Below are 60,552 nucleotides of genomic sequence, written 5' to 3'. Positions count from 1 at the left end.
TAAGTTTCCTAAATTTTCTCTCCTGTTAAGTTTATAATTTCCTGGTCCTTTGGCTAGAGAGAGCAGGCTTTTTTTTAGCAATTTTTTTTTTTTTGTCTGTGCCCATTTACATTTCTGGGATGCCAGGCTCTCTAGCACCCAGTCTGGGACTTATGAGGCAAAACAAAACAAAAACCAAAACAAAACAAACAAACCAAATCTGGGGAACTTGCTAACTATGGTTTTCTCTCTCGGTCCTGAAGTTCCTAACCAGTCTGTCTTCTTGCCTTCACTCTTCAGAGCCTTCTTATGATTGTTATGCATATACAATGTCCAGGATTTTTAGTTATGGTCATGAGAATAGGGAAAACTACATCTATGTTACCTTCTAGAAGCAGATAATAGTTCATTTTGTATATTGCTTTTATATCCAATTGTCTTGCTAGAATTTGTATTAATTTTAATAGTTAAAAGTTATTGCATCTTCTGTTTTTTAAGTATTTTTAGTTAATTTCAAGATCTTTTATTTTGCTTTTCACTTTTTTCATTTTAGAGACTTGTTTTCAAATATCTGATCACCCTTTGCTATTTGTTCATATTTAAGAACAAAAAGGCCAGGCACAGTGGCTCATGCCTGTAATCCTAGCACTTTGGGAGGCTGAGGTGGGTGGATCATGAGGTCAAGAGATAGAGACCATCCTGGCCAACATGGTGAAATCTTGTCTCTATTAAAAATACAAAAAAAAAAAAAAAAAAATTAGCTGAGCATGGTGGCACGTGCCTATAGTCCCAGCTACTCGAGAGGCTTAGGAAGGGAATCACTTGAACCCAGGAGGCAGAGGTTGCAGTGAGCCAAGATTGCACCACTGCCCTCCAGCCTGGGCAACAAAGCAAGACTCTGTCTCAAAAAAAAAAGATAGTGAAACTAGAAGGTGTTTTGTGTGCAGCAAACTTATGACTCGTAGGCTTTGCTGTACATGGATCAGGTGGGGACCCAGCTATTTCACTGAGGAATTTCCAAATATCAATAGGTTGAGCACTTGTCCCTACAGCCAGTTTCTTTGGGAAAGAATCCTCTAATCACCCATTGAGATGGCATTATGCCATTTGTTCAGAGTTTTGAAAGTGGAAAAAGGGAGTAGAATGAGGATCCAACAACTCTTATAATTGTCCCTCTATTTTTCATTGTCATGTCTCGCACCGCCATGGTTCTTGTGGATTTGCAAGTGATTATCCACTCATCAGTGTTCCACTCAGTGATTTATAACCTCCTACACTCTGCAATCAGTTTTCTCGCCTCCATTTGCTTTCCAGCTTGCAAAATTTTGTTTGCATCTCTTGAGTGCTAATGTCTCTTCCTTTTGTTCTTGTGTCTTTATATATTTCCATCTTAGCTAGTAACATAATTACTCATTTTCTCACCTGCCAGAAATCAGTATTCACTCTAAATTCCTCTTCTCTCTCATCCTTCCACATCCAATTGTTCAGCAAGTCTGACTGTTATATTCTAAATTTATCCAGGATACATACTCACCAATACTACTTTAGATCTCTCACTTGAACCATTATACAAACTTCCTGGAGAGTAGCTTGCCTTCAATCCATCTTTTTGCACATCACTACGTGACTTTTTTTGCTGTGATGGAAAAGACGTCTATTCCTGTGATGGCAGGATCTTCTACCATTACTTGTCCTCTCTGACTCCTCTAGAGAGAATTAATTCTACCCTTCTCTGTGCAGCTTTGGTGTCTTATGTATATGGCTAATGTGGCACACATCATTCAGTTCCATATTGTTTATTTATTTTGCATTTGGCTCCCACTAGACCATGAGCTTCCTTAAGCCAGGTACTAATCATGACTAATTTAGGTTATTATCTCCAGACCCTAGCATAGTACCTAGTAAAAGGTAAATTGCTTACTTTAAGTAATAAATGAGTCACATGGCACATGTATACATATGTAACTAACCTGCACGTTATGCACATGTACCCTAAAACTTAAAGTATAATAAAAAGAAAGAGAAAAAAAAAAGAAAAAGAAAATGTGGTACATATATACCATGGAATACCATGCAGCCATAAAAAAGAATGGGGTAATGTCCTTTGCAGGGACATGGATGGAGCTGGAGGCCATTATCCTTAGTAAACTAATGTAGGAACAGAAAACTAAATACTGCATGTTCTCACTGAGAAGTGGGAGTTAAATGATGAGAACACATGGGCACACAGAGGGGAACAACACACTCTAGGGCCTATCAGAGGGTGAAGGGTGGAAGAGGTAGAGGATCAGGAAAAATAACTAATGGGTATAAGGGTTAAGACCTGGGTGATGAAATAATCTGTACAACAAAACCCCATGACACAAGTTTACCTATGTACCTGCACATGTACCCCTGAGGTTAAAATAAAAGTTAAAAAAAAAAGTAATAAATGAGTCATGAATCAATACATATGTGTATCTTTTATATCCATTTATATGTCTTTGGACTTACATGATGCATATATAGATGTTTCTATCTTTGTGTATGTGTACAGGTACATGTGTTGCTACAATCTGAGGTAAGTTCACCTTATGAAATTTTAGATAATAAAATTAATTTGAAGGAATGTGATTAGTCACTTTTGATTAAGTAAACTATCTTGAGAGATTCTTATACATGTGTTACTGATAAAACTTGAATGCTTCCTAAATATTATCAAAGATCTATGGTTTCTTTCAGATAGCTAAGAAGTTAAAATATAAGTCATATAACATAACCCATATTGTGATTAATTTTAATAAGTTCAAAATAGTAATGACAAAACAAAAACTCAGAGGTAGACTTGTAATCTGTTCACCGTCACTTACCATTCTGGAACTCTTCATTATTTTGCGTAGATCCAAATTTCCCTCCAGTATCATACCCCTGCCTAAAGAACTTCCTTTAATGTCTTGTATTTCAGGTTTGCTAAATGAGTTCTCTCAGACGTTGTTTGTCTAAAATAGATTTGATTTAATTTTCGAGATCATTTTAACCAGGTATTATATTCTGAGTTGATAATTTTTTGTCTTTCAATATTTTAAGGATATTGCTCTACTTTCTTTTTTCTTGCATTGTTTCTCATGAGAAGTTTATTGCCATTATCATCCTGTTCCTCTGTTTGTAAGGTTTCTTTTTTTCCTTTCGGTTACTGTCAAGGTTTATAACCTCCTACAATCTGTAATCAGGTTATTTCTCTGAGTTTGGATTTGTGATTTGTTGTTTGTTTTTTTTCCCATCAAATTTGGAAATTCTCAGCTATTATCTCTTCAAATTTCTCTTCTTTACTTCTTCTATAACTATATGTATATTAGACTCTTTGATGTTGTCCTACAGCTCTTGGTTGCTATATTCTGTTTATCTCCCTCATTCTTTTTTTTCATTTGTATTTCACTTTACATCATTTTTATCCACCTATCTTTAGGTTTGTTGACTCTTTCTACTGTATCCAATTTGCTGATAAGTCTGTGTATATGTTTATGCCTCTTGTCTTTTATTTCTTTATTTGCTTATTTTTATTTATGTATTTATTTATTTTTGAGACAGGTTCTCATTCTGTCATCCAGGCTGGAATGCAATGGCACCATCTCTGCTCACTGCAGCCTCTGCCTTCCAGGTTCAAGCGATCCTCCTGCCTCAGCCTCCCGAGTAGCGGGGACTACAGGTGCATGCCGCTATGCCCAGCTAGTGTTTATGCCTCTTGTCTATCCATTCCACTAGATCCCATAATACCACACTCATAATTATTTCAAAGTGAACTGCCTGATTATTCCAATATTTGGGTCACCTCTGGATCTGGTTCTGTTGATTGCTTTGTCTTTGGACAATGGGTTGTCTTTTTTCTGGTGTTTGTATGTGTGCGTGTTTCATAATTTTTTACTGAATGTTGGACCCTGTGATAAAGGAATAGTAGAGACTGATGTAAATAGTAGTTACTCTTGGAAATGAAGTCTTTCCTCAGTTCAACTATTCATGTGGGAAGTTCTGTCAAATTTTTCAGTAGTTGAGCTGGGTTTGGGTTTTGTTTTTGCTACAATGATCTTTAGTGCACCAAAGAATTTAAATAATCAGCTGCTATTATCTTGTTCCTAGTGTGGGGCCTGGAGCACTGGAGGAGTGTTCTCAGTGTTCCTGTTCCACTCTCATCTCTCTTTGGACTTTGTATTCTTGTGCTACAGGTGGGGATGGGGGCATCTCTCCATGCTCTTGCCTCTGCCTCAGTGATAAGGCTGCAGTGGCTTGTTACTCAGTGCAAGGCTCTTGGTTGGGGCAAGGAAGGCTTTTTTATTATCATAGTTCAGCCTCAGTCTTAGGTTCTGTGTGCCTGGGCCTTGAGGGTGAAACTTGCTTGGCATTGCTGCCCCTCCCACATCCATGGAAGCCATTTTCTGCCTTGTACCTGTATGGATTCTTGGGCAAGAGAGGGTTTCCTGCCTCACTTCCAGTGAGAGCAGATATGTTGTTTGTGTCACTACAGGATACTGGGCCTGACCAGGTTTCCTGCCCTTCTCCAGGGACAGATGTTTTTTGTTTCTACTCTTCTCTCAGAAGCAGATTAACTTTGTCTAAGATTGGGGTAGAAAGGGCTTATAATCTAAGAAAGAAAAGCTCTGAAGTGAGCATTTGCCTTGGTATGTCCCTGTACTAACCAGGGACAAAAACATACCCCAATATAGATGTTTCTGGTCATTTGGCTGGCATCTTTTAGCAAAAAGATGGTTGTTACAGCCAAGCACCAGTATTTCTTAGGATAACTCACCTCCTTTTATCCTGACTTTCTGTGCTTATCAAGTAATTTCCTGGAATTATGTTACTTCTCGCTTTTCTTCCTTCTGGAAAGAATTTATGTTGTACTCTTAGCAATTGTTATTTAAAAATAGCTAATAAGTCTGATGGTTGGGAATCCTAGAACTTGATCACTCATAAGAGAACTGTATCTGGCTGACCTAATGAGCTGAGGACCAGGCCCCAGGTCCATGATGAGCCCAGAAGATCTGATGCTCTGTGAAAATGGAAAATATAGCTGGCCAGCAGAGACCTCCCTCCCTCCACTCCCCTACATTGACTACAGTACCATATTGTGAAATACAGTATTCAGCATATTTTCAATGTTACCCAAAGTACCATCAAAGGATTGACAGCATGGTTACAATATAAGCAAATCGCCTGAGAAAATCTCATTATGTCGGACTGATGGGTTCTTCTTTAGTGTGAAAATGAATATGGCCAAGCACATGAAAAAAGGTACACACAGCATTATCTGTATATGCACACATGTACATACAGAATTCATATTTATATACATATCCATAGATTCCGTTGGCTATGCTGGTTGCTAAGGTGATTCTTGCTGGAGTAAATACAGCTTTGCTGGTCAACTCAGACAGAGAAAGCTTCATTGAAGACACATCAGATCCTCTCTTGAGAATCTCTCCCCTTTACTGAGGTGCCTCTTCCTGCTCACTCCTTCCCCAATGCCAGGCAGAAACACACACTGCCAGCTGGGGAGCAGGCTCAAAGTCTGAGGAGCTCTATGTGGGAAGCCTCATTTAACACATGGAGCCCAAAAAGAAACAGGAAAAAAAACCTCAATGCTCAGCTGAATTCCAGAAGCCTACTCATTCTAATACTAACAGATGAGTAGGAGAACAGGAAAGCAAGTGTCATGATCCCACCCCTCCCTGTTTCCCTGGCTCCCTCCCATGACCATTCCAGCCTCCTCCTCTTCCCCCAACTTTTGGATCTGAAGCAGCTCTAATGCTTAAGTCTGGAGACCCAGCATCTTTTACTTCTCAGTCTTTCAACATTTTGGCCTTGGAGGCAACTAAGGCTCTACTAAAACTGAAAGACAATTTTCTAAGAGGATGAGATAAAGAGCTTTGGAAAAGCTCAGCACTCCTTCCTGGAGAGACAAGCAGTTCTTTAAAACAGCACAGCCTGTAGAGTCAGAGACTCCCTTTAAACCCTGTTGACCAGAACACGGGGCAGGGTCAATAGGGCCAGTTCCCCCACATGCTATTTCTGACTACAATTTTTATATCTCTAAACTCCAATTCTATATTTTTAATTCCTTCTTTTAAAAATATTTCTCTGTCTCCCTAATATGAGATGGAACACAAGTGATTTATATTTTGAGGTCAGGCTTGGTCTTTGGATATGCTGTATATTTCTCCCCAGATTACCCCAGAGGCAACACTCAGTCTCTTCGCTGGTTTTACCAAGCAATCCACTCATGCCAAATTTGGGTGAGTTTAGTAGAATTAACTTTAGCTTTGGTGAAGTTACAAGAAAAGGATCACATCACAGAATAAGAAGCCTTCTCCCGTCTTCCCAGCCCTTCCTTCCCTCTGCTGTCCTTCCTCTCTACACACGGTCCCCTCCAAATTTTTCTCACTTGATTAAACATAATAATTTTTCTCTCTCTCTGAAACCTTAGTGCCAACTAACATCCAGAGCCTGGATGAGGATGTGGGGTGGTTGAAAGGAAGCTGGGAAGGGAGTAGGGTGTAGATTCTACCCAAATTTACTTAAACATGTTCATCACAGTGCTCAGGGGGAAAAAAACCTCTACATTAATGTAATATATTCTCTTTAGAGCCTAGTCATATTACAGAAAACAAAACTTTCCCTCTGATATAAGGAAATATATACTTCTCTCAAAATGTGTGGGTAACAATAGAAATCACTTTTGACTCTAAGCCCAAACACTTTTTCCTCTTAGCCAGGAAACCTCCTGGCTAAGTCTCTTGTGGGCACGTTGTTCTCCTTGGAGAAGGTTGCTCTTCTTTTGTCAGAACTGCTGGTCTCCACTCAGCTGCCTAGTAGCTGGAGCCATTTCTACCCCCTTTTTCTTCTGGCCATGGCTATTCTGCTCCTCTGGCCCTACCCAGTGGTAAAGCATGCGGCCCATGAAGCCACTAGTGATATTCTTCTGAAGTGGGACAGGTCTCTTTCTCTCATTCAGATTTATGACTTTTATTGCTCTGATGCTTAAACATGAATCCTATTACAGTTCTTGTACATTACTTGCTCTCTCAGTTTCTTAGTGGCTCTTCTCGTGGAAGGATATCCCTCAGTATTGCACACAAAAATAATGCTTTATATCATTCTTTACTCATTGGCCCAGGACCAGGTTCCACTGCCTTGACTTCAATGTATATCCCAGGTGTGTGTCTGTGTGTGGTGAGGGGGATACAATATACAATACTGTTAATTCTGGCCTCCTAGGCATCTTCATAGCTATCTACCTAAATGTCTATCTGTTTCTTTCTCCCAGGCTCCTTGTGCAAATAAAATTCTTTAATACCCATCTTGACATTCTAGAACAGTACTGTTGAAAGAAATGTAATGCAAGCCCCTTATGTAACTTTAAGTTTTTAGTAGCCTTATTTTAAAAAGGAAAAGAAACAGATAAATTAATTTTAATAATATCTAAAATTTAGCTCAATATATCAAAATAGTATCATTTCAACAAATAATGTAAATATTTTATTTTTTTTGCACTAAATCTTTGAAATCTAGTATGTGTTTTATACTTACAGCACATCTCAGTTCAGACTAGCCACATTTCAAGTGCTTCATAGCCACAGTGACTAGTTGCTGTCATATTGGGCAACACAATTCTAGAGTTTCAAGGGTAAGTGTATAAACAGTCTACTGTCTGGAATTCTAGCAACAAACATACAAAATATGCATTGATGTATCAAGTACAAACTTCTCAGCTGAGCTTTTAAGGCCCTCTGTAATCTGTCCCACCATTCTAGCCAGTTTGATCTCCTTTGTGGTACTGCATACACCCTGATCATTCCTGCCTCTATGCTTGGCTTTTGCTGTTCCCCTGACAAATGAGCCTCTTTCTGTTCCTTCTGCTGTTTTAACTTCTAGACCCAGCTAAAGTTCTCTCCTTTCCTGGACTACAGCAATTCCTATTGTTCTTTCTTCAGAACTTCCCTTAGTAACCTTTTAGAGACTGTACCATAACATTTAGCAGTTACTTTGATTATATATATTATCTTTTTGTTATTTGCTGTTATAGAGGAGTCTCTTTTCTCCACCAAAACTGGGAGCCCTTTCAGAAGAGTATCCATGTTGTATACTATACTTCTCAATCACCCACATAATCTACCCTAGTGCAGAGCCCATGGTGCACACTGAAAATGCTTTTTAGTGGCTTAGTATGCATACCATTTCATTTATACCTTTTCTCTCCAGCTAGGTTGAAAACTTCTCCCAAACTAGATTCCGATTCTTTTTTTAATCTCCCACACCACTTAGCACAAATATTACTAGGATTTAAATATCTAAGCTTAGCCAAAATTGGAGAGCAACTGACAGATTGATAAGTGCTTTTGCATACCTAATCTCATTTGATTCTCAGGATAACTCTTTAATGTGGGACTTATTGATAGCATCATCACTTTCTAAATAATCAACATGAAGCTCAGAGGAATTGATTGATTTGCTTGAGGTCACACAGCAGGGAATTGCCAGAAAGCCCAAATGATCTAACTACCAATGCAAAACAATGCTTTCCATATCGGTGGTTACCACCCCCACCCTTGGTGCATCCCATCTTACCCCCTCCAAATCAACGTGGAGCCAGGGGTTCTGTTTTGCTTGGTTTTTGTAATTAATGTTTCCCAGGAGATTCTTGGGCATCCAGCTCTGCCATGTCCAAGAACAAGTATTTGGGAACTACTCTTCAGACATGCTATGTAAAGTGTAGCTCCCTTCTTACTCCTGTGGGGAGGATTCCCAGGGCAAGGCATCCTTGTAAATGGTGTCCTCATCTGCTTCTTTTCCCTGGTTACTCCTCACTCCCCGTTCAACTTGCCTGAAAAGAGAAAGGAGTACAAGAATTGTTAAATGTCTGTGAATGAACTTCAATAATAGTTGAATCTAAATATAACCCCTCATGGTTATTATTCCAAAAATCCAGTGATTATAGTTCAGAACTTTGAGCTACACATTCCCTACCTCCTTTCAGTCAGAATGCCCCACACCCATTAAAAGCAGTATTATTAAAAACAGCAGCTACTGGCCGTGCTTAGAAACAACTGTTCTCAAGTAAATAACTTGGAATGTTTTTATTTTAGAATATCAAAGGGAGTCTGGACCACATTATGGCTAATTGACTACATATTTCCATGAGCAGAAATGAAGCTATATTTTAGTTATAAAGATACCAACCACAATGTCTTTAATGTTGGTTACCAGCTTTTTTAAAAGAGGAGAGAGAAAGAAAACAAAAAGTGAATTGCACATTAAATCTCAGCTTAACTTAAATCTTAGCTCTAGTTATAGAACAAGGGGAAATTGGTGAATGTAGCACATACATTTTCTCCTAAGTAGAGTGATTGCAACCATGCTGCCATAGCCCTACTTTGTGTAGATCTATCCTGATTTTTAAAATGTTCTCATGGACAATTCTCTCTGTCTCTCTGTCTGTCTCTGTGTGTGTGTGTGTATGTGTGTGTGTGTGTGTGTGTGTGTGTGTTTAAGTATGTGTGTAAGTGTTATGTATCTCTTTTTCTCTTCCCTTCTCTCCCTTCCTCTCCTCCCTAATGGGAGGTGGTTAAAGCAGCCTAGCTTGCTAGCAAACAATGAGTTCTGAAAGCTGAGAAAACTTAAACTGCAGAGCCATTTCTAAAGAAATACTTACAGCAAAGTTGATCTGACTCTTTTAATGACTTGCATAATTGTTTTTTTTTTTTTTTGCTACATGTAATTAGGCTTAATAAGCATTATTTATTTTACAGCCTAATCAACCATTTTTGAGCTTAGCTAAGGGAAGGAAGTTTGAAAGAGGGTAGAGAAATGCCAGTGTGAAGCCCCCACCCCTGCTGCCCCCTCACTGTTTATCCTATCTCAGAAGAGGGGCTGCAAATGGAGCCGCACCTAGCACCCCATGCTCCCAGACTCATTCTCCTCCCGGTTCACTTTGCTAGTGAGTAAATTACTCAACTGGGAATTTCTAAAATCTCTAGACTATGGGTGGCCTTGATTAAATGCTCTAGGAAGAAAAGAAGAGAGAAGAAAAATCCTGGTTATCCGGAATTTTTGGATAATGAGTCTTTCCGGGCAGTAAAATTTCTCAGATAACTGAGCGCTTTTCCTTTAAGCTCCAGACTTTTAATTTTAACCATTTCAAATGGAAATCTAAATTAAACATATCATACTCTTCCCTGAGCTCTTAAACAATAGACACAATTTAAAATTGTCTTCACCAAGTTATAAAAAATGATAGTTTATTACATAGAAAAATCACCTCAGAGGTTGTTGAGACATGTAAGATGTTTATTCTATTAAATGATCCAGACTTACATACATGTAAGTCCTTGTAATGGTTTTTTGTTTGTTTGTTTTGTTTGTTTTTTAAAGACAAGGTCTCCAGGCTAGAGTGCAGTGGCACAATCACAGCTCCCTGCAGCCTCCGAGTTCTGGGCTCAAGCAATCCTCCTGCCTCCACCCCACAAGTAACAAGGACTACAGGCATGCACCATCTTGCCCAGCTAATTAAAACAAATTTTTTTTGTAGAGACAGGGTCTCTTGCTCTGTTGCCCAGGCTGGTTTGCAATGTTAGTTTTTTTATATCTATAATTTTTCTGAAAACATTATTTTCTGTTGTCAGTGTACCTACCACTAGCAATTCCATTTCCCTCTTTTAAACTGCTATATTCATAAGAACTATGAATATAAGTATGAATATTAAAATATTCATAAAAATGAGAATAACAGGTCTCCACATTGAGTGTAAAGTAGAGGTAAATAGTTTCTAAGGGAGTATCTCTGAGGGAGCAAATAGGACTTTTATGTGTCCTGCTGAATTTCCTTGTTCTTGCCAACTTTCTGGATAGAGAGATTGTCAGAAGGATGAATTCTGGAAAGTTAAGAAATTATTGTGGCTGTTCTAAGGAAACTGACTCAAAAACTCAGAAGGAGGGTGCTATGGTTTGAATGTGTCCCCCAAAATGCTTGTGTTAGAAATTTAATCCCCAATACAACAGTATTGGGAGGTGGGGCCTTATGGGAAGTGTCTATGTCACAAGGACTCCACTCTCATAAATTCATTAATGCCAATTATAAAAGGGCTTGAGTCTGCAATCTCTTGCCTCTCATGCATGCCCTTTGCCTCATGGTGCCTCTTGCCATGTGATGGCACAGCAAGAAGGTCCTTACCAGAGATAATCCTTCAGTCTTGGATTTCCCAGCCTCAAGACCTGTGAGCCAAATAAATTTCTATTGTTTATCCAGTCTGTGGTATTCTTTATGGTAATACAAAATGGGCTAAGAAGGCAAGATGAGATGTTAATCTCCCTTCATAGAATGTATAATAAAAATGATTTTAGGCTAGGTGCGGTGGCTCATGCCTATAATCCCAGCACTTTGAGAGGCCAAGGTAGGGGGGATCATCTGAGACCAGGAATTTGAGACCAGACTTAGCAATAAGCAAGACCCTATCCCTACAAAAAATAAGAAAATTAGCTGGGCTTGGCAGCACACGCCTGTAGTCCCAGCTACTCAAGAGGCTGAGGTAGGAAGATCACTTGTGCCCAGGAGTGCAAGGCTGCAGTAAGCTATGATTTCACCACTACACTCTAATCTGGGTGACACAGAAAGACCCCATGTCAAAATTAAACAAGAAAGATTTTACTTTTCTGATGACAAAACTAATGCATGCCAATTTTAAAAATATAGTCAAATCTTATAAATATATATGTATATAATACAGAAAAGTTCTTCATTTTCTCGCCATCCCCCAACCCCAAATAACTACTTATGAAAAGTACATCAATGCTTTTTATGTTCACATACTAGCATGTTATTATGAATTTTTAAAAACATAAATTTAAGATCTATCTGTACCTTACAACTTGATCTTTGAACTTACTAATTTATCTTGAATGTCTCATGAATTAGTCCATTTTTAGTTATTTCATTGCTTTTTTAACCACACCTTAGTATTCTATTAAGGATTGTATTAGTCACATTTCTCTAGAGGGACAGAACTAATAGGAGATATAGATATAGATATAGATATAGATATAGATATAGATATAGATATAGATATAGATATAGATACAGATGATATAGATATAGATATATCAAAAGGAGTTTACTAACTTATAAGATCACAAGGTCCCACAATAGGCTGTCTGCAAGCTGAGGAGCAAGGCAAACCAGTTTGAGTCCCAAAACTGAAGAACTTGGAATCTGATGTTTGAGGGCAGGAAGCATCCAGTACAGGAAAAAGATGTAGGCTGGGAGGCTAGGCCAGTCTCTTTTTCACGTTTTACTGCCTGCTTTATATTTGCTGACAGCTGATTAGATTGTGCCTGCCAGATTAAGAGTGGATCTGCCTTCCCCAGCCCACAGACTCAAATGCTTATCTCTTTTGGGATCACCCTGACAGATATACCCAGGATCAATACTTTGTATCCTTCAATCCTATCAAGTTGACACTCAGTATTAACCATCACAAGGATATCCCATAAGTATTGAAACAGTTCTCTGCTGATGAATATTTAGATAGTATTTAATTTTTCAACATTAAAATCAATAGTGAAGTGAACATCTTTGAATATGTATAATTGAGTGAGTATTTGGGTAGAATAAATTCTTAGATGTTGATATGATTTTGCTGTGTCCCCACTCAAATCTCATCTTGAATTGTAGCTCCCATAATAGTGTCATGGGAGGGACCCTGTGGGAGGTAATTGAATCACGGAGGCAGGTTTTCCCATGCTGTTCTCATGATAATGAAGAAGTCTCACAAGATCTGATGATTTTATGAAGGGGAGCTCCCCTCCACCTGCTCTCTTGCCTGCAACCATGTAAGACATGCCTTTGCTCCTCCTTCACCTTCCATCATGACTGTGAGGCCTCCCCAACCATGTGGAACTGTGACTCCATTAAATCTCTCTTTTTTTATAAATTACCCAGCCTTGGGTATTTCTTCATAGCAGTATGAAAATAGACTAATATAGATATGGAATTTGACCTTTGAACTTGCACTTAGAGCTGTTATATAAATACCACAACCAGGGGAGTTCAAAACTATGGAAATGCATTCTCTCACAGTTCTGGAGGCTAGAAGTCCAAAATAGAGGTGTCAGCAGGGCCATACTCCCTCTGAAACCTGTGGGGAAATTCTTATGTGCTTCTTCCTAGCCTCTGGTGGTTTGCTGGCAATCTCAGTTTGCAGCTGTGTAACTCTAGTCCCTGCCTTCTACATCACATGGTGTCTCTTCCTGTGTGTCTCTGTTTCCACATGGCCATCTTCTTATAAGGTCACCAGTCACACTGGATTAGGGACCAACCCCACTCCACTATCAGCTGAACTAATTACATCCACAATAACCTTATTTCCAAATAAAGTCCCATTCTGAGAACTGAGAGTTAGAACTTCAACATATCTTTTCTGTGTGGGGAGCAGGTGAAGTAGGGGAAGGAAGGGACACAGTTTAACTCATAACATCTTTCAAAGGATAAAGGCTTTAAACATTTAATAGATGCTGCCATTTTCTTCAAAAACATTATGCCAATGTATATTCTCATCAACAGTTTATGAGAGTACCAGTTTCTCATGGACACTGGATATTATAAATTTTCTATTATTTTCTAATCTGATAGGCAAAATTTATAACTGATTGTTACTTTATTTTGTATTTTTTATTAGTGAAATAGAGCAAATTTTCACTTGCTGTACTGACTACTATAAAGAACTAAAAAAAAGGAAAAAACATTAAGAATTTTTCACTTGCTTCACTAATTTCTTTTGTGATTTGCCTCTAATGTCCTTTGCCCAATTTTTCTGTTGTACTATTCATCTTTTTCTTATTGATTTATAAGGGCTTTTTCTTTACTAGAGGAATCTATAAACTCTTTGCTTATTATATATATTGTACTTTCCTCTCAATTTGTCCTTTATTTCTGTTCTTGCTACATAGAAGCTTATTATTATTATTATTGAGACAGGGTCTCACTCTGTTGCCCAGGATGGAGTGCAGTGATGAGATCTCAGCTCACTGCAACTTCCACCTCTGGATTCAAGTGATTTTCGTGCCTCAGCCTCCTGAGTAGCTGGGATTATAGGCGTGCAGCACCATACCCAACTAATTTTCCTGTTTTTAGTAGAGACGAGGTTTTCATGTTGGCCAGGCTGGAAGCTTATTATTTTATATGGTTACCTTTCTCTTTTCAGAAACCAGGAATTTTCATTCTTAGAAAGACCTTATCCACCCCCAAATTATAGAAATAGATGCCAATGTTTTCTTCTAATACAATTATGGCTTCATTTATACATTTAATTTTTTTATCCCATTGATATGTATTTTAGTATAAGGGTCAGGTGACAATCCAGTATTCTTATTTTTCCAAATGGTGATCACATGGTTGTCACAGGCTGTTTATTGATGCATTTTCCCCGTAGGTTGGAAATAACACTTGTATCATATCCTGCTTTCTGTGTAAATTGCCAGAAGCTTGAAGGTCCAGTTCTAGGCCACCCTATTCTGTTTCATTGTCCTGCCAGTCTCCTGCTGAGCTGGAACCAGTGTTAGAGTTACTGTAACTTTGTAATACAGCCTAATATCCCATGTGGTTTTTTTCCCTCCCTTACTTTCCATAGTTTTCCTGACTGTTCTCAGGAGTTTATTCCTCTAGATTAAGTCTAAATTTTGGCAAGTTCTTTACAAAATTTCTGCAAATATTTTGATAGAATGGCATTAAATTTATAATGAGGAGAGAATTGGCACTTCATATATTTTTTCTACTCAAAAAATAGACCTCTCTATGAATTCAAATCTTTTATGTCTCTCAATATTATGCCTTTTTTCTTCATATAGCACAGGTTATATAGTTTTGTTAACTTATTCTTAAGTGTGTGTGTGTGTGTGTCTGTGTGTGTTTTGAAACACACACACTCCCTCTGTCACTCAGGCTGGAGTGCAGTGGCGTGATCTCAGCTCACTCTAACCTCTGCTTCTTGGATTCAAGTGATTCTCTTGCATCAGCCTTCCAAGTAGCTGGGGCTACAGGTGTGTGCCACCATGCCCGGCTAATTTTTGTATTTTTGGTAGAGTTGGGGTTTTGCTATGTTGGCCCAGCTGGTCTCAAACTCCTGACCTTAGGTGATCCACCTTCCTTGGCCTCCCAAAGTGCTAGGATTACAGGAGTGAGCCACCATGCCCGGCCTGAAGTGTTTTTAAATTACTACTAGGAATAAGATCTTTTCTTCCAGTTTAATTTTCTACCTGATTGTTCTTCAGTATGCAGGAAAATTATGAGTTTTTAAAATATTAAATAGGTAACTGGTTACTTCCCTGAATTACATTGTTTCTAATGGCTTTGCAGTTGTTTCTCTTGGGATTTCAAGTATATTGTCACATCATCTGCAGTAACTATAATTTTGTTCCCTCTCTTACAATATTTATATCTTTTATTGGTTATCTTATCTAATTATAAAGTTTTTCCAGAAAAAATGTTAGTTAATAGCAGTAATAGTGAACATGCTTGTCTTATTCCTGATTTAAGCAGAAACCTTTCTATTGTTTGTCTGTCAACTGTGATGTTGGTTTATGATTTAGGATACATCTGTCTATTGTATTATGGAAGTATTCCTATATTCCTATTTTGACACAGTCATTAAGAACATAAGAACATGCCACTTACTAGCTGTATGCAACCCACTACCTAATATGTGACCTGAGGCAAGACTGTTAACCTTGCTAGGCTTTAGTGTCCTTATCTACAGACTGAATGGGAAAGGTAGTACCTCCCTCATTATGTGATGGTTGAGGACTAAATAAGAAAACGCACACAAAGCATATCAGATAGTGCCCAATACATAATAAGGGAAAAATAAATGTTAGCTCTTATTACTTTTTTTACGTGAATGAACACTGAAATTTGTTACATTTATTTTCTATACCTTTGAAAGTAATCATGACTTTTCTCCTTTGACTATTAACAGGGTTAATTATAGTAATAGATTTCCTAAAATTGAATCCAGCTGATATGAGTCCCACTTTGGTATTTTAAAATGGACTACTGAATTCTATTTGCTAGTTTCCTTTTTTTTTTTTTTTTGTTTTTTGAGATAGCTCGCTCTGTCACCCAGGCTGGACTGCAGTGGTATGATCTCGGCTCACTGCAACCTCCACCTCCCGGGTTCAAGTGATTCTTGTGCCTCAGCCTCTGGTGTAGCTGGGACTACAGGCGTGTGCCACCATGCCTGGCTAATTTTTGTAATTTTAGTAGAGACAAGGTTTCACCATGTTGGCCAGGCTGGTCTCAAACTCCTGACCTCAAGTGATCTGCCTGCCTCAGCCTCCCAAAGTGCTGGGATTATAGGCATGAGCCACCATGCCTGGCTATTTCCTAATATCTTTATTAGAGCTTTTACATTGTATTTAAAAGGAAGATTACCCTGAGATATGTGTGTATGTGTGTGTGTGTATGATGGGTATAGGTGTGTGGCATGGGCTATGTGTGTGCAGTATGTTTGTATCTGTGCAGTGCATGTGTGTTGGGGTGTGGGTGGTGTGGATATAAGGTGAATCTGTGTGGTGTGGTATATGTGTTGTGTGTATATGTATGTGAGGCACATTTTTATTTGGGTAGAGTGTGGTATGTGTGATGTGTGCATGAATTGTGTGGATGTTTGTATTCGTGCAGTGTTTGTGTGTGTGTGTCTGGTGGGGGAACAATGCTTTTGCATAGTGTGTGGTACATAAGTGTTATCTCTATGAGGTTTTGGTACCAATGATACGTTGGCTTCCTAAAATAGGTAGGAGAATTTTTCCTTTAAGCTTTGGATGAGTTAAATAGCAACAAAATCTTCTCTCCCTTAAAGGTTTAAAATGAGCAACTTGTTAAATGACCTGGGCCTTGGGAGCTTGTGGTAGCATTATCCACTTTTTCCATGGCTTGGTTTTTTGGAAGATCTCTGAGTCTATTTTGATAAGAATTTCTTTGAAAATCATCCATTCATTCCCATTTATTAGAGAATAGAGAAATAGCTATTTTGGATATGACATCAAATAATAGCTCAGTGTAATTCTAAAGCTTTTCTGACATTTAGTATGAAAAGAAAAAGTAAGAGCAGTTGAGAAGTCATTTTGGCACAAAGAACACTACAGGGATAGCCAAGAGGGAAAGACAGACTGCCTCTGAGCTGGATCATCTTTGAGTAATAAAAATGGAGAAAAGCGTGACTGACTTATTTACCATGACTAGATAAGTAGTAAATAAATATTAGGTTGGTGCAAAAGTAATTGAGGTTTTTGCTATTACTTTTAATTTTTGCTATTACTTTTAACCTGAATTACTTTTGCACCAACTTAATACCTACAAAATAAATGTAATCAGTGGACTAAATTCTTCCAAATGTGGTAGCCCTTGAGGAAAATACCAAAAGCATTTTAGGGAGAGGCCTGCTAGGACACTTATGGGTCAGACGGAAGCTCCGGCAGTGGGCACCTGCAGCCGCTGACATCTCAGTAAGAAGTGCAGGCAAGGATCAAAACCCTGGGTCGAGGGACGTGCCTGCTGGCGTGGAAAGTGCAGGCTCTGAGACTAGTGAGATTTGGTTACGATGTACCAAGCTGGAGTGACCCATGGTGTTGTTCACGGGCTCTTGTCCTTACTGGAAGCTTATCTGTGTTTGTACCCACTTCCCTTCTTTCTGTCTAGACTTGAGAAGAGGGTGCTAAGTTAGCATGCTCAGTTAGATGGCCTAGAGGCATGTAGCTGAACTGCAGAGGTGTACAAGTATTCTGTCCCCAGCCTCCCCAACCCCTTTTCCACTCCCTAAGGGTGCTGACTCCTCAGTTTCCAGATGCCGCTTCTGTGGCTGAAGTTTTCCCAGAATGCAGCTCTGCTCCTGGGCTCCAACACCCAGAAGTTCCTCTCTCTAGTCCAGTCAGCTGCTTCTTCCATCACCATATAGAACCTAGAAGAACACTAAGGACAGAAGGGAAGATGAAGACCCATCGTTAACTCCCTCAAGCGATCTTTCAGAGGGAAACAGACTCTCCACTCTCAATATTGACCTTCTAGTTCCTGTTTTTATTCTGAGAGAATGTTTCTGTTCCTGCTCCTCAAAGGAAATAGGTTTTATTTGGTTGGCTTTGCCTTCAATTGGCACAATTAGAACTGCAAGAGACACCACACTTGAGGAATCTGGGGCCCCAGAGGTTCCGCTGACAGTGCTGTGCACATAGCAGATTGTGATAGTTCCATTTTATGTGTCAACTTCACTGGGCCACAGGGAGCCTAGCTCTTTGGTTAAACATTACTCTGGGTGTGTCTGGGAGGGTCTCTGAATGGCATTAATGTTTGAATTAATTGGTAGACTCAGTAAAGCAGGTTGGATCCGTTTCATCCAATCCACTGAAGTTCTGAATTAAAAAAAAAAATAAAGCTGAGTAAGAAAGAATTCTCTTTTTCTGCCTGACTGTCTTCAAGCTGGGACATAAGTCTTCTCTTGCCTTCATACTGAGACTCAGGCTTGAATTTACACCATCAACTCACCCAGTTCTTAGGCCTTCAGAATCAGACTGGAACCACACCATCAGATCCCCAGGGTCTCCAGCTTAATAACTGCAGATCATAGACTTCTCAGCCTGCATATCTTGTGAGCCAATCTTTATAGTAAATCTATTTCTAGTTGGCTTTGTTTCTCTGCAGAACCCAGACAAATAACGCAAGTATTTAGTAAATGCCTGTTTACTTTGTGTAAGTGGCCTTTGGCAAGTCTGGTGAGCAGTTAGTGGCAGAGTTCCTACCAGGATGTAGGGTTGCAGGCTCATCCACCTGGACTCCTTCCACCCGACCAACACCAATTCACCCCAATGGAGGTGAGGCTGGACAAAGAATGATGGTGATGAAAACAGTGGCCCCATGGGAACCACCAGAAGCTGAGCCTAAAGAATAGGAGTAAGCCAAGGAGTCACCCAGGCCCAGTGAGTATCAGGAATTGGGGCTTCAAACAAGGCCATTTGTCAGACCAGGGCAGCCTAGCAGCAGAAATGAGCTAGAAGCAAGAGACTCTGTATCCAAGGTGAAGCTTGCCTGGCTTGTCATTCTTTCATTCTTCCTGCTGTTGCAGGACACTGTGGCTTTCCCAGGAATGGCCTTCCCAGAATCTGAAGGCCCATCAGATGCCACATTAGACCTGCTACTTTTACCAGCTCCTCCTGATAGGACTACACAATATCTTTGACTTTAAGGGTTGAACTCCTAGGCAGCTGGTCTAAGAATCCATCCACAGAGTAAACACCACCTGCTGAACACCAAATGCCTCCTGAAGTACTTTTCAGACTCTGTCTGTGGACCACCTGTCTCAGAATTACCCAAGATGCTTGTTAAAAATGCAAATTTCTAGACCCCACCCAGAACTACTGAATCAGCATCTCTGGGAGGGTGGCCGGGAGTCTGCATGTTTAATAATGTCTCAGGTGATTCTTATTTATGCACACTGACATTTGAGTTCTACCAGGTAACCCCAAACACATACAAGTTCCCGGGAATTGGCTAAGTGGTGATGACAAACTCTGGCCCATACTCACTCCTTTGTTCATTTACTCACTCAACAAATAATTTTAAAGATTTTGTGCTCAAGGCATTGTGTTAGGTGCTGTGAAAAGTTAAATTTAACTAGGTAGCACTTATTTCTATTCAATTCACAGTTAATCCATTCTCACAGTTTTCTAGGCAACGCACAAGGTGCTGCAGATCCAATGTGAATAGATACTAATTGTGCAATTACTTTTGCACCAACCTAATAGTTTCTGACTATTAGTTTCTGAGCTGAGCAGGGAGGAGGACCCTCATAGAACCAATGTGACACAGCATGAGAAGTGCTGCTGATGTTATGAATAAAATACAGCAGAGTCTAGATGGGGAAAGAGTTATATCGAAGGGTAGAAATGAAGATTCAAAAGGGTTTCGGAAATGAGATGGCATTTCAAGTAGGTCCTTAGTGGAATCTTGCCTCTTGGAAGGAGCAGGGAGAAGAAGAGCATTCTTTCAGAGGGAGCAGCCCAAGAAAAGGCACAGAGACAGGCCGGGCGTGGTGGCTCATGCCTGTAATCCCAGCACTTTCGGAGGTTGAGGTGGGTGGATCACGAGGTCAAGAGATCGAGACCATCCTGGCCAACACGGTGAAACCCCATCTGTACTAAAAATACAAAAATTAGCTGGTTGTGGTGGCGGGCGCCTGTAGTCCCAGCTACTTGGGAGGATGAGGCAGGATAATAGCTTGAACATGGGAGGCAGAGGTTGCAGTGAGCCGAGATCGTGCCACTGCTCTCCAGCCTGGTGACAGATCAAAACTCTGTCTCAAAAACAAAAAAAAGGCACAGAGACATAAAGATGCCAGGCATATGTGAGGTCCAATGAGTGGTCTGGTGTGATCTGCCTGTGGGGTGCCTGCCAGGAGGAAACCAGCTGAAAATGAAGCCAGAAACTCAAGCAGGTGCTGGATTGAGAGGAACCTGGAATGTTATTCTGGAGTCTGAACTTGGTCCTATGAGCCAGCAGTTCCCAAACCTGACTGTGCAACTGTGCAGATTCTTAAGCCCTATCCACTTCCGATCTGATTCAATCTGGGTGGGACCTAGGAGTCTGTATTTTCACCAAGCTCTGCAGGTACCGCTAATGCACAGCCATGGTTGGGACCCACTGAAACAAAGATTGCTAGAAGGAGTTCCAGTAAAGGAAAGTCATTATCGCAGTTGGGCTCTGGGCAGCGTGGGAACCCAGGTGATTAGAGAGGCACTTAAGAAGCACATTTTTTTTTGAGATCGAGTCTCGCTCTGTCGTCCAGGCTGGAGTGCAGTGCCTGATCTCAGCTCACTGCAACCTCTGCCTTCCAGGTTCAAGCGATTCTCCTGCCTCAGCCTCTTGAGTAGCTGGGATTATGGGCATATGCCACCATACCTGGCTAATTTTTTTTATTTCTAGTAGAGATGGGGTTTTACCATATTGGCCAGGCGGGTCTTGAACTCCTGACCTTAGGTGATCTGCCCACCTAGGCCTCCCAAAGTTCTGGGATTACAGGCGTGAGCCACTGCGCCAGCCTTAAGAAACAAAATGTAAGGCCTTCACTTTCAGCGCTTGCACAATCCTGGAAGTAGGGCCTCCTTAAATTGTGTGCCCTTGGCACCTCACTTACCCCACCCTATCTCAGCCATAACTCTGGGGACAATACAGAGGCCTGGAGGAAGAGGGGGACATATATCAGAGCAGGCCATAAGGAGGCCAGTACAATAGTCCTGGTGAAAGAGGATGATGGCTTCAGGGAAGGAGAGAAGATCAGGGGGGCCCTTCCAAAGCAGCACCAGCAAGATTCAGGTGATGCAGAGCAGCAGTCCAGGGGGACGCGGAGGTTCTCTGGCTTAGGGACTGGAGCATGGGTGGTGGGCACTGGCAGAGCAGATGTGAAGTAGGTTTGGGGAGAAGATACGGGGTTCAGCTTGGGACATGCTGAGTTGGAAGTTCTTGTAAGAGATTCTGGGCAGAACCGTACTACCCTTTCCCTAAAGATTTATTTGAGTACATCTTGTTGCAAGAATCTCAACAAATTCAACAACTGGTTATTAAGCACCTACTATGTGCAAAGCCCTGTGCAGAATGCTATAGGGGTACTGGTGGGGCACAAAAAGTGAATAAGCCACTACCCTAAGTCCCCAGGACCACGTCTATGCAACGAGTAATTCCCGTATGTATTAGTCTGTACTGGATTCAATGACAAAAGTATAGCGTGTGCTGCAGATGCCTAGAAAAAGGATTTGTAAGATTAATTCTGACTGTGGAGATCGGAGAAAACTGCTTGGAGGTGGGATCTGCACTGCTTTCTGAATGTTGGTACAGGAGAGCAGAGCAAGCAAAGCAGATAAAAATTTGAGCAAAGTCACAGAAGTTGGAAATGCAGAGTAGTAGATTACTTTGAAGACCATTTACGAATAGACATTTATTCAGCACTTTATGTATGCCCAGTACAGTGGCAGTGTGGCAGCCATGAGAGCTACTACAGGGAGCTCAGTTGTCCAAGAAGCCAACATCTGCTGAAATCCACCATTTCCCTGGCGCTGAGGCCACTCTCACTCCAGAGGCCACTCTTGGCCAGTGACTGAGCAGGACAGGAATTCTTGGGCAGGCCCATTCCTAGATGATATGGTTTTGGCTAGACAGTTTTGGCTCAAAGACTCCTGGTAGCCTTGTCAAATCTTCGCTAGACTGCACCGTGGTCTAGGACACCTCCACCCAATCTCCGTTCACTGTCACCTTCTCTCAGGGTCTGATCCCAGCCTTACTGGCTCACCTCAGTTTCTATCACACAGGCTTTTCTGAGGATCCAGGCTAACTCAGGTATTATGAGGGGAATTAATATCAAGGTGATTCTTTTTCACACTTCTTTGCATGTTGAATCATTCCTTAAATATCATGTGAAGGCTATCTGTCGTAAGGAATTTAGCAGAGCAATATTTTATAAAAAAGATTTTTTTGAGAAAGGACAAATCACTCTGCACTTTTTTGTGTGCATATCAAAATTTCTCAAAAGGAATGCAGCTGATGTCAAAACAAGTTTGTAGGCCAGCCGTAGCCTCAGTGGGAGCGGACAACACTGGGGAGTGCAAAACCGAGCTGGGATGTTCCTGCTGGCCTCACTGGCTCTGTGCTTTCTCAGACCGTACACTAAAGATGTTTTCTAAGGTTCTGTGATTTTCCAAAGATCACATGGAGTAGTGGAAACAGGTTTTGGAGCCCAGAAGGTCTTGGTTCAAATTTGCAAATATATCGCTTTCTATGTAACCTCCACCTTAGGTTCCTTAACCTTTCTGAGCTGCTGTTCCCTCATCTGAAAATTGCGCTAGCATATGGAACTTGCACAGTTACAGGGAAAATTAGAGAAAATGTATACAGTGCCAGCCGCTCTATAATTGGGAGTTTTTGTGTTAGTTTTATCAAAAAGTTAGGCTGAATTTAGCAGTATAAAATGAAATGGAGTTGAGGTGACATCGAAGAACACTCAGGCTAAGGATCCAGTGTTCTCTGTGTCACTGCCAACAAGAGGAAACAGTTCAGGGATCCAAAGGGAAACCATCCAACAGCCAATACTAGAGATTGCACTTTTAAAATTCTTTTTAACTTCAGCTATTAGAACCAGAACCTTTGGCAGATGTTAGTATATGATCTCATGGCACACAAACCTCTGCTCTGCTCTATCAGGGTAGTCAAAATATTGGATCAGTGGACCAAGATGTTTCCATGCCAGGTATCCCTTGGCACAGAAAATGATAGACCCTCACTCTCCTGATTCCTGGCAGAGGGCAATCCCAGTTGTGTGTACCTATAAACCTCTATAGTGGGTTAAAAATGGCTGCAAATGCTTTGACATTCCTCCCATAGAGATGTGGGCTTCATTTGCCCTCCCCTTGATTCTGAGCTGGTCCACTAGAATACAGTGGAAGGGAAGCTCTGCTAGTTCTAAGACTAGCCTTTAAGAGAACAGGCAGCTTCCTCCTTGTTCTTTTAGAGCCCTGAGTAGCCACATGGAAAGCCAGGCTGTCCTGCTAGAAAGATCACATGGAGAGGCATGAAACTACATGGAGAGAGAAACCAGCCAAGCCAGCCTTGCAGCCAGAGCCATTACCGTGAAGGTGCCAGGAATGTGAAGAAAGTCATCTTGGACCCTCCAGATCAGACCAGTTGCAGCTGAATTCTACTGAACAATCCCAGGCAGCACCAGGTAGAACAAAAGAATCACCTATCTGAGAGCTGCCAAATTCCTGACTCCCCAAATAATGAAATATAGCAAAATGATTGTTTTAAGCCACTAAATTTGGTAGTCATTTGTTATGTGGCAGTAGCTAACCCTGAAGAAAGTATCTGCACTTGAACTTCCCTTTGTACAGTACCCAGGCAACCCTACAGACTTGAAATGACTTGGAACCCTGAACACTTTATTAGACTGAGGTTTGGCATATCTTGGAACTTGTTGCCTGCTTACCATTTCAGGTCTCCAGGTGTGTTTATGGGAGATATTCAAAGGAATGTACCAGACTCAATATTGAAATTGATTAGTCTCCTTCAACTGTAATTTTTTCCCCTTGATTATTGTTTTAAAATTTGGAACAATAAGATTGTACAGAGGAGAAAGAGAAAGGATGGAGTATGGGAAAGGGAGAAAATAAAAAGAAAAAGATGGAGGGGTCTCAGGTTGGTTAGCATCTACTCAGAAAGGAAGAAATAAAATTAACCTCCAAATGAAGAAAGGTCCTAATCCTTGCCCACCTTTTGGAAACCCCGCCCATTGTTCCACACCAACCCCACCTTAGAGAAGGAATCAAGACAAATGGCTAACAGCCATAGAATTCCTGTATTCTCAGCTTCTATTTAACATCACTTTCTATTTTATATTCATTCATTCAGTCCACAGGCATTTATTGAATCAGTGTTTTCTGTGGGAAAAACTAAAAAATGTGGTATAATTGAAACATCTACTTCACCCATTTGAGACTGAAAAGAAGATGATATCTCTTTTCATAATCAAATTAATACAATTCTATACCTCCATTCCAAAGGCATTCTCTGGTCCTGGAGTGTCCTGCCTGTGATACATTCTAGAAGCCCACAGGTGATTATCCAAATGACTTCAAAGAAAGCCCATTCTGTCTGCCAAAGAAACTATCCTCTGCCACCATTGTTGCAGCACAGCTTCACTATAGAGCTGCTGAAACAGGAAGTCCATCAGACTCTTTAGCCAAAAGTAGCGCTATGGTGGCAGAGGCACATGGCAGAAAGACTTGAGGTTATTGTGCCTACCTTGCCCCCACGGCCAGCAGTCCAGTGCCGGCCTTATGCATTGTAGGAATCACCACTGAATGTGTGTCTCACTGCCAGTTTGGCAGTGGTTTCTGAGAGTTCAGGGAGGATGAGCACACCCTTCCCTCCCAATGCCTTGTCAATTTTGGGCACTTCAGACCCAAAGATCTTTAGGGAAACATCCGTGTACCTGAAAATGTTCTCCTGCCTTGGTATGCCATGGAAACTTGGTGACCAGGCAGTAGAGGTTTCACAGTAGCCACAAGCTATACCCCAAACCAGACCTTTTCCATGAGCAGGCAGATCAGGTTTCCAGAGAGAAGAGAAAGTCCCTCCCTCCCAAGCCCAAGCCTGCTTCATCTCCTGCCCCAGGATTAACCACTTGTCATCCACCATGGCCTCAACAAAAAGTCAAAAACTGTCTAACAATACATTCCCATTGTCCACGGCCACTTCAGTATAATAAAACAAAGTGTCTTGCTCTTAGAGAGGGCATGCACAAACAGAATTAGGTAGCAACAGCAGAGAAGAATACGTGCAGTCATAGAACTTGAGAGCTAGAACAGACTCCAAAGACCACATTGTTAAACCTCCTCTGTCAAAAAAGCAGAGGCCCAGAGGCTTCACTAATCTACACAAAGCCATGCTCAGCATTTGGTAGTTGAGTCCAAGTCCTCAAACCAAGCTCTTTCCTCTAGATTTTCACATAACTGCTTCTCTTGGGCCCCTAAATTAAACTGAAAGATACTTAAATAATTTGGGGGCTTTATTTTTTTCTGTGCCTAAGAAAAACAGAAACATTCCTTGTTAAGCCAAGGCAGGGTCTGACAGAGCTTGGCAGCTGAAAGTATCTTCCAAAATCAAGAAACACCACATCTCTTTTGAAAGTGGGATCAACAGTTTGTGCCCCTTAAATGTGAAGAAACGTATTTCTTTGTGCAAAAAAAAAAATAATAATAACCGCAGTGAAATTGCTGAAGACAAATATATTGGGCAAGGAAGTCAGCAAAGCAAGAGATACTGAGTTGTTCAGAACAGTTAGTTTATTCATGTGCAAAAAAAGGAGAAAAAATACAGGCAAATTATTTTCCATTTGCAAATATGTTCTCTGAATTTTCCCAGAAGATGAATATACAGAAACTCATGAGTTATAAGAACTGAATGCCCAATTATTTGATAAAAAGGACAGGCTGAAATAGGGCTAAAGAGGGGACAAAAATCTTTATTCACACTATAGCAAAATCTTCCCACCACTGCCATCCAGGATTATTGACGAGCTGAGTCATATACTTGAGATCACTGCTTTGAGGTGATCTCAGTTTAAAACATACACTCCATTTATTCACATGTATGGATGACATGAAGATGACGTAACTTTTGAAAAAATATTAATAGGTCTTCATTTTTTCACTTTCGTTTATTAAAGTACCTGCTGCAGGTCAGGATTATAATAGTATAATCTTGATATACTATTAAAGACATATAAAAAATAAGATACGAGAACTACCCTTCATGCTCTCGCAGTCCAAGAGAGGAGGACAGACTAATAAACAAATGACAACCACGAGCATTATCAAGCCACAAGCACATCAAGCACTATGATGGGATAATGTATAGACAATGAGCTACCAGAGGCACCTGGAGTAAAAGTAGGTAGGGGGCTAAGAGTTAAAAGAGGAGGTGCATGAGATTAAATTTAAAGAGATTAGGACTAAACTATGTAAAAGTGGATGGACAGGAAAAGTCAAATATGAGAAATGAAAAGACACAGGTGAGCAAATGACTTGGCAATCAGTTGGATGTAGGGTTTCTGGAAGAGGGAGGAAATATGTTGATTCCCAGTGACACATCCTGAACAGATGCCTAGACAGCTGACAGCAGTGCAGGCTCCTGCTGGTCATGGTCCCCCCTTGGCATCTCATGCACATAACAGAAGCAGCCAGGGCCATTATCCCAAAGGGGGTATTTCATGCACATGGCAGAATCCGCCTCTGCCCAGCCCCACTTGATAAGCTCAGCGGCTGCTGACTGATCCATAACTCTCAGAGTGCATTCATGATACAGGATGGTCTGTGACCTGTTGGAACTTCATTCCCTAGAGCTTAGATTTTCTGCCAGATTAGCCACTCTGCTTGACAATAATGCCTTCTATTTCATGCTCAATGTTTGGACTCTTAGTCTTCATTTTTGCTTTCATACCAAGATCTCTGGTCTGACTGACTGGGTAGTGTAGTCAATCAAGTAAGGAAACTTGGAGAAAGGCTAATAAATTTTACTTTAACCTTGTGTTTTAAGTGTCCATAGGACCAAAATTCCTCCAACCAATGGGTGAAACTATTTCTTTTACTTGTTGAAATTTAGTGTACAGCTTGCCAGCCACTTTGTTTTTGTTCTTTGGCTTGAGTATCAGCTTTTTGCTGTTCTTTCTCCCTTTTTTCTAACCTTACTGCTGCATCATGAGAAACAATATGCCTTCATTAACTCTTCTACTCAACTGCACAGGTCTGGTCTAGCAGAATGCCCATTGTATTCTTATTTTGAATTTGTTCAGTTGTCTTTGTAAGTGTGTCCCCTGTACCACACCATTGCACAGTTGTATGCATGTTGTCTTGTATTTCTTTTTTCTTACTTCCTTTCTTGTGTCATAACTCGAGAAACAGCTGCCCATCTATGATTAATTGAAGTAGAATAGGACTGATTATTAGGGCAGAAAATTCTGGAATTAGGTCTGTTCACTAGAATTAGGGGAAAGAGGGCAGGCACATATACTAGAAGTCTAGACCTAGCTATAGATGTTGGAAGTTCAGTCTGCAGGCAAAGGAAGGATGATGCGGCAGGGTGACATTGGACCAGAGGATATAATATGTGTAGGGTGTGGGAAGTGGAGTTCATACCAGAATGGTATGGGGAGATGATGGCATTGCTTCTGACAAGGAAGACTCAGAGGCTGGTCCTGCAGATACTTGCTAACATCCAAGGAAGGTCATAATAAGACACAGAGAAGATGGCGACAGCCTCTGGTTACCAGAAGAAGGCTCAGACAGAAAGCAGACCAGCCAGGGTGAGCCTGAGACCCCTTGGAGCTTCTTCAGCAGTTCTGCCTCCAGGCCAGGAGCTGCGGAGTAGGGAGGGAATTGGGAGAGAGGAATAAGGGGAGATAACTATGGCCTTGGGAGAGGAGTCGTCATTGTGATGAGCCCCTGAGGACAACGACTGTTCCACCTCTCTGGCCTCCAATAGGAGTGCACATAGTGAGTGCTTAGTAAGTGCAAATTCAGTGAATTAAAAGGCCACCTTCAGTTAATCATTCAAAACCCATTATAGCAGATAACTTCACGGGTTTAATGTACCGCAAGGGCATAGATGGCACCCAGAAAAGGAACAGTTTCATACAATAAAAGCCTGATTGTGCAGATTACAGTGATTGACAGAAATAGCCTCAGAGGCCCTGACACAGCCGATTACACACAGATGGAGACTCAGCAGCCCTCAGTGTCCAAGAGCAGCACTGCTGCCCTTGCTATGATGCAACCACACTGGGCTGTGGAGGCTGCCAGTCATCAGAAGCTCCCTTTACTTTTCTCATGGAATGGGAGAAAGGAACATCACCTTCTTAGCCCTTCATTCTTTTCTGGAGACTCTAGCTTGAGACCTGCCTGCTCATTAGGTATAAGTAACTAGTAACAACCCCTGCATATTCCTGAGTGCCTACTGGGAAGGTGAATGGGAGGTCAGTTTCCCAGGACCATTTACCCAGGTGCACCATATAAAAGGCCCAGCTTTAGTGATTCCCACACTAGTTCAGTGCATTAACTCCCTGGTCTACCCAAACCACCCATACCCTAACGGGGACAGGGTTGGGAATCCGCTGTATTTAGACTCTAGACGTTAGGTCACCTACACCCATCAGAGAGGAATACATTCCTGTGGCACACGTGGGAGAGGTGCATAGTTTCTACTGAGGTAAGGGTTGCCACCAGCCACCCCAGATGGACATAATGTACATTTGCACAAAAGTTGTATTTTTTTCTGGACAGATGTAAAGAGAAACCAATACTGCCTGAAGCAAAATTGTAAAACTGGGAGGTCAGTGAAATTTGCCTTGGGTATCTCCAACCCCTCCTGTTTCCCCTCAGTGGCCACACCCTGGCCTCCCCTCCCCTCTGTTCCCTGCTCCTTCCTCATTCTGGATGCCTTCCTGAGCCTTAAAACACACACACACACACACACACACACACAGGATCTGATCACATCATTATACCTAACTGTCTCTTTCACATTACAGTAGTAACTGCCCCAGGTATTTTTATTTAAAACCTTTTATTATGGAATAAAATGGTTTCTTAGGTCTTCCCTGGAAGGAATTTTTAGGCAATATTAAACAGGTAGAATTTGTTTTTTTGTTTTGAGGGTTAATTTTTTTTTTCTTTTTACTAACAGGGGAAAGACTGGGCACAGTGGTTCATGCCTGTAATCCCAGCACTTTGGGAGGCCAAGGTGGGTGGATTACCTGAGGTCAGGAGTTCAAGACCAGCCTGGCCAACATGGTGAAGCCTCGTCTCTACTAAAAATACAAAAATTAGCTGGGCATGCTGGTGCACGCCTGTGGTCCCAGCTACTCAGGAGGCTGAGGCAGGAGAACCGCTTGAATCCAGGAAGTGGAGGTTGCAGCAAGCCAAGATTGCGCCACTGCACTCCAGCCTGGGTGACAGAGTGAGACTCCAACTCAAAAACAAAAACAAAAGCAAACAAACAAACAAACAAAAAACCAGGAGTCTTTTCTGGTTTCTAAAAATTATACTGTACTATATCAAAGGCTGGCTGGCTCCAAATATCAATAAATGACTGAAAGTTGGCTTTAGATGTGTTAGATGCTGATTAGTTACTTTAGAAGGGGCTTGGATGTGTCAGGTGCTAAGAAGCTACTTCAGAAGGGGCATCCTGGACTTCTCCCCTCCCTCAACCTTTACCGCCTACACTCCCATTCCCCTGCTAAAGAGAACACCTCACATTGAAAATACTTTATGAAGTACTGAGATGGTTTTTATATGTTATCTCACTTAATCTTCCCAAGAGTCCTATGAGAGAAGATTATAATTATCCCAATTAAAAGTAATTCCATTTACTGCTTTCCCTAGAAACATCATTGCCTTGGCTCAGTGACATTATACTCTCCAGGTTTTCCTCCTCCTGCCTCACTGCTCCTTCTCAGGACCTTTGCTGGCTCCATTTCTCCCTGCCCCTTTAATACTGAGGTTCCTTAGGACATGCCCTGGAGTTGTGCTACACGAATCCTAGGCCATCTCATTCATCCAGGAACTTTAATTGCAGCATGCATGTCTAGGCTCACCAAGACCTTCTGAGCCCAATCCTCTCCTGGAGATCCAAGCCTTTACAACACTTGTGCTTGGATATCTCAAAGGTCCCTGAAATACCATATGTCTAAAGCTGAATGCCTTCTCTACCCCCACCCACCCACCACTCGCCATTACCACTGAAAAATCTGGCTCTTGGTCCTTAATTTCTCTGTCCCCAGCCCACAGTCAATGGTCAAGACCTGTCTGCTGTTCCCCTCCTCATGGCCTCTCACCTCCACCGCTACCATCACCTCCTCACTAGGACTCCTGCAGTACTCCCTAAATGGTTCCGCCACATCCACTGTGTCCTTCTTTAACCCACTCCCTGTAGAATAACCTGAGAAGTTTTTTTAAAATACAAATCTCATCAAGCCACACCCCTGCTATAACAGTCAATAGTTGGCCATGGCCCTATAGCTATGGCTCCCCAGCTTTAATATGGCCTCTGAGACTCAGGGCAGTATGAGTCCCTGCCCAGCTTTCCAGCCTTATCTCACCCCACTGTCTCTTTCACCAACACTCCTGCTTCTCTGGCTTCCTTTCAACTTCTTGGAAGTTCAAGGGTCTTGGTACCCCATGACCTTTACATCGTCTGTTCTTCTCATCCAACTAACTCTTAATCATCCTCAGAATCTCAACTTAAATGTCACTTCCTCAAGGAGATCTTCCCTAATTCTTTAGATAAGGCTAACTCCCTTTGGGATGTGCTTTGATGGCACACAATCCTCATCACTATGAAAATGACGTGTTTAATGTCCGTCTGCTTATCCAGACTGTAAGCACCCCAAGAGTGAATTATTTTCAGCACTCTATCTTCAGTATCCAGTGCAGTGTCTAACACATGCTTTGTTTTGTGTTGAATTAAGTGGTTTGTCCAAGCCAGGCTGGAAATGTCAAAGTAAAGACTTGAGCCCCAATCTGTCTGACTCCAAAGGCCATTTTCCCTATACCTTTTTCCATCACTGTGTATTCCCCTCCTCCCACCACTTCTTAGATGTCCTGAAATGGCAGTCATGTGGTCATCCCTTAGAGGAGGTAAATCTCAGCCTTTTGGTTGAGAATACCCTATATCAATCCTCAAGCATCCCAGGCAAATGTGAAGACCAGGGAAGAGCTGCTCAAGGGCCCCCTAGTGTGGTGGGGTATGCGTTTGCTCTAATGTGTGTCCACAAATTCTTTGATACTCCTCTCTGTGAGAAATGGAGCTTAAGCCCCTTCCTTGAGTGTGGACGGGATTTAGTGACTCAATTCTAAGGAGTAATTTTGGCACAAGTGACCCGCTGTAACTTCCGAGACTAGATCGTAAGGACATAGCAGCTTCCACTTTGCTCTTGAGATGGGAGAGTTCCCTGGTCCCTGCCTCTTCGTCGTTCAGATGCTTCTCTTCTTCTCTTCTCTACCACTCTGCTGTGCTGCTCTGCTCTTCTGCCAGTGGAGTTTGGGGTTTTTATGGGTACAGGATGGGAAGCATGGTGGGCCAGGGTGGTTTAGGAAAAGGCGACATTCAAGCGGGAAAACAGGGAAGTAAGTGATTTGGGCCACAGTCTCAGGCTTTTCTACTTAAGGGTGGGGCTTCGTCAGGGACCCTGCCTTTTTCGGCCTTGAATTTCTCTGCCTCCTGTACCTGTCACTCTCACTTGGATCACCTCACTCTGGGGAAGTCAGCAGCCGTGTCATGAGAACATTTAAGTAGCTCTATGAAGAGAGGACCACATGGTGAGAAACAGGGGCCTCCTCCTACCAAAACAGCCAGCCAGACACTGAGGCCTTCTAGCAACAAGCCACGTGAGTGAGCCATCTCAGAATGAGATCTTGTAGCCCAGTTGAGCCTTCAAATGACTGCAGCCACAACTGACATCTTGACTGCACTCCCATGAAAGAACTCTGGGCCACAACCACCCTGCTAGGGTGCTTCCAAATTCCCAACCCACAGAAACTATGAACTAATGCTTGTCGTTTTAAGCTGCTAAGTTTGGGGGGGGGGAGCAGTAATTTGTTACACAGCAGTAAATAACTAATACAGAATGAAAAAGAGATATAATGGGATCATGGGGAACAGGGGGAAAGAACAGCTATTGTGTAGAAACCCTTTATCTTTTTATGGATGTGATTATGTTGCACATGACAATGCTGAGGTGAGAGGAGGGGTACCAGGGCAGAAAGGAGCCTGAATTCGAAGTGGTCACCCAAATATGAGCCCCAGACAACCCAAGGCCAGTAACAGAAGAGTGGAGGCAAGAACTATAAGGCCAATGGTGGTATGCAAATGTAGCATCCATAACCAAACACTGAACTACAGAAGGATATCTAGAAGTGGGCACCAGGAGACCAAACTGCTGCAGAATCAGAGATATGTCTGAGATCACAGCAGAAAGAGAGGAAGTAGAAACGGGATTCCGCTGTGGGCCTTCTGCCCCAGCTGACTGAATTTCCACACACTCCATATATGAAGATTTCTTTTCCTAAAGCATGGTAGAATGAATGCTGCTGGGCCCCACCCTATCCCCTTTACCATCTGAGTGTTGGCTGTTAACACTCACAGCTGTCTGCTCTCTCTGGAGAACTGGACTGTAACCACCCACCTCCTCCACAGCAGACCTGGGTCAATGACTAACTGGCAGAGGGGTATGAAGAGCTGGTGCCTTTGCCTTGAGGTGGGACTAATGTTGGTGCAGTTTATGCTACAGAGCTTCTCATGGAATTAGACTTAAGGTAATTTCCAGCTGAGACCATGTTCTTCCTCTGCTCTTTCCAGCAACCCTCACTCCTCTTTCCCAAGAGTGCTCCTGCAATAAATCACTTGAACAAGAATCCCCATTTCAGGAGACGTTTCTAGGGATCCCAATCTATAACACATCTTAAAAGCATCCCATAGTTTCTGATATTTGTATGTCAGTGTGTATTGTGTGTGTGTCTTTGCATGTTTGTGTGACTGTGACGATGATGAAGAAAAAATATGTAAAATGAGAAAAAAATAAAAATTAATCTTGCTTAAAGAATCCATGAATCAATAAAGTGAGAAGGCAAAACCTAGCAATTTGGTTAAATGGTTTAAAAGAAATACACATTAGTGATTTCTCTAAATATTTGTTGTAGAACACCTTTTCCCAAAACCTCCTTCCCTGTATGCGTCTGTGTTCGAGTTATTCAAAAGAAAAATTTATGAAAGACTTAGAAGGCAGAAATGAAGCAAGACTACCAATCTCTAAAGGTTGTTGTGGTTAGGTGCAGTGAGAGACAGATATGCAGAGGTGCTGATGTGTCCCAAATTAGCCTGACTTTTTCCACTCTGTGTCTAACTCTTCTTCCCAATTGTTGGATCTGCTCACTGACAGTGACCCCACACCCACTATCAGATGCAAAGGCAATAGCTCACCATGGATTTCTCCACCAGGCCTCCATCATTGTCTGACTTCAGTATCTGGATGTGCCTGGTTTCCCCAATTCCCTAGCAGGCTCTGACTTGTCCAGTCATGCCAGTGTGTCAGGAGGGTTGATTAGTGATTTTCTCTCATCCTCCAACTTCCTTGTTGTGGACTTTACATCCTGAAATTTCCCCATAATTGTAAAGGGTCTTGTTTCTATAACAAATCCTTTATTCCATAATACTTCAGGTGGTTGGCTTCCCTGATTACACTCTGATACCCTGATATACTCATGCACTGATTATATTTCATCGCCATACTGCATGGTAACTATTGTATATTTCATTAAATTGGTTTAACATTAATTTTGTTGATGTTATTTTTCACTAGAAACAGTCAACTCTCTAGATATATGTATGATATTGAGAGCTTGCTACTCTTTTAGCATGGTCACCTGAGGAAAACTTTACAAAATTAGGGGGAACATTGAATAAACACTGAGATATTAACAGGCATTGGCAATGGAAAGAAAATGGAGGATTTTCATTTGGATCATATTTCCCATTCATAATTCTGATTACAATGTGAAAAATAAATTATAGACAGGTTAAGAATGGAAATGGGGAAACCAATTAGTACAGTATTGCAGCAGTCCAGGCAGGAGATAATGGTAGGTTGGACTAAGATGGTGGCAATAGAGTGGGAGTGAGGAATCTTTGTCTGCCAGAAGGCCACCTAGACACAAATAACCATTTCAAAGGTAACAAAAGCATCTTTGTCTCTGAACCACCATCATAGAAGAACTGGGACAGTTTACCTTCTGGATTCCCTCTCTTTCCTTGTAGAAATCCCAAATGTCTTGTATGTTGTTTAGCTTTAACTTTTTTTGCTAGCACTACTTAATTTGTTTTTGTTCAACAATGCTTAATATGCTTCTCACTACCTAGTCACTGCTTTAAGTGCTTTTCAAAGGTTGGCTCATTTAATCCTTATTATAGCCACTGTGCCATTTTCCTGGTGTTTTCAGTTGGCAGCAAAAACTTCTGTCACCACTGCCCTTGCTGCTTCTATCACAGCTATTGGTCTGGCTGATGGAGTTTGCTTCTATTCCTGTGGTGGCTGTTAGTCTCTCTGACAAAGGGAGGAATATCAGTTGGGTTTCATGGTTGCAAGCAACAGAAATGAATTCAGATTATTTTAAACTGCGAATAAATTTATCTGTAAAATACCAGGTACCACCACCCAGCCCTTTGAGTATTCAGTATTCACATACACCATGCTCCCTTATTTTTATACTTTTACACACATACACACACACCACTAAATATAATGCAGCTTTTCTTCATAGTAACCAAAAATGTTCTCATATCCTTGCCGAAATGAGACAATCCACTGTTTCATCAGACACTGCATGCAGGATTTTGGGGCAATTTAATTTCTTCTTTGGTTCAATACAATCCCATGTTGATATTCTACAATCTAGGGACTAAATTTTAAAGTTAAACACCACAGATACACCTATATAGAACAGTGGGAAGAAAAGAGAAGAAAGAACTGGGAATTTGTTTTATACACAACAACTAAAGAAGTATGAATAGAGGCTTCAGTGTATTTTCAAATATAACTCAAACCTTATATTTATCCCATCCCACATACTATTCTTACAATGTTATTGTCACTCCTTCCACTAATAGATGTAATCTAGGTTTTCACTCCTTTATTCTGGGTAGGAGTTTATGATTCCTCCAACCAATGAAGTATAAGCAAAGTGATGCTATGTGACTTCCAAGACTAAGTCATAAGAAGGATGCTCTCTCTCTCTTTCTGTCTTTCTCTCTCTCTCCTCCACATGCCCTTGGAACCCAGCTAGCCAAGAGGGAGCATCAATTGCCAGACATATGAGTGAATAAACCTTCACATTATTCCAGAAGCCAGGCTTGGTGTCTTGCAGCTGAGACCTCATTTATCAGGGAACAGAGATAAGCCTTTCCCACTTTTCCCTGTCTTAATTTTTTACCCACAAAAGCCATGAGAAGTAAATAATTACTTTTTCTTTAAGCCACTAAATTTTGGGGTAATTTGATATGCAAGAATAGTTAACAAATACACAGTCTTATAAGCACGATTTCATCAATAGAGCAAACCAGAATAATGTCCTGAGAGATAATGAGATGGTCAAGGTCCAGTGTAGCAAATATGATGCAGTGACAAAGGTTTATATATAGCTGAGTTAGGACACCAGTGTTGTACTGTTATCACTGCCAAGTGAAAGCACCTTGTCTAAAGTGTTTATATTTGTTGGGATGGAGAAAATAATGAAAGCGTTTAACATGTTATTAGCTGTGTTCCAGGTGTCAGTGGTATTGATCTGCTCCTGTAAGAACACTGCATTTGGAACAAAAGTTGCAGTGGGAAATACCAGCTGATTAAATTTATGACAGTCCACTTTCATACTCCAAGACTCAACCATGTTCTTCACTGGCTAAAATGGAAAATAAAATAGGAATATGGTAGGAATTGCCACATCTGTATCTTTCACATCTTTGAGGATGGCACTGATTTCTGATATTTCCCTCAGAAACATATTCATCTGTCTATGCAATAAATACTTATTGAGCACTTATTATGTGCCAGTCATTGTTCTAGGAGCTGGGGATAGAGCAGTAAACAGACAAACAAAATATCTGCTCCCAATGAGACTGCATTCTAGGGAGGGAAACAGACCATATACAAACAAATAATTGTACAATCTATTGCCAGGTATGATAGGTACCATGAGGTAATATTGCTTTTCTGTAAGTATTTTGCTAATAAGGAGATGCCCCAAGAACTTATACTTGACCCTTCCTATTATAGTACATACTCTATGAGTCAAGGAGTCAGTGTAAGGATTCTTCTAGTTGCTGAGGTTGTCTAGTTCTGACTGTATTCTGTATGTCTTAGGTAAGGGGAGATAACCATGAGATGAGAGTTTGGGCTCTCACATGACCTATCATGAAGGCATTGGGTCAAAATTCCACTTAATACCTCTTCCTTACAAGCGTCAATATTAACGTGGTTCTGGACTCCAAAAAATTAGTGTATGTCTATGGTCATTGTTGAAATGCCCCTAAATGTTTTGAATATTTCCCTTTCTCTCAATCACACTTATCAAGTAAGTGGCTTCAGATCCCTTGGAGAAGACTGAGGAGGAAGAGTCACAGTATGTTCTTGTGATGTGGGTATAAACTCCTTCCTAAGGCATAGTGAGCCACTCTGTCAGAGGCGTGTGAACCAGGACAACTCCAACTTGAATAGGAGCTGGCTAAAATAAGGCTGAAATCTACTGGGCTGCATTCCCCAGCATTCTAAGTCACAGGATGAAATTGAAGGTTGGCACAAGATACAGGTCATAAAGACCGTGCTGATAAAGCAGGCTGCAGTAAACAAGCCAGCTAAAACCCAACAAAAGCAAGATGGTGACAAGAGCGTCCTCTGGTCGTCCTCACTGCTACACTCCCACTGGCGCCATGACAGTTTACAAATGCCATGGCAACATCAGGAAGTTGCCCTATATGGTCTAAAAAGGGGAGGCATAAATAATCCACCCCTTGTTTAGCATATCATCAAGAAATAACCTAAAAATGGGCAACCAGCCACCCTCAGGGCTGCTCTGTCTATGGAGTAACCATTCTTTTATTCCTTTACTTTCTTAATAAACTTGCTTTCACTTTACTCTATGGACTCACCCTGAATTCTTTCTGGCACGAGATCCAAGAGCCCTCTCTTGGGGTCCGGATCAGGACCCCTTTGCTCTAACATCTTTCTGGCAACCACAGAAAAGACTATAGTGAGGAAACCCCTGACCCACAGGCTAACTTTGGGCAAGTGGTGGGGTCTGTTAACATCTTTCTGGTGAAACCTGAAGGAGTGATACTGAGGTGACCCCCAACCCAAAGGAAATAGACTACAGCACTGATTGGACAACTTTGTGTAAGTGGGGTGCGTATACCTGGGTAAAGAATGGGACTGGGGTAGATGCCCAACTTAGGGGAGTTAGAGTCTCTCCTAAGACAGAGTGGGTTAGAGGACCCTCTTAATAAAAAGCAAGGACGCTTGACTGACCTTGGGTTAGAGGCCCAACTTAGGAGGGTTAGAGTCTCTTCTAAGACTTAAGGGGTTAAAGGCCCCTCTCATTAAAGTCCCTTTTGGCTAAGAACGAATTTGGCACTATGGGATGTTCACTGCTATTCTCTTTGGATTAATCTGCCTTGCACGCTTTGCTGACAGCTGTGGGTGACAGGATTAGGCATGTACAGGATCATGGGACATGGGGAGATTTCTCCTCCCCACAAAGGGGAAACTTGAGAGTTGATGGGACTGCTGGAAAAGATCCTTTCATGACCGACAAGTGGCCACCTGAACTTTTCAGTGTCAGCTGCAATGGGTGGTTCTTTCTCTGGCCTCCCTGAGTGCCTTGCCTTCCCCACCCTGCCTCAGGCAGTGCTTTCCTCTCTCTCTTAAACTTGTTGAATGAATGGTAAATATCATTGTTTATCTCCTGTAAAGTTTTGATTCGTGGAAGAAAGGACTTGTGAGGCTAATCTTAAACTGTAGCGAATCTGGTGTGCTTTGTGTGTCTTTCTTTCCGTGTTCTATAATGGAGAGGAGTACCTTAGGATAGAATGTGGGCCTAGGACACCTGCAAGCCCGCTGTTCAAGATGGCCCCGGAAACTGGTCAGTCATGTCTTTGGGAGTTTGACCTTGTAACCACGTGGCAATCGTTTCTCTTGGTCTCTACCATCACAATGGTGACCGAGGTTCAGACTTCAATTCCTGGCTTAGGGGATGAGTTCTTTATCTTCCACTGTCTGTGTATTTATATGTGTTGTGTGTGTAACACAAAAGAACTTTGATTAATTGGTTTAATAATACAAGCTTAAACCAAATTGTCAGAAAAGTTAAAAATGTAATGCCTTTTAGTTCATGTGACTTAAGTAATCTTTGGGAAATAAAGATAGTTTTAAAGATTATTGGTAAAATAAAAATGTCTTCAAAAGTGTAAATACTTGGTCTAAATTATGCAGGTAAGATATTAAATGTGCTAAATGCTTTAAGGCCACAAACTGCTTCTTTAACTTTTGAGCATTAGATTCTAGATAAGGCTTAGGACATGTGGAGTTAGCCACGCCCCTAGCTATGCTGCAGTCAGCCCTTATCTGCACTTCTGCCTAGTGTGTCCTATGCTAGGCTCCATACCTAGTACATAATTAAAATCCTGAGCTTACCAAGGTTTTCAACAAAAGTAAAAGTCACTAAGAGTTAACATTGTAATGAGACTACCAAAGAAACAGCTCTACATGCAAGGTGTGTGAGGAAACTAGAATGTGTTTTTGGCAAACACAATTATAAGAACTCATGGGAATGTGGATTTCTTGCCTAAGTTTAAAGGGTTAAAGGATTTTTTTAAGTGAGATAGGAAAAAAATCTAAAGGTTTGAACAAATTGTGGAAGGTTTGTGAAAAATTAATTGTAAAAGAAATGCTGTGTGTGAACATATTGGCTAAAATTAAAGGGGTAATACCATCCTGGCTAACGCAGTGAAACCCTGTCTACTAAAAATATAAAAAATTAGCTGGGTGTGGTGGCAGGCGTCTGTAGTCACAGCTACTCGGGAGGCTGAGGCAGGAGAATGGCTTGAACCCGGGAGGCAGAGGTTGCAGTGAGCCAAGATTGTGCCACTGCACTCCAGCCTGGGCGACACAGCGAGACTCCGTCACAAAAAAAAAAAAAAAAAAAAAATTAAAAATTAAAGGGGTATTATTCAGTTTTTGCACTCAATTCAGTAAATTCAGTAACTTGGACATTGGAATAAAAGCACAACAGGTTTTTCTTAAAGCAAAAACCTGCTTATTATCTGCTCTTTAACAAAAATGTGTAAAGCGTTATAAAAGGTTTATGAAAATCTTACCTTATCAAACTGATTAAGATTGAATACATTTGTCTATAAGGTTGCATTAAGAATTGGGTTTGACATCAATAATATACTAATGTGAAGGTGAAATTTGGTGTATTTGGTTTAAAAGTCTTACAGGAAGCATTGTCAAATATGAAATGGTGTTTGGTTTTTGGGCTGTATTTGTATAAATATGTTACTGGTATGTGTTCCAAAATTATTTAAAAAACTATAATTCTAATATGATTTAGTGTTATTAATAATTATAATTGTTACATAAAATTTTGTATGCCACAGAAACAACCAAATTTGTCAATTGTGTTTTTGACTGTGGCTGTCCTAAGACATTTTCTCATCCACAGACAATTGTTGTCTTGATTTAGTCCTCTTTCGAAGATGGTTTTAAAATCAACTGTAGGACTTCAACAAGTGCACTTAAATGCAGGTTTTCTGATAACTTTAGAAACTGTGACATCAAGATAGAGGAAAAAACTTTCAGGACTCTCATAGAGAGCTGAAGTGTTCATAAATATCAAGCAGAACAGGAGTTAACTAAATTAACTGAACCAATAAAAAAATTGAAGTAGTCTTTTTAACTTTTTGCTTAAAACGATGCTGATCTTAGGCTGGGCGTGGTGGCTCACTTCTGTAATCCCAGCACTTTGGGAGGCCAAGGAGGGCGGATCACAAGGTCAGGAGATTGAGTCCATCCTGGCTAACATGGTAAAACCCTGTCTCAGTATACTAAAAATACAAAAAATTAGCCTGACATGGTGGCGGGCGCCTGTAGTCCCAGCTACTCGGGAGGCAGAGGCAGGAGAATTGTGTGAACCCAGGAGGTGGAGTTTGCAGTGAGCCGAGATCGTACCACTGCACTCCAGCCTGGGTGACAGAGTGAGACTCCGTCTCAAAAAAAAAAAAAAAAAAAATAGGTGATGGAGGTTCCAAGATGGCCAAATAGGAATAGGTCCAGTCTACAGCTCCCAGCATGAGCAACACAGAAGACGGGTGATTTCTGCATTTCCAACTGAGCTTTGAAGAGAGTAGTGGTTCTCCCAGCACGGAGTTTGAGATCTGAGAAGGGACAGACTGCGTCCTCAGGCGGGTCTCTGACCCCTGAGTAGCCTAACTGGAAGGCATCTCCCAGCACGGGCTGACTGACACTTCACACGGCTGGGTGCCCCCTGAGACAAAGCTTCCAGAGGAACGATCAGGCAGCAACAATGGCTGTTCTGCAATATTTGCTGTTCTGCAGCCTTCACTGGTGATACCCAGGCAAACAGGGTCTGGAGTGGACCTCCAGCAAACTCCAACAGACCTGCAGCTGAGGGTCCTGACTGTTAGAAGGAAAACTAACAAACAGAAAGGACATCCACACCAAAACCCCATCTGTACATCACCATCATCAAAGACCAAAGGTAGATAAAACCACAAAGATGAGGAGAAACCACAGTAGAAAAGCTGAAAATTCTAAAAATCAGAGCACTTCTTCTCCTCCAAAGGAATGCAGCTCCTCGCCAGCAACAGAACAAAGCTGGACGGAGAATGACTTTGACGAGTTGAGAGAAGGCTTCAGAGGATCAAACTTTTCCGAGCTAAAGGAGGATGTTCAAACCCATCGCAAAGAAGCTAAAAACCTTGAAAAAAGATTAGATGAATGGCTAACTAGAATAACCAGTGTAGAGAAGACCTTAAATGACCTGAAGGAGCTGAAAACCATGGCACAAGAACTACATGACGCATGCAAAAGCTTCAGTAGCCGATTCAATCAAGTGGGAGAAAGGGTATCAGTGATTGAAGATCAAATGAATGAAATGAAGTAAGAAGAGAAGTTTAGAAAAAAAAGAGTAACAAGAAATGAGCAAAGCCTCCAAGAAATATGGGACTATGTGAAAAGACCAAATCTACATCTGATTGGTGTACCTGAAAGTGATGGGGAGAATGGAACGAAGCTGGAAAACACTCTTCAGGATATTATCCAGGGGAACTTCCCTAACTTAGCAAGGCAGGCCAACATTCAAATTCAGGAAATACAGAGAATGCCACTCCTCGATAAAGATGCTCCTCGAGAAGAGCAATTCCAAGACACATAATTGTCAGATTCACCAAAGTTGAAATGAAGGAAAAAATGTTAAGGGCAGCCAGAGAGAAAGGTCGTGTTACCCACAAAGGGAAGCCCATCAGACTAACAGCAGATCTCTTGGCAGAAACTCTACAAGCCAGAAGAGAGTGGGGGCCAATATTCAACATTCTTAAAGAAAAGAATTTTCAACCCAGAATTTCATATCCAGCCAAACTAAGGTTCATAAGTGAAGGAGAAATAAAATCCTTTACAGACAAGCAAATGCTGAGAGATTTTGTCACCACCAGGCCTGCCTTACAAGAGCTCCTGAAGGAAGCGCTAAACATGGAAAGGAACAATTGGTACCAGCCACTGCAAAAACATGCCAAATTGTAAAGACCATTGATGCTAGGAAGAAACTGCATCAACTAATGAGCAAATAACCAGCTAACATCATAATGACAGCATCAAATTCACACATAACAATATTAACCTTAAATGTAAATGGGCCAAATGCTCCAATTAAAAGACACAGACTGGCAAATTGGATAAAGAGTCAAGACCCATCAGTGTGCTGTATTCAGGAGACCCATCTTATGTGCAGAGACATACATAGGCTCAAAATAAAGGGATGGAGGAAGATCTACCAAGCAAATGGAAAACAAAAAAAAAAAATCAGGGGTTGCAATCCTAGTCTCTGATAAAACAGACTTTAAAACAACAAAGATCAAGAGACAAGGCCATTACATAATGGTAAAGGGATCAATTCAACAAGAAGAGCTAACTATCCTAAATATATGTGCATCCAATACAGGAGCACCCAGATTCATAAAGCAAGTCCTTAGTCTAAGTCTACAAAGAGACCTAGACTCCCACACAATAATAATGGGAGACTTTAATACCCCACTGTCAATATTAGACAGATCAATGAGACAGAAAGTTAACAAGGATACCCAGGACTTGAACTCAGCTCTGCACCAAGCGGACCTAATAGACATCTACAGAACTCTCCACCCCAAATCAACAGAATATACATTCTTCTCAGCACCACATCACACTTATTCCAAAATTGACCACATAGTTGGAAGTAAAGCACTCCTCAGCAAATGGAAAAGAACAGAAATTATAACAAACTGTATCTCAGACCACAGTGCAATCAAACTAGAACTCAGGATTAAGAAACTCACTCAAAACCACTCAACTGCATGGAAACTGAACAACCTGCTCCTGAATGACTACTGGGTACATAATGAAATGAAGGCAGAAATAAAGATGTTCTTTGAAACCAGTGAGAACAAAGACACAACATACCAGAATCTCTGGGACACATTTAAAGCAGTGTGTAGAGGGAAATTTATAGCACTAAATGCCCACAAGAGAAAGCCGGAAAGACCCAAAATTGACACCCTAACATCACAATTAAAAGAACTAGAGAAGTAAGAGCAAACATATTCAAAAGCTAGCAGAAGGCAAGAAATAACTAAGATCAGAGCAAAACTGAAGGAGATAGAGACACAAAAAACCCTTCAAAAAATCAATGAATTCAGGAGCTGGTTTTTTGAAAAGATCAACAAAATTCATAGACCACTAGCAAGACTAATAAAGAAGAAAAGAGAGAAGAATCAAATAGACGCAATAAAAAATGATAAAGGGGACATCACCACTGATCCCACAGAAATACAAACTACCATCAGAAAATACTGTAAACACCTCTAAGCAAATAAACTAGAAAATCTAGAAGAAATGGATAAATTCCTCGACACATACACCCTCCCAATACTAAACCAGGAAGATGTTGAATCTCTGAATAGACCAATAACAGGCTCTGAAATTGAGGCAGTAATTAATAGCCTACCAACCAAAAAAAGGCCAGGACCGGACGGATTCACAGCCGAATTCTACCAGAGGTACAAGGAGGAGCTCGTACTATTCCTTCTGAAACTATTCCAATCAATAGAAAAAGAGGGAATCCTCCTTAACTCATTTTATGAGGCCAGCATCATCCTGCTACCAAAGCCTGGCAGAGACACAACAAAAAAAAGAGAATTTTAGACCAATATCCCTGATGAACATCGATGCAAAAATCCTCAATAAAATACTGGCAAACTGAATCCAGCAGCACATCAAAAAGCTTATCCACCATGATCAAGTGGGCTTCATCCCTGGGATGCAAGGCTGGTTCAACATGCGCAAATCAACAAACGTAATCCATCACATAAACAGAACCAAATACAAAAACCACATGATTATCTCAATAGATGCAGAAAAGGCCTTCGACAAAATTCAACAGCCCTTCATGCTAAAAACTCTCAATAAATTAGGTATTGATGGGACATATCTCAAAATAATAAGAGCTATTTATGACAAACCCACAGCCAGTATCATACTGAATGGGCAAAAACTGGAAGCATTCCCTTTGAAAACTGGCACAAGACAGGGATGCCCTCTCTCACCACTCCTATTCAACATAGTGTTGGAAGTTCTGGCCAGGGCAATCAGGCAGGAGAAACAAATAAAGGGTATTCAATTAGGAAAAGAGGAAGTCAAATTGTCCCTGTTTGCAGATGACGTGATTGTATATTTAGAAAACCCCGTCATCTCAGCCCAAAATCTCCTTAAGCTGATAAGCAACTTCAGCAAAGTCTCAGGATACAAAATCAATGTGCAAAAATCATAAGCATTCCTATACACCAATAACAGACAAACAGAGAGCCATATCATGAGTGAACTCCCATTCACAATTGTTTCAAAGAGAATAAAATACCTAGGAATCCAACTTACAAGGGATGTGAAGGACCTCTTCAAAGAGAACTACAAACCACTGCTCAACGAAATAAAAGAGGACACAAACAAATGGAAGAACATTCCATGCTCATGGATAGGAAGAATCAATATCAAGAAAGTGGCCATACTGCCCAAGGTAATTTATAGATTCAATGCCATCCCCATCAAGCTACCAATGACTTTCTTCATACAATTGGAAAAAACTACTTTAAAGTTCATATGGAACCAAAAAAGAGCCCACATTGCCAAGACAATCCTAAGCCAAAAGAACAAAGCTGGAGGCATCATGCTACCTGACTTCAAACTGTACTACAAGGCTACAGTAACCAAAACAGCATGGTACTGGTACCAAAACAGAGATATAGAGCAATGGAACCGAACAGAGCCCTCAGAAATAATACCACTCATCTACAACCATCTGATCTTTGACAAACCTGACAAAAACAAGAAATGGGGAAAGGATTCCCTATTTAATAAATGGTGCTGGGAAAACTGACTAGCCATATGTAGAAAGCTGAAACTGGATCCCTTCCTAACACCTTATACAAAAATTAATTCAAGATGGATTAAAGACTTAAATGTTAGACCTAACACCATAAAAACCCTAGAAGAAAACCTAGGCAATACCATTCAGGACATAGGCATGGGCAAGGACTTCATGACTAAAACACCAAAAGCAATGGCAACAAGAGCCAACATTGACAAATGGGATCTAATTAAACTAAAGAGCTTCTGCCCAGCAAAAGAAACTACCATCAGAGTGAACAGGCAACCTACAGAATGGGAGAAAATTTTTGCAATCTACCCATCTGACAAAGGGCTAATATCCAGAATCTACAAAGAACTTAAACAAATTTACAAGAAAAAATCAAACAACTCCATCAAAAAGTGGGCAAAGGATATGAACAGACACTTCTCAAAAGAAGACATTTATTGCAGCCAACAGACACATGAAAAAATGCTCATCATCACTGGTCATCGGAGAAATGCAAATCAAAACCACAATGAGATACCATCTCACACAAGTTAGAATGGCGATCATTAAAAAGTCAGGAAACAACAGGTGCTGGAGAGGATGTGGAGAAATAGGAACACTTTTACACTGTTAGTGGGAGTGTAAACTAGTTCAACCATTGTGGAAGACAGTGTGGCAATTCCTCAAGGATCTAGAACTAGAAATACCATTTGACCCAGCCATCCCATTACTGGGTATATACCCAAAGGATTTTAAATCACACTGCTATAAAGACACATGCACGTGTACATTTATTGTGGCACTATTCACAATAGCAAAGACTTGGAACCAACCCAAATGTCCATCAATGATAGACTGGATTAAGAAAATGTGGCACATATACACCATGGAATACTATGCAGCCATAAAAAAGGATGAGTTCATGTCCTTTGTAGGGACAGGGATGAAGCTGGAAACCATCATTCTCAGCAAACTATCGCAAGGACAGAAAACCAAACACCGCATGTTCTCACTCATAGGTGGGAATTGAACAATGAGAACACTTGGACACAGGATGGGGAACATCACACACCGGGGTCTGTCGTGGGATTGGGGGAGGGGGAGGGATAGCATTAGGAGATATACCTAATATAAATGACAAGTTAATGGGTGCAGCACACCAACATGGCACATGTGTACATATGTAACAAACCTGCACGTTGTGCACATGTACCCTATAACTTAAAGTAAAATAAAAAATAAAAAAGTTACTGATCCTTTGTTTTGTTTTGCAGAGTTAAGAAAACTTTTCTTTTAAGCTATTTATAGCTTTCAACAATTGAGTAAAGTATACCCCTGTGGACAAAATTTGGAGCCTATTTGTTTCTCCTACCTGATTTCTCCAGAATTTGGAAACTATTTCTAACTATTCTAAATTTATGGCAATATAGTTATTTGCATAAGTGCAATAAGAATCTGTTTTCTTTTGCAACAGGACACAGTTGGAAAAATTGGTTATTTTACCAAGACTGTCCGGAATGGCATGCTTTCCTTTAAGAACTCAAATTTGACTTATAGAGCCAATAAAAGCCCCTTGGGGAACTAGCCTCATACCTCGCCTACAACAGTCCCTGTACAAGGTTTCTGACCTGTTGTAAGTAAAGAATGTCACTTTTGAACAGGTCCAGGAGCCCCAGGTTATCTTGGGACCCCAAGAGGAGAGGAATTTACTCAACTCTTAGATATTTGAGGGCACAAACCCATGGCTGGCCTTGGCTTTAAAAAAGTCTTATCTGAGATTCCTTCTATGAAACAGTTCCATCAAAGCCAATTTACAAAAAGCCTATGTGAAAAAATAATTATTCCTGCTGCACTTTATACAAATAATCAGACAAAGCATAATAAAGCAAATCAGTCTTACCATAATTTGTCTTTAGTAAATATGGGAAACTGGAGAGAAAAATTATGTTTCAAAAACTATGGTACAGTTGTTATTAGATTCTAGTATCATCAATTGTTTTTAAGATTGTTTCTGCAATTTAGGCTAACATTGTTTATTCCTGTGAACCAACCAGTGATCTCTGGCTGCTGCTCAGATGGGTGATGTAAAAACCTGGATCAATATTCTAATCCTGGGCACACAGTGGAATCTTCTAGCAACCCCATATCAGCTTGGTTCCAACAGTTGCCTAGTTCATGGAAAGCCTTCTAATTTAGTTTGCCTGGAATAATTTTACTTATTTTGCTTTACTGTTGTGAAATATATTGCTGTTGTACTCTTTGTGTAGGGATGCAGGATAAGTTTACTGAATGTTTTCTTAAGTTGAACACTTATTAATCTTCCAGATATCACCTTTTGTCAGAATTCGGAGTTTTGAATGGCCCTCGCCATACCAACACTTTCTGACTGAGCTCCTCTCTACCCTAAACACAAAAGACTCTAATAGTTAGGCAGGAACATAATTGCCCCTATTCAGCCTGAAGAAGTTGCAGAAGATGGATCTTCATCCCTCTGCAACCCTTAGGATTAAGGGTTCTCCTATAAAAGGGATGGGGGAAATGTCAGAGGCGTGTAAACCAGAACAACTCCATCTTAAATAGGAGCTGGCTAAACTAAGGCTGAAACCTACTGGGCTGCATTCCCAGATGGTTAAGGCATTCTAAATCACAGGATGAGACTGAAGGTCAACACAAGATCAGATCATAAAGACCTTGCTGATAAAATAGGCTGCAGTAAAGAAGCCAGCTAAAACCCACCAAAACCAAGATGGTGATGAGAGTGTCCTCTGGTCGTCCTCACTGCTACACTCCCACCGGTGCCATGACAGTTTACAAACACCATGGCAACATCAGGAAGTTGCCCTATATGGTCTAAGAAGGGGAGGCATAAATAATCCACCCCTTGTTTAGCATATCATCAAGAAATAACCATAAAAATGGGCAACCAGATGCCCTTGGGGTGGCTCTGTCTAGAGTAGCCATTCTTTTATTCCTTTACTTTCTTAATAAACTTGCTTTCCCTTTACTCTATGGACTCACCCTGAATTCTTTCTTGCATGAGATCCAAGAACCCTCTCTTGGGGTCCGGATCGGGGCCCCTTTCGTGTAACCACTTCTTCAATGAAAGAGTTCTGCATTGTGAATTGAAAACCAAAAACAACATTCTAAGCCACCCCCAGCCATCTGAATGGACTTCCTCATCTGCTGGTGTGCTCTAAAATTTAACCTGAAAGACTGGTTCAGGCCTTGACGGGAAGTGAGGGTCTGACGTGCCTTTTTATACCCTCCAGCATTAACATCAAGGCAGACCTTAAGTCTGATAAGAAATATTTACAATTTATTCTCTCTGAAACCTGCTATCTGGAGGCTTCATCTGCATGATAAAAGTTTGATCTCCACAACCTCTTATCATAACCTAGACAATTCCTCTCTATGGATAATAACTCAACCAATTGCCAATCAGAAAAGTTTTAAATCTACCTATAACCTGGAAGTTTGGAGTTGTGCTGCCTTTCTGGACTGAACCAATGTATATCTTAAATGTATTTGATTGATATCTCATGTCTCCCTAAAATGTATAAAGCCAAGCTGCACCCCTACCAACTTGAGCACGTGTTCTCAGGATCTCCTGAGGGCTGTGTCACCAGCCATAGTTACTCATACTTGGCTCAGAATAACTCTCTTCAAATATTTTACAGAGTTTGACCCTTTTCATGGACTGAATTCATCCAGGTAGAAATTGGGTGAAATGCTGTAACTTAATTTGGGAGTAATGAAAATTAGGTATTATTCACCAGACCTATTTTATAAAAAAATTGCAAATCAAGTAGGGCTTTAGAAGGCTGCCCTTGTCTTTCAATCCCAGGAATCCCATGAAGAATAAACCAACATCAAAGATCTCTTTAGAGCAGATCCTTCTGATTACCATATGGCCCAGAGCCTATTCAGGAGCCTCACTCACTTTGCCTCTGGCAATTAATTCCAGAACTTGGCCTGTGCCATCCCCCCCGCACCTTTCCATCCCCATCCCTGGTTGATTTAACTTCAATCATTATCTTATATACACTAATTATCTTTACCTATACTACTAATTACTTACTGCTAATTAACTTAACCTAGGACAGAAGCCAGAATTTACTAAAGTTCTTGCAAAGAGCTGCAATAACATTGTTAGGAAAAAGCTTTTCTCTAGTTTCTCATCAAATGAACACCTCTCTGCAAAGAACATCACATACTTTTAATTACTCTACCAATACAACTTTTAAGGCAGAGATTTGCTTTAAATTCATGTCAAGGTCATCAAATGAAATTCTGAAGAGCTATCTTGAACATTTTGTAATAATCTATTCTGACTAGAAAGGAGTTTAAGGACCTTTTTAAATTCTTGCAAACACCATTCTCATTTTATTATTTGAATGAATGTGCCTGGGGCAAACTTACCTAGTTTAAAAAAAAAAAAAATCCCTAGCAGATACTTCCAAGCAACCTGTTTCTTTCCTGCACTGGGTCTACATTTTTCACAAAGTTCCTCATCTTTAGAATGTGTTTGCTCTTGGTCTTTCCTGAAGAAATGTCTTATTCAGCATTTATTGCTTCTTCCATTCCAGAGGTGGGGAGATGCACTGGCCATATGGAAAGAGAGATCAGTAATTTCTGGTGCTTAACGTATACTACATTTGAGACGGGCTCAAGATTTAAAGGAATGAGCCAGCTTGGAGTTACTAACTGTGGAGTCAAAAGTGGTTTCATCAGATTGCATTTGAATTTCTAATTCCAGCCCTTCGCTTTCTCCCTGACTCTCCATTCTCAAATGGCAAGGCTGAGAGAATCCCCAGTGCATTCCATCTCTTCAGACCTGAGAAACATCATTCAGAGGAATTATCGCTGTGTCTCTCATCACAGTTCTGTCCATTTGGAAAATGGCACAGAGTTCAGGGAGTAGCTTCAACATGGGCCTGAGCCTTTCTCCAACATTTCCAAACACTTCTATTTCTTTTGTGGCTTACTCTCTATTTTGCACTTTTATCTCAGCTCTTGCTGAAGGTTGCGCCTGACCCCAAATTCATTGCCCCTCACCAAGATGACTCACTGAGAGCTGCTCTGAGGAGCAGCATGACAGAGTGGAAAGAATGGATTCTGGAGCTATAGCTGCACTCAAACCCTGGCTCTGCATTTACTGGCTCTGAGACTTTGACCACATCTCTCGCCTCTGTGAACACCAGTTTCCTCATCTGGAAATGAAGTGCATCAGTCCTACGTCAGAGGGTTATTATCAGAATTAGAATAAATATATGTAAATTCAAGGGAATCTCTGAAGAGATAATTCTAACCTTCCAACCACAGGAGCACATTTACTATTAGGTCTGACCTTGTTTTGCTTTTACCCTTCCTAGTTTCAGCTGGGCCTCAAAAGCAAAAAGGCCAAGATCCAACAAGAAAATCTGTTTCTGCTGTATTCTCTTGGCTGCCTAGGAAGACTCTTTTGGCAGGCTTTCTGGTGATCTGTCCAAGCCTGGGGCCTCTCTTCCCTGGAGTTTCCATCACCTTGTTTAGAGGAGAAGAAACTCTAAGCATCATTATGCAGTGCCTGAGAGGCAGTTGCTCTCTTTCTTAATCTGAATTCCTTTAGTCCTTTATTTCCCTCTTTGTCTCCCAAAGAAACCAATCTGCACACTGTGGGACATAGAATAATATTTATTACAAGGATGACAATAATAATAGCAGCCTCTATTTATTGCCTGCTTCCTATTGTCAGACATGAGAGACCAAGCACATTATATATTATCTCAATTATTATATAATAGAAATGGCAAATATTAATGCAGTATAAAAACATTAAAAGGGGTAAAAATGGTATTTCATATTGATAAAATGTACAATCCACCAAGAAACTATATTAGTCATGAACTTCCATGCACCTAACAATATAGTTTCAAAAAAATATGAAGAGAAAAGATTCTAGCATTTTACAAGGAGAAATCGACAGAATGACTATCATGTTAAAAGTTAACACACTTCTCTATAAAAGATATCGAAAACACAAAATTAAGCATAGCAAGAGTTAATAACATGGTAACAAGTTATATAGAAATTTGCACTCAACAGAGATTACACATTGTTCAGAAACATGTGGAAAGAGTTACAACTAACCATGTATTAGGCCATAAAGAAAATGTTCATAAACAAAAAGCAGCATTCATACAAGTATATTTATTGAAAAAATGCAAAAAACTTAGAAATTAACAACAAAAGGATAGCAAAAAAAATTGATCTAATTAGAACATTTAAATGCCTTTTTATAAATGTTTATTGCATGTATCAGTCAGGGTTTAATCAAAGATATTGACCCCTTAAGAAATATATAAATGTGTTATAGAGATTTTACCTTATGCAGTTGTGGTTGCTGGTTGAATACTAGTCTCTGTAAGGGTATTGTCATTGCATCTGATGCTGGAGCTGGAAGTCCTCAGGGCAGGCAGTCAAGATGTAAAATAGGGAGAGCAAGAACAAGCTGGAACCCATAAGCACAAGCTTGAGCCAATAAGACAGGCAAAAACCTGTGTTTGTACTTGTTGCCTCTGACCTTGGTCATGCAGAAGCCAGGGCCCTTTGTCATGAAATTAGGCGCACACACACACACACACACACACACACACACACACACAGATACACACACACACACTCCTGGCCCAAGAGTCAGAGAAGCTGAAGGAGGATCCAGGGGAAGATGGAGCAGTTCCAGTCCTGGCCACTGCCCACACCAACAAGGAAACAGACAAGGTATGTGTGTTTCAAAATGGCTGTTGCTTCATTTACAGTCTCCAAATCCCCCAGGGGAATCTCTCTTGTAATACAGCCTAACTGGAAACATTCAAGAAAGGGAATTCTGGGAAATGTAGTTCAGCCTAGTCAAGGCAACACGTTACAAAGCCACTTCAGTCTGTTCTTTGCCAAGTTTGCAGGCATACATATCTCCATAGTTAACCTCCAAATAAAGGAAATAATAAAGTCATGCTTCTGCCTAACATAATACAATTATCGCCATGCAACCAAAAATATGGTCACTCAGGGGTCAGAGACTTTTTCTTAAAGAGCCAGATAGCAAATATTTTAGGTTTTATAGGTCACATAGTTTCTGTTGCAACTATTCAATGCTAGCATTGTATCATGAAAGCAGCCATAGAAAATGCATAAGTGAATGAATATGACTGTGTTCCAAGAAAAACTTTTTTATAAAAATAGATGACCAGCTCATGAGCCATAGTTTGTTGAGCCCTGCGTTAATTCTTTTATGTAAAGAGAATAAAAAGTCCTCTTTTTGATTTGGGTGATCTTTTATTCTTCTCCTAATTGATTCACATGTCACTTTTTGATATCTTGTAACTTAAGTATTGAGAAAAAAGTTAACTTAGCATATATTATATTAGATAAGGAGATGAGAAGGAAGGAAGAAAACAAAAATATTTGGTTAATATATACATAATATGCACATCGAAGTAAGTATTCACAACAATCGTAGTCCTCTTTTCTGCAATGTTCATGTGGTCATAGCTGGTATTTATAACTGCCTTCTTCTACTAAGCATTCATATTTCCTTATCAAGCCCTGTAACTAGTCACAGTTCCTTATCTGTTTCCAAATTTATTCCTAAAAGGTCTGACCATTAACAGTTCTGCTTGAATTGGAGGTTGTTGTAGTTTTACACTGACTTAATAATCACAAAATATGAGTATACTAAAAGTTTCCCTAGAGGGTCTCCTGCATTCTAGACATAGCCATTCATTCCATGGTAACAATTTAATTTTCCCTTGATAGTCAAGATCAGTCAACACAGCCAGTATAGTAACCCCTTTCTTGATATGCCATTCATTCAGTGGCATTAGGAGCTCAAAGTGGCCAAGTGGCAGTCTTCTCAACTGAGTGTTCAATGGAATCATTGTGTCCCTGGTGGAAGCATTTCTTCCTTTGGAACTAAGACTTCTAGAGCAGTAGAGCCTAAAATTTTGGGGATGAAAAAAAAATTGTGCTAGTGGATCACTAGGGATGATCATGAGAACAACAACTTCCATTTCCACCTTTTGCTTCCTAGACTTGTAAAGCTTGCCATGGTAGAAATAGCACTATAGAATGGATATTGATTTAGAACATTAACCACAACCTGAAGGACCTTGACCCAGTCCCACAAGGTGTTGCCACCCAGCTAGTGTGATAACTGAGCCTTTCAAAGACTATTCTACCATTTTAACACATCGATTGCTTCAGAATAATGGGTAACATGGGTAACATGGTACAGAAATAACTTCTGTAGTCTGGGAAAATGCTGATGTTACACTTGGCTGCCCAGAGAACAGTTTCAGTTCCCACTGGCCACCTAGAAATATGAGGCAGCTTGCAAGTGTAGAATGATCATTTTCTTTATGGAGTTGAAATAAATCTCAGGTCACAAATTAAGGATTGAAAGAAATTAACTTTATTTTTTAATAACCAAACATAATTTACTTTATGAGCCTCATTCCATATAGTAGTAGAAACCTAGTGAGTCAATCCAGGGACCTATCTTTGGGATTACATGAGTTTATGGCATAGGAAGGGAGGCACCGTCATCTCTCTGTAACTGCATGTGTTGAGATGTCCATCATTTAGCTGGGCCTTGGTCCCAGAGCCCTTCTCAGCCTCTTGCTCCTGACCACTAGGTCTCTCCAGGCTGGCTCTACCTTGAGTACTTCTGTGCCCCTCTCAGAGATAGAGGAAACACTCAACTCTGCTTCTATCCTACCTGGACAGGAAAATTCTACAAGTATTAAAACTTCCCTGAAAGCAAGATATAATCTTCCTCTTCTCCTAAATCCCTATTCCCATCTGGGGAAGATCTTGCTTCCTTCATACTCCTCAGGAATTGACCTGGGGGCAAGCCATATGACCCCTGCTGAGGAACAAAAAACTGGTCCTGCTTTCTCTCAGATGCTCCTCTTATTCCTCCCCCAGTTCTGGACACTTTATCTAATCTCAGATAGAAAGGAGGGAGAAAGAACTATCTTTGATTAATCAAGTATTATTCTTAATGTTTTTGCCTTCTTTCTGGACCTAAGCTTTTAAAACTCAAAAGGTAAAATTTCACTCTTTTGTTCTCCGATTTTTCTGCAACAACCTTTCCTAAGACAATCTATATCTCAAGAATGAGGGAAGGGCTGTAAGATAAATAAAAAGAATCATAGGGAACTTATATCAGTTAATATCAAAGTACTATTCTGTTACAATTAAACATATTATATCCTTATATAAAATTTGTTTCATTTTATTTTAATTTATTTTAATTTTTTAGACACAGGGTCTCACTCTGTTGTCCAGACTGGAGTGCAGTGGAGTTGATCATAGTTTACTGTAACCTCATACTCCAGGGCTCAAGAGATCCTCCCGGCTCGACCTTCCAAAGTGCTAGGATTATAGGTGTGAGCCACTGTGCCCAGCCGAAATCTGTTTATTTAAAAGAAATCATAGTCCTTAATTTTCCTTCAGTTCTACCCAAAGCAGAAAACTGCCTAGCAGTGCTCTAAGTTTCCTTGATGTGAAGAAAGTCCGAGACACGGTCCTCAACCTTATAGGTTGAATTGTGTCTCCCAGAAAGAAATGTGAAAGTCCTAACTCCCGGCCGGGCGCGGTGGCTCACCCCTGTAATCCCAGCACTTTGGGAGGCCAAGGCGGGCGGATCACGAGGTCAGGAGATCGAGACCATCCTGGCTAACACGGTGAAACCCTATCTCTACTAAAAATACAAAAAAAAAATTAGCTGGGCGTGGTGGCTGGCGCCTGTAGCCCACCTACTCGGGAGGCTGAGGCAGGAGAATGGCGTGAACCCGGGAGGCGGAGCTTGCAGCGAGCCGAGATCGCGCCACTGCACGCCAGCCTGGGCGACAGAGCGAGACTTCGTCTCAAAAAAAAAAAAAAAAAAAAAAAAAAAAAAAAAAAAAAGTCCTAACTCCCAGTGCCTCGGAATGTGACCTTATTTAACAATAGGGTTACTGAAGATGTGTTAGTTAAGAACAAGTCATACTGGAGTAGGGTGAGTCCCTAATCCAATATAACCAACTGGTGTCCTTATAAGAAGAGGAGAAAAGGTGCAGAGACAAAGAGGAAGAAGATAGCTATGTGACAACAGAGGAAGACTTTGGAATGACGTACGTATCAGCCAAGGAATGCCAAGGATTCCAGCAAACACAGAAGCTAAATGAGTCAAAGCAGAATTCTTCCCCATAGGTTTCATAGGAAAATGTAGCTTTAGACTTGACATAACTGGTCCAATAAAGTAAATATGCCGGTCCCTGAGTAGTCTTTCTTGCTGATGGAAGAAAAACATAGCCCTGTTGACACCTTGATTTTGAACTTCCAGCCTCCAGAACTGTGAGACAGTAAATTTATGTTAAGCCACCCAGTTTGTGGTACTTTGTTGTGGCAGCCCTCAGAAACTAACTGAGGATTTAAAAACTGAGACATAACAAAGCAGTTACAGAATAATGCACAAAATAATGCCATGTTAAACTATGTGGCACTAAGACCTGCAGAGGAATTCCAGAGACTCCCAGGAACAGCCTGATTTCCATCTCCAGACTCACGCCCAGTCCTCAAGGGTGACTGGTTTTTGTTCACTGCATTGACACAAAGTTTAAGATATCTCTCCGGCCTCTTGTACTCCATGCTCTGGGATCTCCCAATACAAAGCCTGTAATTAAAGGCCACGCTTCTTAGGGGAAGTGACTCTTGTTTTGAGCACAAATGCCACAGACTACTGGGATAAACAAGAAAACCCCTCATATCTAGGGAAGTTATGCTTGCTATGACTGTCAGCCCCAGGATAGGGCCAACCACATGGCTCTGAGCTTTCCTCAGCTAAAGCCTCAATCAGTGGAAGAACCCTTCCCTTTTTTGGAACACTCCTTAAAGTGGGACCTATTTTAAATCTTTGCTTGCCTGAAATCTTGCTGATTAGATTATAATAGTGGATCCTATACGTCCTACCTGATTTGGTTCTATTGAGTCCTCATCTACTCTTTGGGGCCATTTGACATGGGCCACTGAATCAGTTGTCTCTACTGGGGCTTCAATGCCCATCAAATACATAACTAATACATTCTCTTCCATATTTACAGGATTGACCATTCAGCATTTTCTGTTGTCAGAGAAGGAAGCAAGAAATAAGGAAGGAAATTGGGCTCAAAGAACAGAATGGTAAAGGCAGAATAAGAAGTCAAGTTACAGGTTTAAAAGAGGCTAAAGGAAATAAAAATTGGCTGGGCTTCAGGCTAGTCAGGGTCATCCTTTTCTGCTCACTTTCCTTCATCGCCTACTACATCCAAATAATCAGCAGGTCTTATCCATTTTATGTCCAAGACACATTTCAATCTATCTTCTTTTTCCTTTTTTTTTTTTTTTTTTTTTTTTTTTGCTTTTCATTAATCACAACTTCTTTAGACCAGGCAACCATTCATCTCTGCCCTGGACTACTACTTAAAACCTCCTAACTGACAAATCTTACTTCCATATAATTCATTATCTACAAAGCAACCACAGTAATCTCAAATCATGAAGAAACTGACTTCTCTTCCCTAATTAAAATCTTTAGCTTTTATTTTCAGCCAAAATGGAGTAACAGAGATAAGATCTACTCTCCTTCCCTAAGAGATGAGAAAAAATGAACAAAATATATAAAATAACTATTTCAGACAGGTAGTACAAGACTGTAGTCCCTGGAAGAAGGGAAACAAACAAGGTGAGCCCTACAATTGCAGGCAGTTTCTAGTTCATATTACTGGGAGGGGTAAACCAAACAGATCTCCATGAATTTCACAGATAGAGATCTAGCTAGGCAAGATTAAGATGGCTAGAATTTGTGGAGTAGAGTATTGGAGAAGATGTGAGCAGCATAGGGAGAGAGTGCACTCCGAAAGTCTGCAGAGAAATCTCATCAAGTCTCTCGCTGAGTATTGATCTATAACATGTGTAGAGAATCTACCCTAAGCCAGAGAAAGAACCAACTGAAAGGAGTAGGCAGAACAATTCATAGATCTTAAAATAGTTCATGCTCCTACTACTCAGAGTAAAAAGAACTCAGCAGCAAAAGAAACTATCACTAGAGCAAACAAACACCCCATAGAATGGGAGAAAATTTTTGCAATCTATCCAACTGACAAAGGTCTGATATCCAGAGTCTGCAAGGGACCTAAACAAATTTACAAGAAAACAACCACATTAAAAATAGGCAAAGGACATGAACAGACACTTCTCAAAAGAAGACATTCATGCAGCCAACAAAACTGAAAAAAAGCTCAACATCACTGATCATTAGAGAAATGCAACCCCAAACCACAATGAGATACCATCTTACCCAGTCAGAATGGCAATTATTAAAAAGTCAAGAAACAACAGATGCTGGCGAGGGTGAGGAGAAAAAGGAATGCTTTTACTCTGTTGGTGGGAATGTAAATTAGTTCAACCATTGTGGAAGACACTGTGGCGATTCCTCAAAGATCTAGAAGTAATCCCATTACTGAGTATATATACCCAAAGGAATATAAATCATTCTATTATAAACATACATGCATGCATATCTTCACTGCAGCACTATTAACAATAGCAAAGACGTGGAATCACCCCAGTGCCTACTGATGAAGACTAGATGGAGAAAATGTGGTACATAAACAGCATGGAATGCTCTGCAGATATAAAAAGGAATGCGATCATGGCCTTTACAGGGACATGGGTAGAGCTGGAAGTTGTTATCCTCAGCAAACTAACGCAGGAACAGAAAACCAAACACTGCATGTTCTCACTCGTAAGTGGGAGCTGAACGATGAGAACACATGAACAGATGGAGGGGCCTGTTGGAGGGGTGAGTGGAGGGAGAGCATCGGGAAGAATAGCTAATGGATGCTGTGCTTAATACCTAGGTGACGGTTGATCTGTGGAGCAAACCACCATGGCACATGTTTACCTACTATGTAACAAACCTGCACATCCTGCATATATACCGTGGAACTTAAAAGTTGAAAGAAAAAAAAAAAAAAGAACTCATAGTACATGAGGACTTGAGTAGAGTTCTTGAAAGGGCAACACCTTAACAGTAACGTTAAATTAGCTCTCGCCTAAAGGCTGCTCTAGATCTGCCTTAACAAAGCTTAAAGGTAAGCCTCAAAATAAGCCAAATGAAGCCAAGTAACAGCTGTGCACCAGAACAAAATCCATCGTAGTTACAGAGATAAAACAAAATCCAGCAACAAACAAGGTAAATACACAATGTCTGGCATCCAATTAAAAAATTGTCAAACATGTAGACAGGGCTTCTGGCTATAGCAGAATTAAGAGGTAGGTAAGTCCTCTTTTCACAAAACAAGTATAATCTGGACAAAATTGTCAAAAACAACTATTTCAGGACCCTGAAAAATGACCAAAGGGAAATAAATTATGAGGCATTTATTGATTTTTTTTTTAATTGCTGGGACCTCAGATCAGAACCTCAGGAATCTGTGGTCTTCCTGCCTGGGTCCACTCCCATTCTCCCATTCCCAGTTTAGTTGCTGAGAATGATAACCTTAAAAAGGTGAGGCAGATTGTAAAAATCAGAAGCTTTGCTGCCAGAGAGGGCAGACTAGACTTGGGACAGGAAGCAAAAGGCATTGGAAGCATGGCAGCATTGTCAGTCAAAAAAAAAAAAAAAAAAAAAAGCAAGTTTGGTAGGAAATGAAGAGGTAAAACTCACAACCCTGTTAGCCTGAGTTTCTGATCACAGTTGGGTCAATCAGTGAGAAAAGGTAGACAAGGAGATCCTAGAAATGCCATAGCCACAGATGATCTAGATTAGCCCTCCACCCATCCCTGACTGACTAGAAAACAATACACATACACAGGGAAAACCCAAGCGAGCCCCAGTGGAAAGAAAAAAGTCAAGGCACACTTGAGAACTAGCTGAACTTTGAATGTACCCACTCCTCAATCTACAGATAGATAGGCCAGCAGAAGGGTAAGTGAATGCCTGTGGACTCAAGGTGTTTAAGCAAAATCTCTGCTCAAATCATTGGCTGACCACTAAGCTATGCTGATACAGTGATGAACTCTAGTTAGCCTCGATAAAGAATAAAAATCAGAATAAAAAATCTGAGCAGAGACATCAGCAGTGGCCTGAAACCCACAGGGAAAAAAGATTCCACCATTTAAGTTCAAACAAATTTCTTTTTAATCAGGGGAAAAAATCAGAATGCAGAGTTGCTACAGTATAGCATTGACAAGAATTAGAAGAATGCAAGAAGACTGGGCTTGGTGGCTCACACCTATAATCCCAACACTTTGGGAGGCCAAGGTGGCTGGATCACTTGAGCCCAGCCTGGACAATATGGTGAAACCCCGTCTCTACAGAAAATACAAAAATGACCTGGGTATGGTGGCATGCACCTGTAGTCCCAGCTACTCGGGAGGTGGAGGCGGGAGGATCAATTGAGCCTGGGAGGTTAAGGCTGCAGTGAGCCCTGATCATGCCACTGCACTTCAGCCTGGGTGACAGAGCAAGATCCAGTCTCAAAAAAAAGGAAAGAGAGAAAGGGAAAAAGGGAGGAAGGGAGGAGGGGAGGAAAGGAAGAAAGGAGGAAAAAAAGGAAGAAAGGAAGGGAGAAAGAAAGAAGAAAGGAAGAAAGAGGAAGAAGATGAAAGAAGAAAGAAAGAGAAAGAAAGAGAAAGAGGAAAGAAAGAGAAAAAGAAAAGAGAAGAAAAAAGAAAGAAGAAGAAAAGAAAGAAAGAAAAGGAAAGGAAAGAAAAAAGAAAAAGACAAGACAAGGGAATGAGAAAATGTGGCCCACATTCAGGGGAAAAATAATCAATCAGTAGAAACTAACTTTATAGGCCCAGATACTGTATTGAGTAAAGCCTTCTAAGAAGACTTTGTAAATATATTCAAGTAATTAAAGAAAACATATTTAAAGAATTAAAAGAAAATATGAAAATGTCTAAAAATAACTCTCAATAAAAGAATAGTATCTATTAAAAAAGGAATCAAATGGAAATTCTAGAGTTGAGAAGTACAATAATTAAAATGAAAAATTCCCTAAATGGGCTCAACAACAAAATTGAATTAGCCGATGAGCAACTTGAAGACAGATTAACAGAAATTTTTTAATCTGAAGAATAAAAAGAAAAAAAAAATTGATGAAAAATTACCAGTCTCAAAGACCTGTGGGATAGCATCAAGCATAGCCATGTACCTGTGATAGGAGCACCAGAAGGTAAGGAGAGAGAGAAATATTCAGAAAAAACTTTTAAAGAAATAACTAACAATACTCTGAATTCTCCAGGATTGATTATAAATATTAATCTTCAAATCCAAGAAGTTCAACAAACCCCACGTACAATAAAATAAAAAAGATCCACCACTAGAAACATCATAGTAAAAAAAGTTGAAACCGCCGGGCACGGTGGCTCACGCCTGTAATCCCAGCACTTTGGGAGGCCGAGGCGGGTGGATCACGAGGTCAGGAGATCGAGACCATCCTGGCTAACACAGTGAAACCCCGTTTCTACTAAAAAAAAAAATACAAAAAATTAGCCGGGCATGGTGGCACGTGCCTGTAGTCCCAGGTACTCGGGAGGCTGAGACAGGAGAATGCCGTGAACCCGGGAGGCGGAGCTTGCAGTGAGCCGAGACCGCACCACTGCACTCCAGCCTGGGCTACAGAGCGAGACTCCGTCTCAAAAAAAAAAAAAAAAAAAAAAAAAAGTTGAAAC

General features: G+C 40.8%; 1 long non-coding RNA gene across 1 annotated transcript, besides 2 other annotated features; it reads right to left on the bottom strand.

Moving 5' to 3' along the window:
- Nucleotides 1-8,605: 8,605 nt before the first annotated feature.
- Nucleotides 8,606-51,578, bottom strand: LOC124907765 (uncharacterized). Its single transcript, XR_007086314.1, has 2 exons — nucleotides 51,176-51,578; nucleotides 8,606-8,833 (listed from the first exon to the last, which is right to left on the bottom strand). It is a non-coding gene; the product is annotated as an uncharacterized LOC124907765 (long non-coding RNA).
- Nucleotides 50,893-51,416: an enhancer, noted in NCBI's record as "OCT4-NANOG-H3K27ac hESC enhancer chr2:48274663-48275186 (GRCh37/hg19 assembly coordinates)". NCBI's record gives its function as "activates a minimal SCP1, AML or CMV promoter by ChIP-STARR-seq in primed H9 embryonic stem cells {active_cell/tissue: H9 hESC(primed)}" and the evidence as "EXISTENCE:reporter gene assay evidence [ECO:0000049][PMID:30033119]".
- Nucleotides 51,417-51,941: an enhancer, noted in NCBI's record as "OCT4-NANOG-H3K27ac hESC enhancer chr2:48274138-48274662 (GRCh37/hg19 assembly coordinates)". NCBI's record gives its function as "activates a minimal SCP1, AML or CMV promoter by ChIP-STARR-seq in primed H9 embryonic stem cells {active_cell/tissue: H9 hESC(primed)}" and the evidence as "EXISTENCE:reporter gene assay evidence [ECO:0000049][PMID:30033119]".

The sequence above is a fragment of the Homo sapiens genome, chromosome 2, assembly GCF_000001405.40.
Source record: "Homo sapiens chromosome 2, GRCh38.p14 Primary Assembly".
Taxonomy (NCBI): domain Eukaryota; kingdom Metazoa; phylum Chordata; class Mammalia; order Primates; family Hominidae; genus Homo; species Homo sapiens.
Note: the sequence above shows the minus strand (reverse complement) of the source record. Positions and strands in the feature narration are given on the sequence as shown.